General features: G+C 40.3%; 2 protein-coding genes across 3 annotated transcripts in view; one reads left to right on the top strand and one right to left on the bottom strand.

Moving 5' to 3' along the window:
- Positions 1-31,117, top strand: part of APPL2 (adaptor protein, phosphotyrosine interacting with PH domain and leucine zipper 2) — a 33,288-nt gene extending 2,171 nt beyond the window's left edge. Inside the window, exons 2-21 of the mRNA XM_088521673.1 lie at positions 2,383-2,481; positions 12,050-12,109; positions 12,579-12,650; positions 14,197-14,284; positions 16,257-16,298; positions 16,417-16,475; positions 17,466-17,612; positions 18,925-19,007; positions 22,906-23,064; positions 23,737-23,925; positions 24,195-24,237; positions 24,314-24,370; positions 24,488-24,576; positions 25,998-26,150; positions 26,266-26,318; positions 27,401-27,575; positions 28,228-28,264; positions 28,380-28,520; positions 29,303-29,350; positions 30,187-31,117. Of these exons, the coding sequence (XP_088377799.1) occupies positions 2,383-2,481; positions 12,050-12,109; positions 12,579-12,650; positions 14,197-14,284; positions 16,257-16,298; positions 16,417-16,475; positions 17,466-17,612; positions 18,925-19,007; positions 22,906-23,064; positions 23,737-23,925; positions 24,195-24,237; positions 24,314-24,370; positions 24,488-24,576; positions 25,998-26,150; positions 26,266-26,318; positions 27,401-27,575; positions 28,228-28,264; positions 28,380-28,520; positions 29,303-29,350; positions 30,187-30,315 (1,923 nt within the window). The 3' untranslated portion in view covers positions 30,316-31,117. The remainder of the gene's footprint in view (positions 1-2,382; positions 2,482-12,049; positions 12,110-12,578; positions 12,651-14,196; positions 14,285-16,256; positions 16,299-16,416; positions 16,476-17,465; positions 17,613-18,924; positions 19,008-22,905; positions 23,065-23,736; positions 23,926-24,194; positions 24,238-24,313; positions 24,371-24,487; positions 24,577-25,997; positions 26,151-26,265; positions 26,319-27,400; positions 27,576-28,227; positions 28,265-28,379; positions 28,521-29,302; positions 29,351-30,186) is intronic.
- A 2,213-nt stretch (positions 31,118-33,330) lies between these two features.
- Positions 33,331-69,626, bottom strand: WASHC4 (WASH complex subunit 4). Of its 2 annotated transcripts, none has more exons than XM_088521598.1 (34): positions 69,524-69,626; positions 65,996-66,135; positions 64,830-64,883; positions 64,625-64,690; positions 64,413-64,458; positions 61,716-61,783; positions 59,176-59,258; positions 58,278-58,320; positions 57,695-57,798; positions 57,239-57,359; positions 56,064-56,187; positions 55,823-55,950; positions 55,111-55,271; positions 53,740-53,866; positions 52,272-52,397; positions 51,698-51,805; positions 50,704-50,850; positions 50,536-50,615; positions 48,913-49,018; positions 48,041-48,157; positions 46,579-46,747; positions 46,286-46,440; positions 44,901-44,975; positions 44,139-44,243; positions 42,472-42,606; positions 41,676-41,784; positions 40,884-40,950; positions 40,049-40,135; positions 39,324-39,471; positions 37,867-37,963; positions 37,175-37,371; positions 36,407-36,506; positions 34,795-34,870; positions 33,331-34,045 (listed from the first exon to the last, which is right to left on the bottom strand). In XM_088521598.1, the coding sequence occupies exons 1-33, from the start codon at positions 69,582-69,584 to the stop codon at positions 34,803-34,805; spliced, it is 3,522 nt and encodes a 1,173-aa protein (XP_088377724.1). In that variant the 5' UTR covers positions 69,585-69,626; the 3' UTR covers positions 33,331-34,045; positions 34,795-34,802. The 2 variants fall into 2 exon arrangements, with proteins under 2 accessions (XP_088377724.1, XP_088377725.1); XM_088521599.1 differs by having other exon boundaries at positions 61,716-61,777.
- Between the last annotated feature and the right edge of the window lie 1,753 nt (positions 69,627-71,379).

The raw sequence follows: 71,379 nt of genomic DNA, 5'->3' as shown, positions 1-71,379 counted from the left end.
CAACATTTTTTTCCTGTGATTCCAGAAACAGAGATGACGGGGCTGTTAATGAAGCTTCCAAAAATGTTGAGAGTCATGTTTGGATTATTAGTTCATTTCAACAGCTTTATCTGCTGTTGCAGAATTTGTCAAAACAGCAGCAACAGCAAAAATATATATGCTGGCCTTTTGTTGCAGTATTTCAAAAGAGTGTTCTTAAAGTTTCCAAGCATGACTTCCAAACTGCTTGAATCATTTATTGTTTTCATTATTTTTGAACAAAGTGCTAATAACTGAGGCCAAGACTTCCAGAAATGACTTCCCAGAACTGTTCTACCTCAGTCCATATTTAGGCATCTGAAAAACCGAACCTGCAAAAGTTTAATAAGATTTTGACATCTGGCTCACATTTGTATATTTGAAAATCTTTTCCAGGATGAAGAAACATGCAATGTGTATTCATATACATTGCGTGTATAATTAAGGCAATAGCTTTTTATTCTGTTTTATTTTATTCCTTCTTCTTGGCTTGAGATTGGTCATCATTAACAATACATGTAAAGTTTTATCATTTCTTGTCTTCCCTAAATTTATATTAATCATCCTTATATACTATAGAGAACACATTACAGGGAAAAAAATATATTGATAGGAGATGTATTGTTGATGTTAGCTTTGCTAATTTTAATTGCTACATCATTGAAAATAAAAACATTTTAAAACAGGTATTTTTGAAAGCCAGTAGGTTTTCAGTTACTGAAATAATAAGTTAGTACTGGAAACTCTCAGTATCATATCTGTCCCAATAAGGAAGTTCTGCAGAAAGGTGCTTTATAAGGTTGGGATCTGGGTATCCATTTCATTGATTTCGCTTTCACACCATTTTATTTTCTAATATTCTCTTTATTTGAAAACGGTGCTTCCTAGCTGTGTATCTCCTTATCTGCTAGGATCACAAACTCATTTCCCAAATTCATTGACCACCATAGCATCTCTAAGGCAGAGAGCACTGTATCAATTTTGCTTGTCAACAGGCTAAAGTGTTGAGAACTCAGGTGATTTCACCCAAAGTGTGGAAGTAACTGCAGTGCCTGCAGTGTCTAGTGCAGAATCCAGCTGGTCTGACTCCCTTGAACCACCAAGCAACAGCTTTTTATAGCTTAGATAGATAACTTCCAAGCAGAGATGAAGTGGTGGTTTGTCTTTAGGCCAGAGGTCTTAAAGGATGCAAATTTTGAGGTTTTTTTTCAGGTCAAATACAAAATGTCTGCAAAGAGCTTTGCAAAGAAGAATAAATGCCTTGCAGATGTACCTGTGCCCCTCTTAAATAATGGGGAAAGTTAAAACTTTCGTAAGACTCTAAAATAATTTTCCCAAAGTAGAGCTGAATCCTTCAGGCACATCAGAAATTCCTGTAGTAGGAGGACAGATAAGGCACTGGCTGTGTTACAGGGCTGACATTATTATTAAAGTACTGGTGTTTATAGATGCCCCTAAGGTGAGCAGATGAAACTAATGTCATATAAATTAGCTGTGCAGATGGAAAGACATTGCTAGTTAGCATCAAGCAGATTGGATTTACCAGAGTTAAGACCAAGGATGGATCCTGACTTTGTTAAAGGGGCACCATCAAAAGGGTACCATTTCAGTTTTGTCTTCACCTAGTAAGTTCCAGAGCTCGGCATTTTGCTGAGATTTTGTTCTTTCCTATCTCAGAAGCTGTGTCAGCAGCATAACTCGCTGTTCCTGATGACTACCAAAACAAACCAAGGGGATTCACATCGCCAAGATAACACACGTTTTTAGGCTCCTTCTCTTCCCTGTTGCTGACGAAGATGAGCTCGCAGGATGGAGAAAGTACAGGGTATCTCTGAGCATGCGGCTGTTATAACTGAGCGCCCAGTTGTTTGGTCTGGTTTCGTCAACTGGCTTTGTCAGTGGCTCTTCAAGAATTGCTCAAGACAGTTGAGAGTGAACAATCCTCTGTAAATTACCTAATGGAAAGGGGTGCTTTTAATGCACGTTTGAGGTAAAGTGAGCAAGCAGTGGTGTTTGTCCCAGAGTCTCTAACGTGGCTTGGATGTAGTCAGCAAGCAGCTATTCAGGACTTTTTGCATTCTTTATTGTGTTGTAAGGAATGTCTGTTAGCTAGAGCAAGAGGCTAGGAATCAGGACCTGGCCATGTTATCATTTTAGTAGCTCACTTTCTTAAGCGTCTGTTCACCTATTCACAATAATTCCTCCCTGTTTTTTGATATCTGTGAATAAATGGAGCTGTATGAAGTCAAAGGCTTATTATTTCCGATTCGTTTCTATTTTTGCTGCCTTTTATTTACAGTCTTTTGTGATTATTTTTAGTATTTTCATTTGGGATTAAAACCTTTTTTTTTCCTTTTATTGAAGACCCGGTCTTTGCTTAGCGTATTTGAAGAAGATGCAGGAACCCTGACCGAATATACGAACCAGTTGCTTCAGGCAATGCAGCGTGTCTATGGTGCTCAGGTAATTCTTCATTTGTGTTGCTTTTGTTTGGTGAAGAGTAGAGGCTAAGTTTTATGATGCTATTTACATGATTTAGGCTGGTGCCAAGTACCTGCACCCCCTTGCAGAGGAGTTAGGGGCGTTTTCCATGTGATATCTCAGCACCTTAGGTTTCCCAAGAGTCATTTGTATGAAAAACAGTCTTATCTGTTGGTCTGTCCTCAAACAATTGATAAAAGAAAAAATGTGTGTAGTATATTGGAAAGTGAGCCTTTACAAAATTGTTTGGCTGTAGACACAATGCACAGAGGAATATTCACTCTGACTTCAGGCATCTAACTTAAATGCTTTGATTCACCATGTAGAAGCCACTGTCTATGTCCATTGATAACATAACTCCCTGAATTCTGATGAAATTAAGTACCTGAAGTAGGCAGTATGGAAAATATGGAAGTGGGAAAAAAGTTCTAAAGCATCTACATGACACAGATGATTAAATCCTTTTGAAAATAAAACTTGCAAGGTAAGTTACATGCAATACTTTGTAAAGTATTGTTATAAATTTGAGCACTTTTCAGTGAAGCTGGGATTCTCCTTTGCATAAGGCTAATTCAGAGTACCGTATCTAGGCCTTTAAAGACATAGACAATATGTCATGGATTTTTTGCAACCATTTTGGTAGATTAGATACTTGATTCCCATTGAAACCACAGTTCTTAAACTAGTAAGTCAAAGATCATGTAGAGATGATGGCTGAGTACTCTGCCATCACTAGGAGTGCCTGGTTCTCATCTTGCATTATTAGAAATCAGCTGTAAAACTAATGCTTATGCCTGTTTGGTGGGGTTGTTCTTTGGGGCAACTGATAGTGTGACTTGGCAGAAGGAGTAGCCTGCCAAAGGCCTGGCTACCTGCAACTGGAAGATCCAGCTCTGTCTGCTGGGCCCTGTGCAAATTGCAGAGCAGTCAGTGTCTGGGCAATGTGTCCCTCTCCTCTGACGATGCCTTTTTAGGATGGCATTTTAGGAAGCAGGATTCTGGGTTATGATTCATGAAAAAGTGCTTTGTCTGCTCTTGTTTGCCCTTTCCATCTCAATTTTTAGCCTTCTCCATTTCTGTTTCCCCACAGTTTATGACATTTCCTGTTTCTTTTCCCTGCCTCAGCCTGTTTGCCCATCTGTGCTTTGCAGTACTACTGAGTCTTCTTCATTTGGCCAGCACTTCTTGTCCCCTTTATTCTTACACACTTCCTGTGTGAGTTTGACAGTCAGTTTGGTTTTTAGGTGTATGCCTTGAAATATCTAATCAGTCATTTGCTTCCATTTTGAGAGGGCAGGCACTTGGCAGTTGTTTAGATACAGACTTCTTAAAGATGTGGAGGTTGGCAGCCTAAATTTTGAGTGACTTAGGAAAATTCAGGTATATTGGCTGGTGTTAGAGACTTTACTGAGGACATTGGCTTAACATCTAGTGTGATCAGTATTGCTGCTGCTGCTGCTGCCTCACAGTTCCTTGGGAGTCAACGTCGCCTGGGCTCATGTTCTCAGGACCCAGAACTGAGTAGCAAGAAGGATATTACATTAGTGATAAGGCATAAATAGGTTGTATTAGTGATGCAAATGGAAAAGAGAATGTCATTTTTTTTTCTGTATGTTATTTAAAAAGTAGTTATTTTCTTGCATGAGATACAAAAGAAGAATCAAACATTATTGTTTAAATAAAAAGTTGAAACAATTCAGCCAGATATGATTAATTCCCAGGAGAATAATGCAGCTATAGGATAACTAATATTTTATCAAACATTGCAAATATCAATATACCATTTAAAGAACAGTTTCTAAATATTTCAAAGTAGAACACTCTTTCTGCCTGAATCCAACCACAATTTTTGAAATGCAAATGCATACCTGTTGTTACAAAATGCTATGACCGCTTTTGCCCTAGAAAAAGAAGTGGAATACTGAATTGCCCACTAAGCATGAATAGACAGTTAAGAAGAATCAGTATGTAATATTTCTTTGTGGATTCCTATCTATTCACAGCTTAAGAGAAAATCAATTTTTGCTGATGCTTTGTTAGGAGACATATTGTGTGGGCTTTGCTAACTGCTCATTAGGAAATGTAGGCAACCCCTTTTCATTTTGAAAGGGAATGAGATTCACTAGAGGCAATGTAAAACTTGAAAGTAGTGAGAACCCAAGTTCTGAGTTTGGCTTTTTTATGTTTATGTTTTGTTTTTGTTTTTGTTTTTTCCTTTTGGAAAGTTGATGCTGTTCACTAGTATTTATTTATCTGTAGAATAAGAATTACAATGACTGACCTACTTTGATGACCTACTGTGTTTACATTGTCCTAAAAATGGCTGGAATCACAATCATGGCAGTCAGACAAAACAGCAGTGAGTTGTGCCAGTCCACAGTGTTAAAAATCAGAGCTTATGCCCTCTCAAAATAATTAATAATAAATAATAATTTTCAAAAAATCCTAGTTCTTTCTAACTGCACTCTGCACTAAATTTTCCCTGGAAAAGTGTGTAGCTGGACCATATTTTCAAGACTTTCTGCCGAAGTTTACTAGGAGCCTGCTGATCTTGTGATGGGGACTGGAATTTTCATGTAATTCAGACTATTGTAGCTTATGATCAGATAACAGTAACTGGCAGTTCTCCATGGGTACAGTGCAAAGGAGCAGCTATTAATAGCAGCTTCCAGGTGGTAATTTTCCCTGTGGATCTAAGTATTTCTTTGTCCCAAAACACTGCCTTGTGTGCAGGACAGCGGCAAGTTTGTAAACTGACAGTCCAGGATCCTCTGAACACTCAGATAAAGTATGTTTGAGATGAATGCAAGAATTTGCCCACAGCTTTATAAAAACACTTTTAGGAAGGTGAACGCCTTTTTTTTGAAAGTTCCTTTTGCATCCCTCCTTACTTACAGAATTTTGCTAGGTGCTGGGCACCTCATTTTTCAGCCTTCCACTCACAGAGGCCCAGCTTCATTTTACAGGCTTGTGCCACATGCTACGAGGCACGTGCAGTATATGACCCTGTGGTGAAGGAGAAGGCCACAGGAGTCAAAGTATTACCTCACATTTGGGGGGTGAAGTTCAGCAGATCTGACAAGCCCATGTGTGTAAATACAGAGAAACATTTTTATATTTGTTCATAAAATGAACGACACCCTTGTGAAAATTTATTACACTTCCTGCTTCAGGTGTGTACTCCAGGTCTGTGCTCTGCTACCCAGGAGTTGTTTTTTGTTGATGGTCTCATGGAAGAATCTTACAGAGTTTGCTCTTGTAGCTCTCCCTCCCTGCAGGCCCTGATATGGCTTCTCACATGACTCCAGTCTGATTTCTGTGGATGGTTTCCATCGGTCTGGTCATTTCTCCCTGAGCAATAGGTAATGCAGCCAGCAGCGATTGTCAGAAAACTTCATTAACTGAAATTGCATGCTGAGACTGTAGCAATGGGGTGTGAGCAAGCTGTGCCCTGCTCGCATTCCTGACTTCCCACTGCCTTATTAAATTACCTTCAGCATCATCTCCAGGCCTTTGTCACACTAGAGGAGTAGCTCGGTTGAGATCCTCATTTAATGAAACTAAATGCCATTTAAACACGGAGGAGACTGTTGGATCTCTTACTGGCTACTAGAAAAGCTAACCTGGAAAGCAAATGAGAGGAATGTAAGGTGCAGTGTGTTATCATTGGGAAGAGCAAGAGAGTTTCTTTTGAGCATTCCTGATGCATCCATCTAGCTATTAACAGCAGTGCAAACAGAAGGGGAATTGAAAGAAGCCAGTCTTGCCTTCAGCAACATATCCAGTGAGAGAACAACATGAGAATTGTAGAGGGTGGTTGTGTTCAGCTTCAGTGTCTCTGCGTGCAGTTGTCTTGTGGCTCCACAGTCACGCGGGCACCGCAGCGTCCACCCTGGGGTTCGCTGCCTATTTACGCCCATCCAAAGGAAACTCTCCAAAATTACTGTACGGTCCTGTTTTTTATGTACCACATGAAATAGATATCAAGGGTGCTCGTATGTGTCCAGCTAGTCCTTTATGTTATTTTTCCCCAGTTTCATGACACCTCCCTTCTGCTTTTTTCAGTAGTGCTTTTTGTTGAATCCTCTTTATATTGACTTCATTAGGCTACAAATCAAGTTGATTGCTGATAAGCTGTTTAAGGGACATACACAGATTTTTGTATTTATTATACTGCACAGCTAACCCCAAGTGCTCTGAATTCTCAAATGACTTCTTGCTAAAAGAACGAATAAGCACTGATACTGATTTTTTAAAGATACGTTTATTTTTAGGCATTAGGAAACAATTGTGTTACCTCTTCCAAGTTTTTATTTAAAATAAACTTTGTTACACGTTTTGTAACCTTTCAATTCCACATAGAGAAGCTTTTGTAGGTTGTCAGATAGGACAGACTTGCAGTAAAACAGAGTTGTCAGTTCTGACTTGGGTGAAGTGCTGAATTTATAGTTTATTGTTTCATAATCGTTGTAAGTTTGCTGTGGAGCACTTCCTGAGGCTTATTCACCATATGTTACTAACAGAGGTAAACAGAGAACAATCATACGATATCTAGTGTATTTGCAAAGCCATGGGAGTTCGTTTTACTATTGCTGATGAAGTTGGAGTTGTCAGCATGCATGGAAACAAGGTGGTACTGTGATAAGCAGCATCTGGAGGCCTGAGTGCTACAAGGGGACTACAGCATGTAAATGCCCTGCTAGTGGTAGTTGCTTTGCAGGAAACTAGAGATTCTTTCCCTACTGACCTGCACGTCGTATCGTAGCTGCCTTGGCTGTTTTACAGCAGGCTTTTCCCTAGGGTCTCTTCTCTTTCTGAGCTATTAGATAATCCTTTGCTGAGCCATTCACATTAGTGAGGACTGAGAGCAGCATCAGGGCAAGCTGGGTGTTAGTCGCATCCTGTAAGATGCCACCCAGCCCGAGCACCTCAGCGATGCTCAGCTTCTCCCACCCTTGGGCTCCTGTTTTCAAGGCATTTAATATGCAAATGTAAACATGTAAACATGTAGGACCAGAATGTTTTCCAGATGGCTGGAAAATTACATATTCCAGGAAAATGACATGCACATGTAAACAGAACTTCGTAAAATAGCCATCCAAGGACCCAGATCTTTGCCATGCCTGGTTTTAAAGGTAAATGGGTTCTCTAGTTCTAAAAATATGAGAAAGCTCTAACTTCCTTGTGGACCTTCTTCCACCACCTACTTTTTTCTTCATTATTTATCAAACATTAGGCTTACTCTAACATAAGCCACGTTTTAATGCATGTCATTGTGCACATACGAGGTTTGGGTTATATACCTTTCCTAGTATCATGCTTGTTTACATGAAGAAACATTTGGCAGTTCTGTGTGCTGATTACTTGCAGACTTCTTGAAGTGCTAGCTTTAGCTGAGGCTGAAGGAGGAAAGTAGCTTTGCAGAAAGCTTCATTATATTAGGATTGGACATGATGGAATAGCTCTGTGTCTTTAGAAGTTAATTTATAGCTCAGCTTAGTCCTTCACATGTCTTCAGATCTGGAATCTAGTAGACAACTGTCTGTAGAAATACCTTCTGACTTGGATGGCATCACACCCAGAGTTTATTTAGGAAAAATACAACAAGGAATCCTAGAGGGAGCTGGAATATCTCACAAATAAATGGTTAATGCAGTGATTTTGTTACAAACAAGTTCCAGAAAAATTCTACTGTCCTCCGTTCATACAGGCAGCTTGGTGAGTAAAGGTGATAGTGAGAATGGTGGAATCAGACCAAAAAAAATCACATGCCTTTGTTCTAGCACTATATTTAAAAAAAAAAAAAAAAAAGGTTGGATGTTTTGCTGCTGACTTTATTTGAAGGGGGAGTAAGGTACTGAGTTAAGAATTCAACCAGATGTTGAACGTTTTCTAATCTGGTATTTTGTCGTGTATGTTAGATTAATGCTAGATTCGAGACACCACGTTCTGTTTGCATTCCTGTGTAATCTGGTGTTAATGAATTGTTCAGAATCTGTCCCTCTGCCCTGAGCATGCTAGCCAAGATTGCTGGGGTGTTTTTACTTTTCTTCTAACACAGGAATATGTCTGTGATGGTGACTGATCATATAACTGTTTGATACTTGTTTCTGTCCAGTCCTTTCTTTCTGCCTTACGGTGTGTTATTTTTTTAATGTTAATGCTGCAGTGATGTTTTTACCTATCGTGTGAACTCATGTAATGAAAATGCGTGTTTTTGCAAGGGCGAGGAGTAGTTAATGTTCTCTTCATTCAGAATGGCTAGATTTCTTTTCAGGCTTTTAGTAGTTTTTAGTTTCTGTAACTTAATAGCTCTCTCATTTCAGAAATGCTTAAAAAACCCTAAAATTTCAAAGCAATATGGAAGAGATTGTGCTGAACAGGCAGTCAGGACTATATGTGTGTATATGTCTATCTATAGACGTCCAATTATATGGAGATAGACATATATATTTTTTACTGTGACTACTGAATTTTTGGGAAGTTTAACATAAAAGAAGCAAATGTGTCTGGATTCGGTGGGAAAATGTTTTGGACATTGATTAAAACCTGTTAGAGTGATTTTCCTGGGTTCAGTGGATCTGTGAATTGAAGCAATGCAAATAACTTTTAAATCTTAAGGCTGATTAGTAGTGGGAGTAGGGGGGAGGGTGAAGGCTGATTAGGAACAAACAGGAGGAGGATTAAACCAAACTTTCCCAGATTAAGTGTGTTTTGCAAAGCAGTATTACTACTAGGTCAGCAGAGCACTTTGCTTACTTCATGTTCCCTATGCCACATAGCACATGTAGAGCAAAATCTGGTTAGAGGTTGGGAGAAAGGGAGAAAGACCCAGGATTAACTTTCTCACATGGGCTGGAGCAGCGTAGGAAGTATTTGTGTGTAAAATCATGAAAATCGTGACCTGCTGGCATCAGTGTGGGACTCTGTCTGCACATCAGCGCCAAATCCACAAGTAAACTTTGTGTCAGGCCCTTCCATCGTTTCTGTTTGGTTGTGCTTTGTTTGTTTGTATCTGTAGTACCATGCCATGAGCATCTGCTTGAGATCTAGCTGTGGCTTTTGTCCCACGGTCACATGCTCGACACGGTGCTGTTAACTTGCATGCCGTTGAAGCCTGCAGGATTTCTGTTTGCCCACGTTATCCCATCAGAATTCCAGAGACACTTCCTGGGGAAGGGTGGTCATTAGGAGATGCTTCCTCCACACACCTCGCTGCATTGCCATCCCACCAACTGTCCCCTGTAGATGAGTAGATATGCACTTTATTACTCTTTATTAATTTATCGGATATCATGGCAGGATGAGGTGGGGTGGGGGGCACTGACGATCTGGTAGTCTTAAAAAACAAACTGCTAGACAGCTTTCAGGATTGCTAGCACAAAGGAATAGCCTTTACTGTCAGAGTGTTCTACTAAAGCTTCTCCTCATGTTAGACAGTTTAAGCCAAAAGATTTTTTTTTTTTTCCAAAATCCATTTCAGTCCACAGAGTTGCAGACTTTGCAGGACTAAGTGAACTGAAAGAAAAAGGGAAAAGAAGAGGCATGTTTCTAACTTTCAGGTTACTTTCAAAAGGTTTTCCTCACCTTTGCTCGGTTATAAATCTGACAGCTGGCCCACAGTTCCTGTGTGAAGACTGTCCTCCTTCCTCAGCTCTGTCTTTGAGGAGATGCTCATGAAAAACATCCCAGGCCTGGGAACCTCCCTGCTTCTTTTTGTCCTGTGATCTCCTGTTTGGGCTCCACCCAGGTGTGCACAAACACACACACCCTTTTGACCTCGTTGCTCCACATGGAAGGAGTCTCATCCTTCCTGTCATCAAGCCCTTGCTTGCCAGCTTCCACTCTGGGGGCTGACAAAGTCTGTCTCTCAGGTGCCCTTACTGCCTCGGGGCAGACAGCTGATGTCCATTCCCCTTCCCTGCAAAGCTCCTGACAAGGTTCATCAGCATCCTTCTCCATCTGCTGGTTTGGGAAGTACTTCAATGCCAAGTGTTTGTGTAAAGCTTTCTCGTATAAAAGCCGCACAATTAATGTAACCAACTTGCAAATCTTACATGATTCCAGGCTACTAAATACTGTGTGGAAGTGTAATGCTCATTACTAGTTGATCAGAAATGGGCACAAAAAGCTAATCCATCTTTGTGACATGAAAATGGTCCTGGAGAGCACATGGTCCGAGTTTGGACCCAGACTAGCTCAATTTCTGAGCTCTTGTTTGTGCCTGGGAAGGCCCCTGTTCCCACATCTCCATCCAGCAGGAGTGGGAGTAAAACCAGCACAGGAGGCTGCTGCCGCCGAGGCTGCGGCAATGGCTCCCTGCTCTTTCTGAGTGCTTTTGCACATCTGGGACCCGGGCTGGCCGTTTGGGATCAGCCTTGGTGTCTCTGTTAGCCCTGGCACCTCGAAGCCGTGCAGAAGCACCGGGCTGTGCGCAGCACGGCCGGGATGGCGCGAAGCCAAAGCAGAAGCTATTGCAGAGGCTCTGGCCCAGGTTGGCAGCTCTGCCTGTGCTGTTCCCTCAGGGCAGCAGGGCAGAAAAGGAGGGCGCACAAGTTCTGCCCAGGTGTGAAGAGCTTTCTGCTGCAGCCCCGGGATAAAGAGTGCTCTTACAGCAGCTCAGAGGTTGCTCTGAATTCAAAATTCAGTTGCTCTGAATTTTACAAACTTTCTGCAATCTTAACATATTCAGAGAGGGGAATAGAACGTGCTAAGACTTTAAAATGAGATGAAAACTGATTAGCTTTCTGAGTAACCAAGGAAGAGAAACATCCAACAAGAGCTAACGTAAATCCCCAGTTTCACCTTTTTTTAAAAAAAAAAAAAATCCAGTTTTAAGTCACTGTTAACTAATCAGACTCTGAGGAATTGATACAGTACTAAGTCTTGTAAAGGTATTAAATAAAGGCTCACTTATCCAAAAGCTTGTCTGCTTTTCTTTTTCTTTTTTTTTTCTTTTTTTTTTTTCTTCTTTAGTTATATCAATCAAACTTATACATTCTTACAAGTCTTGCTTTGGGTAGCTCTAAATATGTGGATACATTCACTGGACAGATTAACTGTGAGAATACAGAATAATGAGCTGTTCTGCACTCCTCTCTCAGCTTAAAGCGGTGTAATTGTGTCAATACATCTCATGAGCAAGAATGCATTATATAAAGGTGCATCCATGGACACCCTTTATTTCTGAAAATTTTGGAGAAAGATGATTAACCTGTATGAAATATTCTTATGTTGGTACGACTTAGTACATGTTTGAGGTTGTATTGTTGTGAGTTTTAGGATTTTTTTTCTCAAAAATAATATCTGTAGTCAAAGTAGATTAAAGCAAACTTTGTATTGATCAGGTCTGAAGTACATCTGCTATTACTGCTCCTCTGTGCAGGTATCTTGGGGTTGGCTGTTTGTACATATCTGAACATGGGGAAGAGTAGTCACAGATTCAGTCAAGAAACTGGTAACAAAGTAGAAACAACCATCCTAGAGACTTTTAATTATTTCTATTAATTTACTGCTTTTATTTCTATTAACTTTTCTCTTTTATTTCTAGAATGAAATGTGTCTTGCCACACAACAGCTTTCAAAGCAGCTCCTTGCCTATGAAAAACAGGTATTGTTGATATTTTACCTTTGGATTCTGTTCAACCTCAGCAGTTGTGAAGAAGCCTCTTCAAAGAGTGTCGTTTCCAAAAGTATTTAGAACATTGGCTTACTTGATTCCATGTGAAGACATTGGAAAATTCCCTAGCATGTTGAGGGGAATTAGGTCATTTTGAAGCACCTTGAAAAGCCTAGTTCGAAATGTGGGTTAATTCATTTAGGTGCAAACCACTTTGTTCTCATTGTATGACCATGACTTTAAAATACCCATTAACTATATGCTGTGCAAAATCACTTCCTTTAAAACAAGAGGAGCAAAGTAGAAAGGATATGTAGTAATGAGTTCCTATTTTTATGTTTAGCTTTGTCATCTATTACCTTTTTTTAGGAGTATGTATTACTTCTCTAGTGAAACATATGCTTATATACTTATACTCACTGTATTGATTTACAGACCAAATGTGTGTTTCTGTTTTCAGCATTTTGCCTTAGGTAAAGGAGATGAAGAAGTGATATCCACTCTTCATTACTTTTCAAAAGTTGTGGATGAGGTAATTTGAATTGCCAGTAGGACTTTTTGTTGTTGTTTGTTTGTTTTGCTTTGATGATATGTCCTTTGGATTCAGGGCCTTCCCACTGCAGGGTGGGTTGCCTTGGTTTTATGCCACTATTTAAGCAAGGGGGAAAGGGAGCATAAACCTTTTGAAACAGCCTCTTCACACCTACAGATCACTAGAGCTGCTTCTCTGTGTCCTTCTCACAAGTCATCCTCGGAGCAGAGCTGCACTTGCCAAGTGGGAAAATTAGAAAAGAGGCTAAAAAAGACACCCATCAGCTAAAATGGGGTCATTTCTAATTTCACTCGATTGAAAAAAATCAATGCATTCACACTTACAAGCTTTAAACGCTGATCCCAAACTTTCTAGGGATGGAGGTAGGACACCTACGCATTAGCAAAGTTGCTGCTTAGTTCCTGCGGGCTACAGGAAATAGAGCTGCATCCTTGCTAGGCCCACTCATATAATATTTCAAGCTAATCTCCTTATCAGCTAAGTATCCTTCTTTGGTGTGACATCACTCTTCTTGGTCCAAGCAGGGCTGTGTGCTGTGAGAGGTAAAAGAACTATCCTGAAGTCTGATTTTGGTGAGGAGACAGGAGATAGGAGAGATGGGGGGGGAAAAAAGGAGGTTAAATTGATAGTCATGCTCATCCTCTGGGTAACTGTAGTGATTTAATGAGAGGAATCCCAAAGGTTAGCTTTGCCCTTCGGCCTCTCTTGCTGCATACCATCTGTGTGGGAGTGCAGCAGAAAGAATACTCTGGGAATAGATATCAGATACTTGTCTTGATGAAGTACAAACAGATAAAAAACAGAACTTTCTGCTTCTCAGGTACAAAAGAATCTTCCCCTTTGCAGGTTGAAAGCTGGGAACCTTTGTATTCCCTTTCGTTGACAAGAAACTGCTCCTTTGCTTAGCCTCCTTTTACATGTGTTAGCCAGTCCCTGTACCTGTTATTTGCCAGTTGTCCATTCTGCAGGCATTGAATTACCCTGCTTTAGTTTTGTATCATGTAGTGAGAAATAGAGACTTCCTCCCTGTCTATATAACCCTGCCTGGAGGCCTCTGGAAAGATAACGTGGCACTGCTGCAGCTTAGTAGACATTCGCCTGAATACATCCAAAGATGAATTTTTAATAATAATTATTGTAGTAGGGTTAGACATTTTTAGCAGTTACGGGCTGCACCCAGTTGTGTAGGGTGCTCTACAAGCATAACAAAGGTCTCTTTTTGAAAGCATTTATACTTTCATACTTTATACTTTATACTTTTGCTTGCAAGAGAAAAATAATTTAAGTTGTATATATGATGTATTTAAAAGAGCAAGAAGTTTGCCAAGAAATTTTTGCCCTTTATGACACAGGTAAATGCTTATGCTTTGTATCACACATGAACGTGGGTTTCTAAGTAGAATTCTGACATTCAGGAGGGCTAAGTTTGTTTCATGGAGATGTACGCATCACTCCAAGTTCAGCAACAGGCAGTGGATTATTCTTCTTATGTACATTGTTTCTCAGGGGCACTCCTCTCTTTCAGCTCAATATTCTCCATTCTGAATTGGCAAAACAGCTTGCAGATACGATGGTTCTCCCAATAATACAATTTCGGGAAAAGGATCTCACAGGTAAGTTTAGTTTTAATTTCTCTCTTGGTATTTTCTTGTGTGATTTATTTCATAGTAAGCTGAGGCTGAATGCCACATGCAAATTTGTGCAAAATAGTGCAAATTCACCACGTTTTATGCAGATAGTGCAAGTTTGAAAATGTGTGGCTTTATTCTTCATCGAGGCCCTCTGCTTTTACATTAGTGTAATTTCACTGGAGTCAATGATATTATTACCCAAAGCAGGGAAATTTTGCAGTGGATCCGGCTTGCAAAAAGGATTAACTTTAGAAGTTTATGTTCATTTGAAAGGCCACATAAGGATTTTTTTCTTTCTTAATATGTTGTATTCTCTCCTTAAGCAATCTGTCCTCTTTAAAACTCTGCTATCCCGGGAAAGTTCAAAGTAATATGATTGCACAAACTTAGAAGTTTCTTATTTAAACAGCAAAGCAGCAATAGCGCAAACATTTGGTATAATTTCAAAGGAGGGTTGATATTTAAGGTCAAGGACATTCTAACCTACTCGTGCAACAGAAACATGAGATTTTAGCGCAGCATGTTCAGCTTACTCTCCTGTTTACTTTTTAAAGACATTTTATTGGGAGACAGAACAACTGCTACCAAATAATAGCCTGTTTATGTTCCTTATATCATACCGTACTGTTAAAAAAAATCAAGATGCCTCCATATCAAAATGGATGTTTTGTTTATAAGGTAGTGTTAAAAATCAACTTGGATGTTAAGCACTTGGATGTTAAGATTTTGGGTCTATAAATGTGGCTTTATTGTCATGGTGAGTCCACCCCCAATTTAGTGTCCTCTGTCCCCTGGTGCATACGAGGAGAGCATGGAAAGAAGAGGCAAGTGAAGCCTGCAACCAAAAACCTCAGCTGTTTCAGACATGACAAACAAGTTTCTTTTGCTTCCTTGAATGTTGAAGTCCCTTATATTCCACCCATCCATCCCAACCTCCATTTTTGTCTGACAGTAGAGAAGCATTTTCAGTGGATAGTCCTGGATGCATTGAAATTTCCCTGTAGGCTTAAACAAAGGAGCAAGGAAATCTAACTGTGTTCTCCTGCTTCTAATCCTGTTACCTGCATGTGCTGAATACTGTAGAACTCTCTAGGTGGAAGTTAGTTGCACCTGAGCAAGCGTTTCTGTTTTCTTGCATTAGAATCAGAACAGAAGTGTTGTGGGAAGAAAAGGTTTAGTCAGTAAGCTGATCTATGAGTTGGCTGTTACAAATAACCAGAGTTATTTGTCAGAGTTTCCCTGATTTTTTTCCACAGTTACATAATGGCTGTTCTGATGAATGCCCTTTCTTTGCAGCTTTCTGAAAAGGGCTTTGCCAGTTGTGGTATATAGTGGTACGGACACTGAGGCCAGCTTGTGCCCAATACTTGTGAAAACTGAATCTCATATTTAGCTTTTCTTCCCTCTACATGAATCAGAAAGTTTTGGCTGATGTTTGTCTGAGAAGCACCATAGCCAGCAATCAGATGTGTTTGATAACTGTTTCTTTTCACAGAGAAGTTTAGCAAAAAATAGAGCTCTGCACTAACGAAGATTCCCTGACAAGGAAGGGGCTTTATTTCAGGTGTCGTGCTAGTCTGTGGGACCTACTGAGATTTCTGTGTCTCATGTAAGCCTAGTCAGGAAGTTGTTCAGGACTGCTGGTCTCTTACAGTGGTGGTGGACCTTTTGTCATGACAAGCATAGAGAAATGATGATGCTTTGGGTTAATTAGCAGCAGATATCCAATCTTGTTCATATTTGTATGTCATTCAACAAAGTAAAGTTGGCTCTTACTTTTCTATCTGTCTGCTCATTTCTCAACCAGCTGATGAGATTTATCGTTTTCAAGACAGATACATTTTATATATCTCTTTAGGAGGATTAGAATGACTTGGGCATTAAGCATGCAGTGGTCTCAGTTGAACAAATGGTGTTTACAGCTTTTAATATTTTGAATGTTTTTCTTTTCCAGAAGTAAGCACACTGAAGGATCTCTTTGGCCTTGCTAGCAATGGTATGTGTCATGGGTTGGTGTGTTTCTAGTGGTGTGCCCCGACTGTTACATCTCAGAAGCCATTTGAAAGCCATTTACACACACATCCCAATTCTAAAAAAATATTCCTTGTCTGCAGAACATGACGTGTCCATGGCAAAGTATAGCAGGTTACCGAAAAGGAAAGAAAATGAAAAGGTAAAGAATGAGAAAAGGAAAAGGAAAAGTTTTCATCAGCTCTTCTGTCTACATCATTACAGCTAATCCTTACATGCACTAATGAACTTTTGAGAGTTCATCTCTTGAATTCACAACAGCTCAAGAGTACTTGTGATTTAGTTTCCAAGCAGACACAAAGCTTTTCGACTTCAGTTCAACAAGATTTTACCTGTTTACTCCAAAGAAAGCAAGTGATCAAGTATTTTGCTGAACTAGAGCCATTTGGATGCAGGAGAGATCTTGAGACAGAAACAAGCCAAATAGATATAATGAGATTTGCATCGGGCTACTGCTGTACAGCTGATGTGATGATGCTGTATCAGTGAGTACTGTTCATTGGGCGCTGTGTCGTGAAGCCTCGTGTCTGCTCTATATCAAACATTTCATTTTCCTCATCTGCCTTCCTGCTGTGTTTCTCTGTGTGCATTGTAAGTCTGCTTACAGCACATGAAACTGATTTCTTGGGACTATTTATGTATCTTCTTCATTGCTAACTGGACCACTGCTCCAAAGGACGCTCCTGTATGCCAAGAATATATGATTAGCTCTGTCATGAGTGCTTCAATTCTAGAAGGACAGAGCAGTCCTTTCAGAGAAATGCATTGCAGAAGAGGAGGTGATAGAGCACATGGTGAACTGTTCACCTGTGAATTCTGCACTTCCAAGCCTGTGTTGTGACCCCAGCTGCAAATAAATGTCTTGTATCTGACTGCATTGCAGTCAGATGCACTGTGTTAGTTTCAGTACTTGTATAGTTTGTAGTCCTTGTGGCTGCCCAAATGCTTAAGCAGCTAGAGCAGAACTTGAAGTACTTGATTTGGAGGTTGGCTTGCTTTGTTTCTCATCCTTCATTTTAATGTGGAGAGGTTCTATAGTGACAGTGCTGTAATTATAACTTGAAAATAATTAGTAAATATATCCAGGTGAACAGCAACGCTTTGTTCAGACTCTTTATCAATTTTTATTCAGCTGAAGGCAGAAGTGGCCAAAGAAGTGGCAAATGCGAGGAGAAAGCAGCATCTTTCATCTCTGCAATATTACTGTGCCCTGAATGCTCTGCAGTACAGGAAGAGAGTGGCAATGATGGAACCTATGCTAGGATACGCACGAGGACAGGTATGGATGGTAAAGTTACAGTATCACCTAAGTAAACCACTGGGAGCCAATCAGAACTTCCTTTCCTTGTATTTTATCCAGCAAAAATTGCCATATCTCAGTGCTTAATGCTGGAAAGTCTAGGGCTGTGGGAGTAACGGTGAAGCCAGAAGTCAGTGATATTGATGCTTAAATCCTGTGAAGCACCTTCAGCTTCACCAGTGCATGTTTTCTTTATTAATTACTCAGAACAGATGAGCCTTCTGTTTTGCACTTCTGCAGAATGATCAGGCCCTAAAGAGTTTTCTGGAAGAAGCAGCTGCTAATGCAGGGTTTGTTTAACTGAAAAGTCGCATCAGCATCCAAGCCAGGCATGTCAGTCTCCTTGTAGTCAGTGGAATTTGAGACCCTTCCTTCCTAAAGTAGGTTACTGAAACAGAAGAGGTGAATCATTCTTTAAGAGAGCTGTTTCTCTCCTTTGTCTATAAAGGGAGAATTCCCTGGTCACTAACTTAGTTGCAGAAATCTGTATTATAAGTGAGAGGAATCCCATCTCCCAAGGTTAGGGGAAAAGAAATAGAACTGTGAGTACTGCAGGATGAGAGGGAATAAATTGCTCAACGGCGAAGGATTGTTCCGGTATTTTTACATTTCTGCCAGAGGTAGCTCCCTGGGCCTTTCCAAGAAGGCTCATTGATCGCATGCACGCGCTGTCCTCGTCGGGTTTCACACGGCTGTTGGGATGTCCTGGCTGTGGCGGTGCCACACGGAGGGTGATCCCAGGCCAGCTCTACGCTGAGGGCCTTGCTGCTCTTGTGTGCCTGCTAAGCCATATCTCTAAAGTGTTCTCAGCACGAATTCACCCTCAGTCTCAATAAGTGCACTTTGGCCTTTGTGACTACTTGCAGCTCCTCTCTTGGGGAAAATCAATGGCAAAAATATATGTCATATAACTGGTTGCCCTGGAGGCTTCTGCTGACACAAATGCACTGGTTGTATAACATCACTTTCCCAATGCCATAGAAGTTTAAAAAATTTTAGGTTGGATTTTATCTACCAAGTACCTGGTACCTGTCTCCTTAGCCCTTCAGCAGCCTCCTCAGGAAGGTGCCTGGCAGCAGCCTGTAGCTGATGTGTCTGCAACAGGGTGTGGAGGGGCTGGAGGGGAGCAAAAGGGAGAAGGACAAAGAAAGGAGGGCAAGGCAGTTGTTTTAACCATGTCTTTGATTGCCAGCCCAAGGCGTTGGTCATCATGGGACCCCTGTTAACACAAACTTCCCTGCCAGGACCTTCCAAGATAACTTCCAGCATCCCCTTGTTGTATATTTTACAGATCAACTTTTTTAAAAAAGGAGCAGAGATGTTTTCCAAAAGGATGGATAGCTTTTTGTCTTCTGTTTCAGACATGGTTCAAAGGTAAGAGGATACTTAAGCTTCCTGTTGTTTGTTCCTTTGAATTCTGAGCAATACTGCAATGATCTCCAGCGCGCAGTGGACACGGCCTGCATGCCTTATTCAGGGAGAATGCTTCCATGTTTTTATGGCATGCCTGGGTGTGTGGTGACAAAGCAGCAGGTGGAAGGGAGGTCTGTTTGTGCATACAAGGGAAAATTCTGTCAGTGCACTAGACTGTACAGTGCAGCCAGTAACTATATAAAGTGTTTAAAGGCACAAGAGAGACATTTCTGTATCTCTTCCTGAACACACAAGCATAGAATTTGAGCTTAAGAGGGCTTAATAGAAGTAATAGTATAATAGAGCTAAAGTGCTGAAGTACAGACATTTATGCTTTCTGGGTCTGCTGTAGCCAAAATAAATTATTCTTACAGTAGCATCCCAACCTAGATTTTGGGCCAGTGGTTGATGATCTATGTACATAAGGCAAATAAAGCCTATTGCCTAGAGAACATGCTCACGGTGTCTGATGTAGGCTGTGTCTGTGCCCATGAGTTCAAACTCTTTTGGATGAGACCTTATTGAAAAAATACCCTGTTTTAGCACGCCTCATTTTGTGATTATTTCTTCTTTTCTCTCTCTGACATTTTTCTTTATAATTAAGTCTCTGTAATTGTTGTAAACTTTGCATTTAAAATGAAATAGAGAAAACATGAAATACTGATTTTAAAATCTGGAACACTAGGTTGATTCCTTTGCCTTTTGCTTCTTGCCTTCCATATTGGAATAAAGCTGCATGATTACTTTTACTGGAGTTCTAAATAATGTATGTTTGTTAATTTGAGAGCAGTGTTATAAATAACCTCACTGTGTAGTAGATTCTTTATTTCCTGCACCCTTATGTTTATTCCTACACCTTTTAGCACTTGCTCTTCAAGCAACTCCCTCCACCCTCGACACAGCATTTGTACAGAGCGGGTAACAGATTTTAAACTCCCTTAAAACAGTGCTCTTTATTTATTAAGAGCATTTTGTCTGTGTTTTACAGGCTCTGTGTGCAAGGACCACTTTGTATATTTACAAATTCTTGCTGTATCCTCAGCATAGAATAAACCCTTGTTTTTCAAAATCTGATGGATCTGTACTCTGGACAGTACACAGGGCTGAATGGAAACAAAAACAGGCTGCTTGCCTGCTTTGCTGGGTCTGCCTCTCTCCTTTTTCTTTTTTTTCCCTCCCAAAGTCACATAGCAAAGCTCGAAAGCATAACCCAAGCATGGCTAAAGCAGGGCTGGGGGGTCCTTGGGAAACCTAGAAGAGAAGCTTGCAGAATTCTGGAGCACACGTTATACGACTTGGCAGTTAACAACACGAGCCATGGCTTCATGATTTAAGATCACACAGTTATTGAAATTTGTGTCCCTTTCTTCCCTGGTGCTGGGAATCACAAGGCCAGTAGTGAGCAGATCTGCTGCTGCTCTAACTAAAAGCTTTTTATTTGGCAGATTTGTTTTCTTTCAGGACAGCAAGTTAATCCAGCTCACTGTGCAGGTCCAGAATTCCAGCAGCAATGTAGTCCACTTGCAGTCCACTTCTGCAGTTCATATTTCACCAGTTTACTCATAAAAATGTTATGGGAAACCAAGTGAAATAACATTCACTACTCTCCTCCCATCCACCAACCCAAGTCATCTCACTGCAGAAGGCAGTCAGGTTGGTCAGGCATGGTTTGCCCCTGGTTTGTGGGGGCTCTTCCTAGTCACCTTCCTTTCCTTCATGGGCAAGCTTGGAAAAGGCTTGTAGGAGATTTTGTTCCATATCTGTGTGAGGAACTGAGGAATAGCTGATGGGCACACTTGCCTAGATTCTGTTTCTTGCTTTTCTTCACCAGGAGGGGCATGCCACTTCCCTTTTTTCAGTCATGGAAACCCTCCCTGACCACAGTGACCTTCAGAAGATGACTGAGCCCAGGGGCACAGCCTTGCAGGGGCAGCAGCCAGTTGGACTTCAAGCCACACAAAGGACAGTGCAGATAGATGATCTAAAACCATCTGTTGTTTTCTTGTCCATGGAGGCACCAAATAGCACTAGCAGCTATATGGAGTTCCATGATGTACTTATCTGACAAGTCTAGCAGTTATTTTTTAAAAATACTAACTTTATTATGTCTCATTTTCAAGTGGCAGGCCTTTAGTAGCTTCGTGATTGAGCCCATCTGGCTGATGTGATTGATCAGGATGATCTACCAGCCAAACTCAGCCTTGCTAAGGCTGATGGAAACAAAGGCAGGACTTTTGGTCTGGTAGACCTGTTAAAATGATCAGTGGGAAGCTCAGAAAATTAAGTGATTGCCAATTATTGTCTGAGAGAGTAACATGGGGGAAAAAAAATAAGGCATTTCTGGCATATCATATAATAACCCTGACTTGCTGCTTTTATTTTTCCTTTTTTTTTTTCCCATTAAAATCACTAGTCTGATTTCCACTTCAAACCAGACACATCTTACAGGAGGATTATGCATATGTAGATGTTCAACACTGTCTGTATATGTCTGTATGATATGTATTCTACAAAGAATGATCACTTTCTGAGTTGAACTTGCACTCAGATACCTTTCCACAATTACCACTTTCAGCAAACAGGATGAGTACAGGTATTTTCAAAAAGAATTCAGTTTGGGCAGTCTACACTAGGGTGCTTTCTAAAACACAACAACGTGTAAAGCTGTATTATTAACAAAAATTAAAGATAAACCAAGACTTGAGTTGCAGATTTTGCTAGAATATTTTCTTGTGTTGGAATCAATGGAAAATTTACTGCTGGAAATCAGTTAATCACTGGTCTCAGGATGAGAATTCCAACAAGTTACACAGTTGCAGGAATAGGACTGTGAATAAGCAGGAGTGAGGTCTGTGAAAGCCAGGACGCATCACAGTAAAACCTACTGTGAATAGAGCCACTCGCAGCCAGGTGGGTCTTGAAGATCTCCAGAGAAGGAGCCTCCACAACAGGCTGCCCAGAGAGGCTGTGGAATCTCTCTCTCTGGAGATCTTCCAAACCCGCTTGGATGCCACCCTGTGCCACGTGCTCTGGGTGTCCCTGCTGGAGCAGGGGGATTGGACTAAGTGATCTCTAGAGGTCCCTTCCAACCTCAAGCATTCTGTGACTCTGACTATGCTAGAGACACTTTTGTGTATGTTCAGCACTATAAAGCCATACAGGCATTGCTCTTAAGAGCTGTGTCTCAAAAACAGACCTTGCCTCTTCACTCTCACCATTTAAATATCCCTCAGGTGTATCCATTTCATGTTTACAACATACTCTGATATTTTTGGTCATCTCTTTATGGTGCCTGGAGAAAGAAGATAACAAACTTTAGTACAAGCAATATAAACTTTAAGGAGGAAAAAAAAGAAAAAGGCATAGCTACTCTGTAAAACATATGGAAAGTGACATCTTCAAGCTGTGATTTCAAAACAAAGAGCAAGGGGAAATCTTGGCCCTGCTTTTCCTGCCAGCCTGCCCAAGACAAGCTGTGTTTTCTGTAAGCCCTTGTCCCTGTCAGCAGAGCGCGTGCGTCCCGTCTCCTTGGCCTCAGGTGACATTTGCTGGGATAGCTCCTGCTCGCGTGTCTCTTTCTGCCAGTCTTTCCAAACTGCACTGATTTATCCAGTGCTTAGAGAAACCCTTGGACATGTAACTTATATCATCTTTCCTGGAAAGTCTGTTTGAAAAAATGAAGTTTATATTTATATTTCCCCCCCCCCAAAAAGTAGGCGATTTTGCTCAAAGGCTTTATAAATTTAACTGGAGTCATATATCATCTCAGCTGGTATCTTTGTTCTTGTAGGGTTTACAGATGTTAGCTGTATCCTGATACAAACAGACTAACAGTGACCTGTTGTTTCCCTGCTGCCAGCATACAGGGAGAGCTGGATGCTGAAGCTGAAGCAATGAGGGTATCGCAGCAAGACTTAATTTCAGTTAATGAATCCGTTTACACTCCGGACTCTGATGTAACTTCACCTGCTATCAATAGAAATCTCATCCAGAAGGCTGGCTACCTCAATCTAAGAAAGTAAGACGGCGATTGTTATTTGCTAGCTTGTTTGTTTGCTGACTAGCTGCTGCATTTGTTTAGGTCCTAAAAACTCTTAATGTAATGGGCTTTTAGCCTGCTAAATTTTGTAGTTGTTCTACCTTTCAGTTTCGAAATGTCTCTGTCATTTTTGAAAACAGAGGTTAAAAGCTTAAACCAATTAGACTGTTTTTTTTTTTTTTGGTGAGTATTGGACATTTGCTCATTTCTAGCAGCATGCTAAGAGCTGAATCACAGTGTCCAATATAAAGGACTTAAAGAGCTAAGCAGAAGGAGGACTAGGAGATACTACTGCAGAATTTACTTTCTTAATGATGACTGTGCTAAATTTTTTTCTTGCTGCTCATCAGCTTGACAATACATTTTTCTATGAAGCTAAATAATATGCCAGTTACAATAAAAATCCTTTTATTCCCTAGCTAGGAGGCAGTGCTGATTTATATAGCTAGCTAGCTTTTCTTTCATCAAGGATTCATCTCAGCTAGGAACAAGTGCATCTTTTAATTCTAAACTTTTTTTTTCATTTAAAAAAAAATTCAGGTTTGAAATTAAAGTCTAGCATAGCATTGGGATATATTCACAGTTACATAAGGTCATTTGGAGCCGTGTCTAAAATGCTACTGACTCTTCAGCACTGCGTATTCTCTTCAGTAAAACAGGTCTGGTGACAACCACGTGGGAAAGGCTGTATTTCTTCACTCAAGGTGGCAACTTGATGTGTCAGCCCCGGGGAGCAGTAGCTGGAGGATTGATTCAGGATCTGGACAACTGCTCCGTGATGGCCGTAGACTGTGAAGACAGAAGATACTGCTTTCAGATCACCACTCCTACAGGCAAACTGTACGAGACACAGGTTTCATTTGAGGACACCTGCCTTTCAGATGGTGTTTCCATTAAAGATGCTTGCTATAATAGTAAGGTTTTCTAGGCCTCCAGAAGGCTGTTTCCAAATTATAGGGATGTTCATTCCAATCTGCCTCCCCATACAACGGCCTGAACAGCAAATTTGGTATCATTTAGTGCAGTCTATTCATGATTTTTGTTCCTTTGATAGTTAATAGAGAAAAAGTGGTGACCTTAGCATATGACCCACTGTGTTTACATTTTAGGGGTATAACTCTTCAGGCAGAAAGCAAGAAGGAGTATGAGGAGGTAAAAATATTTTCTTAACATTGTCATTCTTGTACACAAACGAGTTCGAAGAGCTCAGTTTCATTTTTCCTTTTAGTGGATATGTGCCATCAACAACATCTCCAGACAGATCTATCTCACTGACAATCCCGAGGTAGGAGCTCGTTTCCATCCGTGAGCCTGTTCCTTCCAGCTTGCTGGGGTTTGCTCTTTGCGTGACAACACGCCCGGAGCACGGGTGTGCAACAGGAATTGCTCTTGGTTTTCTTAGGCAGCTGCTATCAAGTTAAATCAGACGGCCCTGCAAGCAGTGACTCCCATTACCAGCCTGGGGAAGAAACACGAAGTTCAGCATCCCAGGTAACATCCTCGTTTGAGTGGGCTGGAGGCTGCTGAGAGGCTGGTGCAGATGCCGCTACTGCTGTTCCCTAGGGAAGGCTGGGGGCCATGGTAATGCTTTGAGACTCCTTATAGTGACTGCTGGGTGTTGCTGCTTGTTCTGAAACAAAGTTAAAGCTTTATTTGTAAACATTGTGCAGTATATAGTGCAGCACAGCCCCCAGTACACACTAAGGCAAGTTTATTTTTAAGTATTACCTGAGCCAGTTCCTGTCGGTGTTCTACATGGCTGTCAGAATCATTATTGTGATTCTCCTGTGATCATTCAATCAATCAGTCAAGCCCCCCTCCTTCTTCAGAAACTGTTAATAACACTCTAGGGTATGCTTATATTCAAAATGCATAGTCCATGTTCGAGTTCTCTGCTTCATTAACGATCCCAGCGTCCTGCCCAGTCATAATCAGAGCGGGCTTTGATCAATCCAACACAAGCCCCAGGTTGGACTGGATCCCTGCCTAGAGCTGCTGTGTGTTAAGTTAAATAGGGCAAGTTTGTGACACACCAACTTCAACGTGAAGAGACTTTTCTGCCAAATTTGTCACCAAATTCTAAATTCTTACCTAGATAGTTAGTTTTAGACATTCAAACCCTTTTTTTACCTCCTTACCTGTGCATTTATTATGATTTATTTTCCTCTTTATTGTGATTGCTTGCAGATTGCAAAGATCCCCTCTAGGCATGGGGCATGCCAGTCAAATTACTTCATTTCTCATTTTATTCATGGTACAGCTGTTTTCCTTTGATTGGAGTTTTATAAAAGGGAAAGCAACTCCATCTGTTTGGCTGGGCAAAAGGAAGTAGCTATTTCATTGACAGATTATCTCTGGGTCACTTTTGCATCTGCACACAACCAGAAAAGCTTTCTAGACATAAGAGATGCTACTAGTAAAGCAGGTGTCTTGTATATAGTAATGTGAATCATTCTAAGTTCTGTAGCTCTAGGAATCTTAAAATTTCATTCTTTGAGAAAGGGCGCAGGAAGAAATCTGAATATGAAATATTTTTTTCTTAACTGTCACATTGCAAGAAGCTGGTGGGCCAGGAAGGATCTCGGAAGTTGTCCCAATTGCCATATTTTTAGATATGCAGCTGTACGGACACTGGAGGGCAGGGAGCATAGGTTAGTGATGGTCTATCTACAGTCATGTAGAATTGATCTGAATTCTGGTTTTGTGTACCAGCATTTACTGCTAAATGATTTTGGATACAACAAATGAAACTGAAATTTTATAGGAGTGCTCAATATCAAATTAATAGGAAAATATTCTTTATAGTTACGAGTACTGCTTCATTCCTGCTTTCAGTTTTCAAATAACATCGTCTCCCATCAAAGCAAAGAGCTGGAATCACTTTCTGAAATATTTTTCCACTTTCATTTTAGCCAGAATGTAAAGAATATGGCAAATGATAAAGCAGTTCCCCATGAAACAGCTGGCATGCAAGACTCAACACAACTCATTGCTCCTGGAACCCCGATTCAGTTTGATATTGTACTGCCTGCCACGGAGTTCCTGGATCAGAACAGAGGTGGCAGGTACGGTCAGAGACAGTCATCACTCTCAACGGAGTGATTTCAGAGGAGATCGCTAGGTACTGCACAGCATTTGTGGCAACAATCTGTAATTAGAGTTTTTATTGTTATTTCATAGGCGTGCAAACCCGTTTGGGGAATCTGAAGACGGCAGTAAAGATGAGGAGGAAGGTAAGTAAGAAGTGCTTCATTCTCCTAGTTAAAATTAATCATGATCTTATGTTTAATTTATCTGTCAACCTATCTATCTTGTCTCTTAATGAAAGCAACCGATATCACAGAGCATCAGTAACAGCCCCGTAAGACAGCTGAAGGTAGCAACTTCTCCCAAGCCTGCCTTCTGAACACCTGTAGCTGTGAGAAAGCACCTCTTTCTTGACTGTCCAGGCTGCATCCCAGATCAGCTTTACTTAAAAAGATGAAAGGCAAAAAGATTGGCTTGGGTTGATTTTAAAGGGTAGCTCTTGACTACTTCAGAAGAGGTTTGATGGGGCTGTTTGGTAACCACGCTGTGGGCAGCAGCAGCAAGAGGAGATCCCTGCTGGGATGGGAGCTGGAGCTGAGCACAGCCCTTAGGCGAGGGCCCCGCTCCTGGGCCTGCAGCCCCGCTCTGCAGAGCGGCCTGGGCGCAGCGGCAGCGGAGCCGAGCGTTCCCGGAGCCTTCCCGGAGCCGCGGCGTTCCCGGGATCCTGCCTGGCCTTGCTGTGCTGAACACGCAGCGCCTGCTCGAGTGAGAGCTGCGTCCCCTGTAGGGAAGAGATTGGTAAGAGAGGCTCAGTGAGCAAGGAAGAGCTGAATGAAAAACGCATTAGGATCATCTTCGGGGAAGGGCAGGAAGGCTTAAGACAAACAGGAATATATAAAGTCTAAAGGTAAGAACTGGTTTGATGTCAGCCAAGCATTATGCATAATTGTCAGTTTATCACAGTTTATTTGTCACAGTTCCTTCAGCTTGTAACAAGATATCAAGTGAATTATACCAACTAATCAAAAGATTCATAAAGGACTAGTTGTTACATTTTTAAAAGCTTCCTAGGAGCTGTGATTTTGTTCTACTTGCTGCCTGTTCAAGTACTCTTGAAAACTGGGTCAGAGCAATGCCTGGCAAATACGGAAATGAAGTCCCCACCCAGTGCTCTGTTGCTGAGTTTGGAAGGAAAAAAAAATGTATCTGCGGGTAGGTTCAGTTTTCCAACAGCTGAGGTTACATGTGAAGCAACACACTGAAATAGTTAATGCCTTTGATGTTCCAGATTCACTCCTGCAGCAGATGTTCGTAGTCCGGTTTTTGGGCTCCATGGCTGTTCAGTCCGATGACACAAGTGAGGTGATATATGAAGCTATGAGACAAGTGTTAGCTGCTCGAGCCATTCATAACATCTTCCGTATGACCGAGTCCCACCTCATGGTCACCAGCAAGAACCTGAGGTACAATAAAAGCCTCATCTCTTATTTCTCAGTTTTCTTTTCTCTTTGCATAACTTCGGATTAGTGGAGTAGTTTTGGTTTTGTTTTTCCAAGAAATACCCTCTTGGGGTGTCAGGATCCTGAGATTTATTTTCCTTAGTAAAATGTCTCTCATTTTCTGCAGTGTCTAGAAATCATCCTCTTGACAAAGTTGTACGAACATACAGAGGATGTGGTAGGGCTATAAAGCACTCAAAAGTAGAAAAATGCATTGAAAGACTGCACTGAAATGCAGCCTTTGCATTGAAAGCTGCCGTGAGGTCCAGGCAGGTCCTCTTCCTCCACTCGCACGCACCCGCGTCGCTGCCACAGCGCCGGCGCCTTGCCCTGTCGTGCGTGTTTCACCGCAGGGCACGTTCGCCCGAGGCAGTTGCTTTGCTGCTCTGAGCTCAGGTTGGCAGCAGGGCCGGTTCGTGCACACAGGGCGCTTCACCGGGAGCGGGTCAGCAGGAGGCTGCGACCACAGCTCGCACGGCTGGGAGGCAGGGGCAGGAGATGAACTTAACGCGCTCCATTCGCATCGGTTCCTCATCCCCAAAACAGTGATAGCGACTGCCTCTGTATTGCAGAGCACCCCGAAGTTACCTCTTTTCTTTTTTCCTTTAAATTCCAGGTTAATTGACCCTCAAACCCAAGTTACGCGAACAAGTGTAAGTAACTTCCCTGTATTTTGCTGCTGGTTTGCTGCCACAGCAGTGAAATCTCAGTCACGTGAACCCAAGGTCTAGTTTGTGCTACCTAAAATTGTTGACGATACTTTTCCAGTTTGACCTTGCAAGCGTGACCCAGTTTGCGGCTCATCAGGACAACAAGAGGCTGATTGGTTTTGTGGTGCGTCCCGGTGACACTCTGGGAGAGGAATCCCTGAGCGCGTATGTTTTCGAGAGCAACACGGAAGGGGAAAAGGTTTGCATTGCGTTTAGTAATACACTTCATTTAGAAAAACAGCCCTTAGGCTTCTTAGCTTACACACCAGGGAAACCATAATAGAAGCAAGAGCAGCTAGGTATCTTGCTAGGGTATCATGCCTTAGTGTGCAAGGCTTTGATGGCTTCAGTCTAAACAGGAAAAAAACACACCCAAGAAAACGAACTAATTTGTAGCTAATGTAGCAGACACATGTAACAAGACAGAAAAAATGTGATCGCTAATGCGAGAGCTACAAGGAAGTGCCCCTAGCACGAGCACTAACAAAAGTGAACGTCAGCTCTGCCGAGCCAAGCCTGCCTGGGAAGCGCTCTCGGAAAGACGGCCGGGCTTGGTGAGCACCACGGGGGAGAGCTCGGTGCTGGCCGCCTGCAGTAATGCGACGGGAACAGGATAAATAAAGGAGGAATGCGCTAGGGAATTCTTCTGTCCAAGAAACAAATAAAAAGCCTTAGCTTGAGGGCGTTCTCCAGTGCACTTCAGCACCAGTTTGGAGAGGGGAATCTCACACCCAGCAACAAAACCAACTCTGCTGAACAGAAAGCTGAATCAACTGGCCTTAAGGGAGCTTTGAAGCAGCACCAAACTGAGTCCCCAATAGTTGAAAGGGCAGTTTTATTTTTATGTATTTTTTCTGCTAATTGATGTCTCTGTTTTTAGACCTTTATCTGAGGTTGCACTGATGCTTCTATGTGTTAGTCAAGATTAAGCAATAATACCCCTAAGAAACTAAGATGTAAATACCATTTTTTTTTTTTCAGATTTGCTATGCCATCAGCTTGGGAAAAGAAATCATTGAGGCACAGAAGGTAAAAAAAAGTGTTTTAATTTAATTCTTGTATCTGTGTTTTGATGCAGATTCTTTTGGTTATGGTTGCACTTTCCAGCTACCTCTGCTGGGCATGGGGGAGCACTTCCAAAATTTTGCAGGCAGTGTTTCACAGAACCAGAGTATCTAAAAGTCAATTTGACTTTGCCAGAGCCTGATTTGAGATAAAACATGACCCCCTTAATCACATGCAGGATGATGCAAAGCTATTTTTATATGGGGATGGATGCTGGGAGCAAGGTTGAAGTAAATCTTTTGGCTGAAGCACAAATTGCACCTATTATGGTGTCAGTTTTGGAAACTCATATTCCTTCCTCCCTTAGGGAGAAAAGCTCACAAAAAGCTTTTTCGCTTAAAAAGAAAGGCAAAGTTACCCAGCCCATTATATAAATTTACCCATGTAAAGATTTGGCTAAAAACGTTTTCTGTATATTCCTACTGCTGGGATTTCGGAAAAAGTCGGGGAAGGACCTTTTGATCACGCATTAGTGCAACTATAGCAACTGAGAAGGTGGTCGAGCAATTATTTAGGATTTTCTCTTCCATTTTCAGCAATTACAGCAATTCCAGGCCAGAGCAGCAGAATAAAGGCTCAATACAAATGATCCATTTTTACATACCCAAGGGGTCCTACTGAAATGAAATCAAGTTCCTGTGTTTCAAAACCTGAGGCCAGAATGACTTGCACTAAAACCTTTAGGTTAAACACTGTCCCAGAAGTGCAGGTTACGGATCTTAGCAAGTCCCAGGAGCGCAGTGTGCTGCTCTGCAAGGTGCTGCAGCAGCTCAGCATCGTGTCTGCTTGTTTTCCCTTAGGACCCGGAAGCGCTAGCTCAGTTAATGAAGTCTGTGCCATTAACAAACGATGGGAAGTTTGTGCTCTTAAACGACCAGTCTGAAGAGGACGGGACCCTACATGAACAAGGGGAAGAGTCAGAAGCGTAAGAAACACCACAGCAACAATGAAACTTGTGATTTCCCACAGCCTCTGTGGGAACAGGAAAAGCAGGGAGTCTTCTTGCAAGAATCCCTGCTTTTAATCATCCGTGCACACACTGGGCCAGCTTCTGCCATCCTGCTAGAGAGAACATGGCATCCTTGCAGTGGATTTGCCCTGGATTTACAAGGAAGCAAAGCTGAACTCGGCCTCCAAGGCTTTGGGCATCTGTGGTTCCACGTAGCTGCGCCGGGGAAGCTGGCAATCCTGGGAACGCTTCCGCACCGGCCCCTTGGCGCTGGCAGGGAGAAGCTGAGCCCAGCTGGGAGCCCCAAAGGGTTCGTGTCATCGCCCCACATTTAAGGGAGCAGCAGCCTGCACTTGCACTGACACCAGTGCAAGCTGTGAGCTGTCAGCTCCTTCAAAAATAATCATAACTAGGACTTCCCTTTCCTGCCATAGGCATCGGTTTTCATAGCTCACAGGATTATGTACAGTTGAATGAAGGTTCTAAAAAATGCACTATTTACTTTATTTTCAGATGAAGTTATTTTTAGTCTAGTCTAAGTGTAACAAGATTTATCTTTTGTGCTAGCCTATTTACAAAACAATTTGTTAAACACTAAATTTTTCCTATTAATATAATCTATTTTTATATGGCATCTGGAATAAGCTTACAAAACAAATTTTAAGTGCCTACTTTTACCTTCCTGGGGACCACACTCATGTTCTGTAATTAAATAATGGATAGAATGTAATGTACCTTCTTGATTTATTACTCTAAGCACCACTGATACGCAAAGAGCAAGAGGAGTCCACAGCTGCAGCAGGGTAGTTGTGTGCAGTTTTTATACGGTTAGGTTTCTTCAGAGAGTTAAGTTGACAAATTTGTAGAACAAATAAGTACTTTTATAGAGTCGTTTGTGTGTTTAACATTATGGTGACAAAGTACATGAGAGTGTACCAGCAATCTTCAGTTTTAAGAAGCTGAGCAATAAAATGCTAGTTTATAAGTCTCTGGTGCATTGAGCAGTGTCCCAATACATTCCTGAAAGGAGGCACTATGGTTACTGGCTAGTAAGTTTAGATTTTTTTTTTTCCAGTTTAACGTTGCAGAAACCAAGCAAAAATAGACAGTACGTGGAAGAGAGGGGACCAACAGGGAAAAAGACATTTGTAAGGTTTTTATTTATCAAGCAAAAATAACTGGAACAAGAGGCTGTAATTCCTCAAATGATTTTAATTCTTCTTGCGCATTTGCTAAGAAAATAGATTTTCTGTAAGCAGGATCTCTGCTTTCCGAAAGATCTCAGTTTGCAAGTGTTCAACATGGAGTAAGTTCACATAACTAGTTGTTTAATGTTTGTAGTAATGTGCAAAACTTAGTAACTGGCACAAACCCTTCTTTGCAAATAAAAATTGAAGCTATTAAAAAGATTAAAACCAGCTAAGCTCCTGTTACTGAAGACAACTAAGAATGAGGTTTTCAAAATTACATTTATTAACACCGTTTTATGTACAGAGTGTACCCACAGAACCAGACTGAGGTAACAAAATAGCCTTTCATACAAGGAGTTAGGAAACGCAAGTGTTACATTTGGTCCTTTGTACCTGAGAAGCTGAAAATGGTTGTCCCGGATGGACAGGAGCTCAAACTCCAGTTTACCTCCAATTCACAGGGTGCTGGGGGAGCCCTGCCAGGCGCCCTCCAAGGGGCAGCAGGGCCATGAGCAGGGCCATGGGGCGCTGAGGGGGGCCCAGGGGCCCGGCCCGCGAGGCCTTGGGAGGAACCGGGGCAGCCCTGGCGCTTCTGACACAAGGGCAGAGCGGCACGTCAGGAGCTGGTGCCACTGGTACCTCTTGTGACGGCTCCGTCACGAGGAAACGCTCCGGAGGACAGCGGGGCGGTCGCTCTGTCAGGGAGACAGACTGGCCTGGGGCCTGTCCTGCCCATGGAAAGAGCTGGAGGGCAGAACGACGTCTCTGCCACACGCTCTTCCTTTACCACCTCTGGGAACTTTGAGTGAGCAAGAGGTTTGGATTAGTTACATTTGCTTTGAATCCATCCTCACTTCTCCAGACAACCTAGTTAGGGTCCAATTTGTTCCTACAGTCAGAGCAGGAAGGCAAAAGCAATGCAAATTGGTCCAGTAGTAGCACCGCAGCCAGGATTTAATGCAACGTTCATTAACACACAGGACATGTAAAACTGGGGCCCTCCTTGTATTTCAGATAGCACAAAGCTTCCTGCACCTATATGCTGCTACATGACAAAGTTCTTTGCTTGTTTGTTTAAATACAATAACTACAACCTGGTATTAGCAAGAATAGTTCTTTATCACTGTACATATTTGTGAGTGCGTATATATATATTTCTTTGTTAGTTAGGCCATATAGTATACATTCAGATCCCCCAGATCTAAAAAGCATTCTATAAAAATAAGCATGTGTCTTGTGGAATTCCCACCACCAGAACCACACGGATTTCTAACCACTGAACACACATTATGAGAACGCCCAGGTGAAGGTTAACTGCAAAGGATCACCTGTCTGAGAGGGTGTCCTCAAAAGAAACAAAACGAGAAGGGAAAATGGAAGTGCAGGTTCCACAGAGCACAGGCAAAACCTTGACTGAGCGTACGCAGCTGTCCAAGCCAGCCCGAAGGGAATCCCCACCTACGGCTCGTTCCGCACTGGCCAAGGAAAAGGGGACAAGCCCAGAGCTCTGCCACCCGAGGAGCCAGGAGGGTGGCCCCCTGCGCCCACAGCCCCTGCAGCACCGAAGGGGCACGGGCAGCACCGAGGGGGCGGCTGCTGCCCGGCTTGGCCGGAGAGTCGGGGCTGCCGAAGCGACGACAAGCGTGTGGAGAGAAAGGCAAACTGAAACCGAGCCGTGCAGCGTTCTGGGGGCAGCCTCTGCAATTACAATGAATCCCAAGTAAAAGCCTCAAGGAGCTCAAGCTCATTTAAACAGGCGTGTTTTCAGAAACGCCAAAAGGACTTGCACGTGAGCCTGGCCTCTCCAGTTGCAACAGAAGATTTCTAGTTTTCTGAGAGTTAAAGTGACTGGCAGAACAGGACATATCAAGGATCCCAGGAATTATCTTAATCAGTGAGCCACGGGTAGAGCAATTACAACCATATACCTTAAAACCTCATCTTTTTTGTAATTAGAAGAGATGAAAGAAGCTGGCAATTACAGTCTAATTGCACAGTTAAGGGCCAAAAAGGAAGGAAAAAAATAGGTGAATCCCAGGCTGACTAGAGTATTTATTCTAGCTAGTAAGTCCTTATTTTATACTCTGGGACACTGAAACACAATTGTATCTCTTAATGAAACTGGCACTCATTTTTAAGCTAAGCCTAGCTACCTGCTCAAGTCAGGAGCCTGAGTAACTCTTGCACAGTATAGAAACGTCTACTTGCAGGCATTAAACGATGTTAAATTTATACAGAGTTCTCACAGTGTTCAGCAGCTTCCGAAATCTGCAGTGCAATTCTTGTTAAGGATCGGGCAGGGAAAACTGTACGGACAGCAGAGAACACAACCGACCTACAAAGGCAGGGAAATACAGAGCCGAGGCTGGGACCTGCGGGTAGGCACGACGTAGGCATGATGTGCAAGATCACTTGGCAGTGACAGACACCCCTCGCACAGTGTCTGGTCATAAGAGGAAGAGCTGATTGCGGTTCTCTCTTGGCTCTGGATTTCCTGACTTCTGGGGATGCGAATCAGACCTTCGGCACGAAGGGAAGAGTAGTTTGTTACATTGCTTTCCATATTCCCCTGTCCCTGATACGGGGTCGGGGAAAGGGCAGGGAGAAATAAATACCCGACAGGATTTTAAATTTCCCACAGCCCAAATAATACACCAAAGGTTTTAGTGTAATACAACATTAATAAGGATTTCCAGCTTGTGCAACAGCTTTAACATCCACTGTTCTGCCCACAGCGTAATCTGTGACTGCCTTCAATACAGCAGCACTGCATAAACACAGGCCCATAGTATTTTGGGCAACGAATATGCTCAGTGTCTTGCTTTATTTTTTTTCTGGGGGAGGAGACACACCTGCTAAACCACTGCTGGGAGGCTTGTTTTTTTTTTTTTTTCTCTTTATTCCTCTTTATCAAAATGCTATATTAGAGATGCAAGAAAACATCTAAAAATTAGAAGGATTTCTTGATACACACTTCTGTAATTTAAAATAGCTTCCTCTGAAGTCAAGTTTTTATATTGTTATTTTCTAGAGAAAAAGATTGCTGTAAATACTGTAAATAAATAACCCCTGAAAAATAGAGGTTTCTAAATAGAAAGAGAGACAAATGCAGCCTTTGCAGCTCCGGATGTTGGCATAACTAGTGTACATTTACTACTGGGTTAGCTGAGAGTGCAAATCAAATCTAGAGCTTTTACTCCTACAGAGTATTACTGATAGTGACAAAGAAAAATGAGTTATTCAAGTAAGTCATTACTCATCCCCCATACCAGATTTATCATTTCACAACAGGATCTGCGGGCATGGAGCTGGGAAGATCTCCGTTGCTTGTTTTAACTGATTCCTCTGCAAAGATGAAAATTGAGGACAGATAATGTTTCATATTTTCACAACAGTAAAGAAAGTCTTAGCATCTATATTATGCTCACATCACAAAACACACAGTATTACTATGCCAGCACACCCTAACTGATCCTGTTGCTAAAACCATCCCGGCCCTTTGAAGAAGTCCCTGTTTGGGGCTAGGGATCTCTCCACAGCAGAACGGCCGATGTGAAGAACAGATATTGACGCTCGCACATTTTGCAGAGCCCAAGTCCACATACCATGGTAGAAGGCAATGATACTACAGAGATATTCCCAGAGATATTACTCTGGTACTCCAAGCTTCTGGTATTCTGGTACTTCAAGCTGCTCTCACTACTAGCATGTTTTACACTGAAAACTAAATGGGTATCATGACAGCAAATACTCAACCTGAAACATATTTCAGTAACTGCTGTTCTACAGGATGCTCTATCAAAACAGACAGGATAAGTTACCTATTCTGCTCATCACGCTGCTTATAGCCCCCTCCTCCATCAGGCAATTTTTGGAACAACTCCACTGCCTGTGATCGAGTATGAATTCATAGTTAAAGAACTTTCTTTGTGAACTAACTAGTTTCTCTGGTGTAAAGAAAAAACATTGATCTTAGGCTCAATTGCAGCAACCTCATGGGTTACTCACTCTTGAGTTTCTGTCAGAACTACAGTGGAAGGTTATTTACCAATTCCTTTTTTAATTATTACTATATTCAGCCATGAATTAGTGTAATTAACTATAAATAACTATAATTTTAATTATTACTATATTCAGCCACTCACATTTCCGAGTCTATTGTGATTCAACTGTATTTTCACATCTTAACCCTTGGCAGCGTTCTTATTTAAGAGGTTTTAAAACATACATGATGATTTCCCACAGCCAAAAGACTTTCCCAGGATTCAGAAGGGAACATATACAAACATGCACACATCTGTATAAGAGTAAAATTCCCATGTTCACTCAAGAGATCTTACCACCAATGGCTACAATAACCTTTGAGTAATTAAATGGTACACCAGAACACATGATAAACACCTGAAAGTTAGTTATAATAGTTCCAAGCATCATCTGCCTATGCAAGTTGCAAAAACATCTGTTCAACAACACGTGAAAAAAAAAAACAGTATTCAAGCCCAGGTTGTGCAGAAGAGGCTGCCATTAACAGAACGGGTGACAGAGAGGGAAAGCCTGATACTGAAGTTACTGAACTTAATAGTATCGCTAGTCTGAAATTCTTCCTGGCCTAGTTTTTTCTTCCCTCTAGAGGTCAGCTTAAAATTCCCCCATGCCAGAGAAGATCTCTAATGGATTTTTCTTCACTCCTGCTGAAACATCCTCCTCAATCCAGAAAACATATTCTGGAATTCAACCCACTAGCAAGAGAGTAGCAATGGAGAAAAAAAGAAAGAGCATTTTGCACTTCTTTCCCTATTGAAGCACATTAAAGCACATCACCTCAAGCAAGCAAAACAAAACAAAATAAAAACAAGTCTTCTACAGACCGCATTCACTCACCTTCTCTTTCTCTCTTTTCCTGGTTTTCTTCTGCTGCAGTTTTATCTGCTCGGAAAAATATTCTTGCACTACTTAGTGAGAAATAAAGCAGTTCAAATTCCTAAATAAAAAGATACAGAATAGAGTGTTAGTTTATCACGAAAATGAATTTGTAGAGCAATACGAACAGGCTCTTTCAAAAGCATCTCAAGATTTCAGTGGTTAAATCAATTAAAAACTACTTCCTCCCCTCATACCTGGTGCACAGGGGCAGGTACAGAACGGAAGCAGGGACTGTACTGATTCGGCTGTACCATCCTCGAGGCGAAAGCAAAGCAAGAGGGAGACAGGGAGCATCCCTGCCCCAGACGGAGCCAGACCTGCTGCGCTTCGGAATTCATCCATTTGCCTGCCCTCTGGCAGCTGCCATGCACTGCAGGGAATTAGCACCCGAGCAGCTTGGCAGATTCACGGTGCTGTGTAAAATCTTTCTTGTGATAAATGTAACAGAAAAGCTACTCTTCCCTATTTAAGCATTTAGACCTTAATTGTAATAGAGTCAAAGATTGCCAGTCAAGCAACTGAAATTGCTGACTCGCTCAAATATCACAAGTGCTCAGGACATTCCCTGCAAGTAACATATCTGAAGTCTTTGTGTTTTCCTTGTTTCTGCTCTGGGACACACTCTGCTTTTGCTCTCGTTACGCTCCTTTAGCAAACAGTCGCCTGAACCATGATGGGTAAGTGCAGAACTCCGCAAAGGACACAACTAGAGCCATGCAAACAAACCTGCAAACAAACTTCCAGGCGCTTGTGGGTCAAGTTCATAGTTTGCAGCAGTTTTTCATCTTGATTAGTGGACTGCACATTCTGTTGTTTAGCTACTGCTCTGATTTCCTTCACGTATTTCTCTCGAACAGACTGGAACCAGTGCAGCGAATCAAACTCCTGGTACTGATCCAAAAGCTTCAGAATGTAAGCCACACCTGTGGTCATCAGCAAAGCATTTCCCAAAGTCAGCAGGCAATTAGGGAAACATATTCAGTCAACGTCTCTTAGGGAGCAGGTTAAGTTCTGCACGCATGCAGTCAAGCTCTCATCTACAATTAACTTACAATTACATCTAACAGAGAAAGAATAAAGAGCATGTCTTAGTTTTTAAAGACTCACAACTTCTGGGGCTTCTATAGAGACCTGCATATATTATCATTTACAGGCTGCCATCTTTTGAGGAAAAAGGGAAAAAGAGGGATGGGAGGGAAGGGGAGCTACCACACGGTGCCACATACGACAAAACTATTGCTCAGTTACTTCATACTCCATCCTTAAGAGCTCCTCTACTAAACAAAACCGTGTAGCCCACAGCCTGTGCTGAAACCAAACCAATCTGAATTTAAATTTGGGAAACTGGGTACACACCAAATATACAGCAAACTTCTTGTGCAAATATCTGGAGGGCCAGTCTGGGCGCTGAAACTTACCCATGGCAAATCCATCATCAGTGAAAGCTGCTCCACTTTTGTTCTTCTTATTCAGTTTCTCCTTGCAACTGATGGAATGTTCTACAAAATTGAGGGTCTGAAAGAGTGAAAAAACAATTGCTTTTAAATCATCATAAAAGACTTAAAAATGTAAAAGGTATATGAATGTTGTTAGCTGTAAACATAATTCCATCCCCAAACTTGGCTAATTATATCCTCCATCAGGAAATGCCTGTTCTTTTTGTAGAATCTGGGGGAAGAAGCTTAATTGAGTTTTGGAAGACATTTGTAGAGGCATCTGTATATATCACACAGCGCATCCTCATCCTTGCTGTATGGATTAGACTCTACTACTTAGCACTCCCTGGCGAAATAGTAATGGAAACTAAACGAAACACAGGGTAACCAAAATAGTCCAAGCTGCTGGAAAGCTTAGGTAGAGATATTAATGTTTTAAAGGTACAGCATATTATATATTTCACTCTGTTTAGACATCTGAAAGATTTCAACAGCCTTCTTAAATTTGCTACCATGTTAAAAATATAGATCTATGTAGCATTATCAAGCAAAGGTTGTGTGTCTGTACTCACAGCAACCCTTCTCACATGGAAATGAGTGTACAGTAACAAATTCTTGACAACCTACAGCACAACTTAAAAATATCAAAATGCATTTCAGCATAAAATGAATGGCACATTACAAAATAGTATTTATCAAAAAAGGAACCAGACAAATGAGAAGAGGAACAGAAGTATTTGTCAAACATTTCCTTTCCCTTACTTCTGTTACAATAATATACTTCCTTATGATCTTAGTTTGTGTCGCTCACTTGTGATCCAAAATTAGTTCTCTAATATACTAAGTTTCTAAAATGAGATGTTCTACATTAGTCTGTTTAGACCATTTAGGCCTTCAACCTGAGCTGCTTTCTGCTAGCCAGGATCCTGTACTCAGGATGTGTGCGTCACCTCCATTCAGTACATCTTCTTTTAAAACATAATCAGTTCTGGTTTTGTTAACGAGTTGCAATAGAGAGGGCTTCACTCTTATTGCTCTAGAATATGGCATTAAGAGAGCGTGAAGGTACCTGCTGGGATGTTGAGGGAATACACACAGGAGGCAGCTGAAGAACAGCATTTTAAACTCCCCTCACCTTTGCTGTTTCAATTCCCCCTTTCTTGATTTTGGATTCTCCAATTTGATTCACACAGGAGGAGAAATATTTAAAGTTAGCTTTTAAGTTGCTACCATATGAGCTATTGCAAAATAAGTAAATAAAGTCAAGCAAAATGGCTTTAGACAGCTGTTAAAGCCAGACTCCAAGCAAGTCTAACCATAACCAGGGAAGAAGAAAGCAGAACACGCTGTTTAACTGCTTAATGTAAAACATTCAACCACAAATCTGCTCCGATTCATTTTTAACACATAGGAACTGATACACATAGGCAAATACTGACCAGTGGGGGGACAATGATGTAGAAGTTGCGCAAATGCATATTCTTGGGGCTGCGGAACTCGGGCGCAAACACATCCACCAGCATTTTGAAGTACTCTGTTCCTTCTGCAAAGTTACGTGTGAGATCGCTGAGGACGGAGTCCAGCTGCCTGCAAAGAACAAGCAAGGTGTTACCTGTGCTCTGCTCACGTCTAGCTACGTGCTACCTGCGCTCTGCTAACATTTATTTGCTTTCTGGGGTAAGTACCCTCTCTCTACCCTCAAGCTATCACTACGATACAGCTTTCTGACTAGAGGATCTGAGATTACACCCATGGGCAACCTTGGATTATTGGGCAACCTTGGATCATGTTCGACTGATCCGATTTCCTTGTAACTCTCAGGGATGCCGAAGAGGAGTCTAAAGATAGACTATATAGACTGTATTTTTAATTTTCCCTTAAAAAGGAAAAAGAAAAAAAAAAGGAGGAGGAGGGAAAGGACCTATCCATCCAAGATATGGATGGCACTGATGAAAAGAGCGTCCGTTAGCTTTCAAGTCACAAGAATTTTATCAAGCTGGGTTCTATAGCAAGGCAGTTAGCATAAACACCACAATACAAGTATTCTTGCATAAAATTAAGTTGAACTTTTAAACTCCCCCCAAAAATGTAACTATCGGTCGTGTTTCTCTAAAATTACAGTTCTCTTGCCCCATTCCCACCTCAGCGCGCGATGTTAGGGTACCTTGCTGCTTTTTGCGTTTCTTCCGAGAGCCCTTCTTCTTTCACTAGCTCTTCAAAATTAACAATATCTTCCAGATCAGGAACAAACCTGAAAACTTACTGTTTGTTAGAATTATGTTCAATTGCCTTTACTCACTGAAGTATCTACTGTAATTTATAATTTCATTAATAAGATATCTTGTCTTTTGGGCTCTTGAACTACTTGCAAGTTATATTGCATCTGTCACCCCTTTCTTTTTGAGGCGCTACTAAATCCAAGCACACCCTGCACTACACATTTCTGCTTTTCCTAGGCTACCATCTCGTCTCTCAAGCATTTGTTGCCCTTGATAATTCATTGTCACTTGTCTACAACCAACCATTTCCTTGTATGTAACAATCACTAGATTTTAATGACTCTGCATGCTTACACGAACGCAAATAATCAAAGCAGAAAGAAGTATCAAATAACTGTTAATTTTGTTTATAAGTACCAGTATTTGAAGTACTATTTTTCCTTGATGCACCTAGACTCTCTTAGAGTGATTAATATCAGGACCTAGGAGTAATGACTTAAGTACACATTCTATTAAGTCTTTTTCAAGGTCTTTCCATATAATTCATTTGATTCTTAGTGTTTCACTGCAATCATTTCACAGCTCCTTTGAACTCGGAAAATATTTCTGACCCTACCATTCAGATGAGGCATAGAAATGAACCCTTGCCATTTTTATTCAAGTGACACATTTATTTAGGGAGGACTAGAGAAACAAAACTTTTCTAGGGAATATCAGCAGGAATGAGGAACAAAAGAAGAGAAAAGCACAAACAGAAAAATAAAATATTTGTGGAAGTACCTAATTGCACTACTACAGCAGTGAAGTCCACCAGATCTTATCATCCGCACATAACCCATAGCATTGCCTTTAAAAACAAGAAAAAGCAGTTAGTTAAGTAGTATTATTTAAATATGGACACACACACACTTCAAAACTCTCACAGGCTCCAAAACATAACGTTGCCATAACCTTCTTGACAAAGAACTCGTTCTGAGACAGCAACACACAGACAAGGGGAGCGTGGGGTGGGCGAGAAGCTAAACCCGAATGTCAGGAGCCCATTTGGAGCAGCAAGGCACGAGGCAGACACACGCAGCTGGGCTGTGCTCGCTTCCCCGAGAGCACCAGGGTGAAGCTGGGCAAACTCTCCCCATGCAGCACGAGAAACATCTGCAAATTCAGGTCGATCCTACGTGCTTACAGTAGGAATGCAAAAAATATCACCGTAGTGTCATGTGTAGTTCATATGAGCTAAGTAACTTCAGATGGATATACAGCATCTTTTGAAGTATCTGAACTTAGGGATACTATTTCTTTACAGGGAAACATACTCAACCTGGTCAAAAGTCTCCTCCATAAAATAAAGAAAAACACAATCTAAAAAGTAACACCTATGCAAGCTGTAGACACATTTTAGGTTACGCCATGCAAAGCTCCCATGTGCACACTAGACCAGAGTATTGATTTCACAGGAGGTTCAAGTGAAGTACCCTCCATTTAACTACTTTTAGCCTAAGCTGAAGGCCCATTTATAATAATGAAGACTCTTCCAAAAACCCTTTTAACATTATCTTATGCAGGTTTTCATACCGATTTGACTTATGAGTTGTCTGAATTGGTCAAGGTAACTTTGGCCATCTGGGGTCATTCCAAGTTTTCTGATGCCTCGGTTGAATTTATCTGCTCTTTCAAAGGGATACTAGAGAAATTATTTTAGAAAAATGTGTATGAGTAATCACTTATCTATCAATATATATAGATATATACATTTCATGTCAACACAGTTCTATTTGTCACACATCTCTACCTCATACCTACAGTTTCATTTTGAGCACAGGCCTGCCTATCTGCATTTATTTGCAAGTGTTTCATTAAGTCACCTGTGCAAGGTGCAAAGTGAAACAGAAGTATTTTTGCCTGAATAAGAATGATTCCTTGCAGAAATAAGCATTCGACAATCAAAAACACTGCTAGAGTATTTTATAATACACTAATTCTTTAGAAATTAATTTTCCTTCATTGGAAACTAGACCCAAATCTCCAAATCCTCACACAGTTGATGCTACATGTTCTTTTTGGATTCTATCCAAACAATCTTACTATTCAAAACAGACAACTGTTGAACACTTGATCAACTGCATCAAATCATTTTTTGCAGATCTTTGACAGGATGATTTTATCCAATCAACATCAATAAAAAATAACGAAACGAAACCATTCTGAAAACAGGAATAAAAAGAAAATGCTGTCACTCTGTTTGGAAATACACATGCAAAGAAGAAGAAAGTTGTGACATCTTATCGGTTAGTACAACTTCAGCTTCCCTTCCATGAAAGTAGCACACATTTCAGCTGAGATATTCTCAATCCTTCAAGGTTTACTATACCTTGTGATCATTTTGATCCTTGACTTCCCTGAAGAATCTGATGTCTTTGATAAGCCTGGATTTGATATGCTCATCATACATGAACTGGCTAAAAATATAAAACTTTTTCCTCAAGAACTGATAAGTGAAGTTTACCTAAAATAAAGTCAAAAGCCAAACTGAGAAAGTTAATAAAATAACATACCTCCCTAGCAACTCCTGTTTAGGAGCTTCCTGAATAACTTGCATTTATGATAACATAATTTTCAAAAACAGAAACTTTGCCATTGTTTGTTTTGAATGTTATTCCTTCCCTTGGTCTTTTTCCTTTCACTAGTTAATAATTAAGTAAATAAATAAGTAAATAAATAAATAAATAATCGATCTTCTTGTGAAAGGCTTGCTCTCTCTCAGGAAGGGCAGAAGGCACGTGGCATAAATTGGTCATTTTGTTACTGTTCCTTTGAAAGAAAACGTTTCAAGTTGAAAAGGGCAAACAAGTTCAACTTCCTCAGGCAAACCGTGGCGTCTGCATAACCTCTTGATCCAGCTTTTCACTTTCGTAAAAACTTCTTGGAAATATTCTTCCATAAGACAAAGCCTATTTTCCCCCTACACGTTAATTTTCATGTCTACCCAAACAACCTCAGTCAGAAGTAAACAAAGTTGCAACGTCTACTTCGGGAAATAATGCAAAAAGCAGGTCTATTTTTTCAGTAACTCAAGTCACTGAAGTAAGTATTTGGGTATCAAAACGAACAAAAAAAAAGCACTCTCAAAATAACAGTGTGACATGAGGCAGCATGAAAATCATTTTTTCTAATAATTTCCACTTTCAAAGTAATGACCTGAGAGTCAGCTCAACATTCACCAAGTTCCTTGCTTTTTTTCTTGCAGGGAACAGAAGAGTGGGAGAAAGAAAGTAGCAACGAGATAAAGACATAAGTAACAGATTTGAAAGCATCTGAAAAAACAGTAAGTTGAACTTCAACCCTATATCCAAATATGAGAACAAGGATAAATTCCTGCTGCAATAAAAAGCTACAGGAAGCTGCACTCTTACTTACCATGCAGAAAGAAAAATGCTCTCTGCTGGTTAAGACAACCATCTGCATCACCAACAATATTACGAGGACTCTAGTAAGAGTCTTCAATTAAATTATCATAGATCAGCAGCTTTCATTTCATTAATTGGGAAGCGGATGTTTCTTAAGAATAATTATTACAAGATCAACTTAAATTAATATTGCATTTCTTACCGAGGTTCGCTTAGACAGCAGCAAAAATAAAAATATCTGCATAACAAGTGTTAACAAGCAGCAACTTACGGTGTGCTAGTTTATGCATTCAATTTAATGTCAAAATGTTGTAGCACACATTTGATAAATACTATTTTCATCATTATTTAATTCAGAGCTCCAACTCTGCTTTTATAAGCATCTTTTTAGATCTCTTCATTAGTTTTTATGCTACAGCTAGTAGCAGCATTACTCCTATATCAGGATTTCTGATATGGGCTGCATGATTCCTAAAAACTGTTTTTTTTTAGTAATACCCAAAAGCGATCATTGCTTCATTATTAAAATTGCACAGTCAAAGTACTTGGTAACAGAAAAGTTTGAAGGCTCTTTTGCACTATTGAAAGTGGGAAAAAAAGGAAAAAGGGCAGAATATACTAAAATACTCACTGTTGTGTTCATGATGCCTGTTCCATGAGTTCGAATTGAATTGGCAATATGTCGGATATTGATAGTGTTCAAGTGTTTGTTATTACTAGTTCTTTCAATGAATATCTAGGAATAGAAAAAGAAAAAAAATTATTTACCCAAAATGGACCCAAAAAGAAAAAGACGACTAGGCATATGAACTCTATCGTATACAACCCTCCAACCTCTGACGATTTAACGTTCTAAAGAAGTCACTTCATCCAAACTCTCGTGTTTGAGCCCATCCTTCATTAATTGGTCTAATTTCTTTTAGTCCCACTAAATTAAATGTTACTAGAGAAAGTATTTCCATTTCTTTCAGCTGCTCAGTTTCAGACAGGGCAACTCACACTTAATCTACAGGGGATTATTCATGTTCTCTATATCATGAATAACTTCAAGTCTCTTACAATCCCTCCTCACATATTCTTTTTTCAAGATGAAAAATAATGTATGCATAATATGCCCTTAAATAGCAGCCAGTCATCCTTGCTACCTCCTCCTCTTCTAGCTTCAATGTAATATTTGAGAGGGGGTGATCCTACAATATGAAACTACGTTCACAGAATATTCTCAAAAATTATCTATAGTGTCCCTGAAGTGTTTTTCCAGAGCTGTAACAGCCACTGTACAACTCATCACTAAGCATATTCAGCTGGGGTCACAGTCTTAAATGTATCTACTTTTCACTGCTCAAAGCCTTCAAACTAGAGCCAAACTCAGAAAGGACAAAATATACTTTACCTGATTATTCAGATTGTAGAGGTAGCGAGACACAAAAACATGAATATTTCTCATGATTTCCAAAACATCCAGACCCTGAAACAATATTACCTATTGAGAAACTTCATCAAAAACATCATAGTTTTTCTCGGTAACTACTGAGATGCGTAACTGCCATTTTTATAATTCCTTGAAAACATTCGGGGAATCAGTATTTTCCCTCTTCAACATTAAAAACAGTTCTATACAATTTCTGTTCAGTGGTTATAAGTCGTCACTTAGAAGAACAAGAAAAAGTAGCTAAGCTCACATATTCAATTTACACTTCTGCCTTTAACTTTTCCTAAAAGCAAGGGATCGAGTCTATCTGCCAAGTGGGAAAAAATACGATAAATCAGGCTCTTCTCATATAGCTATTTTTTGGTATTGTTTTCCTCATTCTGTTTAGAACACTGAAATTTTCTATTTGCAATACAAGTTTGACAGTTCCTTTGCTCGATAAGCTGCTGAAGGATTCCTTTTGGTATCAACAGGCATACAGAAGATGTTATTTAATCTAAAGACTCCATTTCCAATCAAGTCAAAGACTTTACAGGATTTTTCTGGTTTTGTTTTCTTTGTTACCTTAGGTAAAGCTCATGGTGGGACAAAGTTATGAAAACAATATTTTGGAAAAAAAAAAAACCCTCTACAACACAAATCTGATGTCCAAACATTGCCAATAGTAAGCCAAAGGCAAAATAAGATAAACTACAAGGAACTGCACTTTGTTTCAATATGGAGAGAAGTAACCAGAGTTTTGGCTTTTCTCTCTCTTCCAACCTCAGAAAAAACAGCCTCTGGCAATATGAAAAAGGGAAGCTGTATAAAGGAAAGCAATATATCTCTAAACTCTTTGAAGAAAAATCACTATAAATACATAAACTGTACTTCTTTTGAACCCACTTAGCAAATAACTTGGCCATTTAACTTGACGAAACAATAACTTTATTCTATAGGTAACCATGATTAGGAGTTTCTAAGAGGCTCTAGGTCACTCTCCCCATAAGCTAAATAAAGACGTCTTAATTCTGTAATTGCCCGGCCCATAAAACATGGCCCCTCTTAGTGACTGCTAGGCAGAACCTTCTGAGAAGCAGGCAATGAAGTAGGGAAAATAATAAATGCAGTGTTAGAAACCAGAGATTTCACAAATGCAATATGAAATTAACTGATATTAAACCAACATTGGTTCTAAATATTTTCAAAGAAATGCAAGGCCTCTGTCTCAGAAGTCAACGAGAAATTAGACACTGTTTTTTCCCCCTATCCTCCAAACAGCTCTCCAAATCTCATTTTAACTGAAAAGCTATCTAGGATAACAATGCAATACCACAAATTATATTCACATCCTATGGATACTGCACCTGTTCCAGAGTCTGGCTGGGAAGATGTGCTTCAGTCATACTTAAGCCATACCGCTGAGTTGCTAGGTTTCTCATTTCACTATAGGTAGCCCAGTCATGAAGAGCTACAGTTGTTAAGTTGTAGAAGGTCTTGTCCAAATAGTGTGTCACGTAAGCTGTAAACACATGAGAAGATTAACTAAAACTGCCATACATATGTAGAAAATACGGAGAAAAAAAAGTAAAAAGATACACTAAAACCAAACTACATGAAAGAGAAAATAATGGTATCAAGAAAACATATTAAAACTCACCTTTTATGTCAATGAAGCGATTGAAAAAACGTATTGGGTTCAGAAAGAAGAAGTGAGCTAGATCCTTCATGCCAACCCTGAAGGGATTTCTGTCATCAAGTTTTAGGTGTGTATGAACTGATAGGCGTAGGTCTTTTTCTATCTCTTTACATAATTTGTCCAGCAGGTGCTATTTAGGGAGGTTTGAAAAACAGAATCAAAAAGATTGTCAGCATCCATTTGCAATGTTCTGTTACCAGAACTAACATCTCTGCACTGCATAAAACCACTGTGTAAAAGACTGATTAAACAGTGAAGACCATTTTGCCACAGCAGGGATACACAAGACAAAGTGAAATACCACTTACAAACCAAAAGGATTTAATTCCTATGATTCTGTTCTAGAACACAATAGCAAGAAAAAGTTATACAGCTCAGAAAAGGTCATGCTGTAGCCATCTAACTCCATTCTATACACGGATAAAACACTTCTACATAAGAGTTTAACACAATCCAAATTTAATCTTCTCACTTTCATCTTAAGGAGAACCAAGCTTATGGCTATTGATCTGGAGAAATCCTTCCAAATATGCATCTTGAAAAGATTTCACTTATGAATTACTTTAATGTAGCACAAGAGGTGCATTATGATCTTTTAACTAAGACCGGACGAGTATAGGAACTGCTCAAGGCAATAAAAGATGCTTAGCACTCAACAAGCAAAGTCTGTCCAAATCCTTCCTCACAAAAGCAACGAACATGAATGACCTGAATAAGTCTTGTAAAGAGATTTGTCATGAAAACACAGTTTTATGTTTATATTTGACATCAGCAAAATACAAATCATATTTTGCAAAGCAAAGCAGCAAAGCACAGATAGAAATGACACTACAATAACAGCGAGGTAGAAGGAAGCTGTTCTCTCCCAAACCCCTTGAGCCTATTTCGGGGTCAACAGGCCGAGAACTCTTTCTTTGCCTGTATTTGTAAGGTATACTTGCACTCCTTATAAACCCTAATTCTCATATATGGAGCAGGTTTCCAACAAAACAACAGAAAAGCTTTGCAATATGTCATTTGGCCTCACTTCCAGCAGAATATTAGTTTTTGAACTAGTCCAAATAAAATTGTTCAGCAGTTTGAGTCCTAGGGCTAAGGAAAAAGTGAATTCACATTTTCACTCTGTCAAGTATCCTATTTATGCAACAGCCCTCTAAAGAGGCTGTTTACATAGTCTCCACTAGAAAAACACACACATATATAAACCCAACAACGTTCTGCAGTCATACAAACAGAAATGCACTGTACAGAATTCTTGCCAGCCTATTTAACATAATTCAGAGTACAGCATTTTCATGCCCCTAACCAATATAAATACCATTAATAATTTTTATAGACTGTATCAAGTTCAGTACCACAGATGTGGGCCTAAATGATATTTTAAACATACTGTTGCCTTTAATTCCGATTCACAATAAATTACCTCATTGAGCACTTCCATGATTTCTTTGTCATAGCATTCCAGAAGGACCTCATAAGATTCCAAGTGTCTTGCATGCATCATGGCAGGTACACAGTCCCGTAGTGCACTAAACATATACTGAAAAACAACCATTATGCTTAACCAACAGATTAGCAGGCAACTCATCAACAGCATCTCAAACGACATTCAAAGCTGACTTAAATCAAAACTTCTCACCTTCCATCTTTAATAAAAATATGCCTCATAATTCCAACTAAAGTTCCCTTTTCCTCAATCTGAGGTTTTCAGTTGTCACTGGTTAACAGAAAGGTCATACCTGCTGACAATTCCACCTTAGGCAACTTCCAATGGCAGTATTTTAATGCCACAATTAACTATGGCATGCACAATACTGGATCAGATAATAGATTCTAGCAGGACAAGCATGCCAACGTGTGATTCATTTTTTTGCAGCAAAAATTTATTGCTTCAAAAGGTGGGGGGAGAAAGGAGAGAAGACCAGGACAACTGCCTCAGGCAGCATCACTGAACACAACAGGAAGTGCTTTAGATGCATCTAAACCAGACTGTGGGACAAAAAGCTTATGTCAAAGTTCATCAATGGGTGCCCCTTTCCCATTAGAACAAACAAATAAGAGAGGAACAAGAAGTGTGAAACACAGAGTTAACTCAGGAGTATTAGAGAAATCTGAAAGATAGACTTTTGTTGGACTCGCCCAAATGTGTGCCTAATTTGTAGCTACTCTTGCCTGGGCATGTTCTTTTTGACTGAATATTTTTCTTGAAGAGTTTCAGTCTAAGCTCTGTCCTCCTTCTGCCATCCCTCCCATTACAGCATCTTGTTAAGCTACGTTACTCACACTGTTACTTACATGCAGTCTAGCAGAATCAACAGCATTTTCATACACGTCATCTAAGTAGATCGGAAAGACTGCTCGATGCCAGTATAAGAAACAACAGTCACATTGTGCTCGAACTCTGGAATACAAGATCACTACTTAGACACAGAAGTCATTCTTCATAGAATCATAGAATCGCAGAAATGCTTAAGGTTGGAAGGGACCTCTAGAGATCATCTAGTCCAACCCCCCTGCACACGCAGGGTCACCCACAGCACGTGGCACAGGACTGCGTCCAAGCGAGTTTTGAAGATCTCCAGAGAAGGAGACTCCATAACCTCTCTTGGCAGCCTGTTCCAGTGCTCTGTCACCCTCACCATCAAGAAATTTTTCCTTAAGTTCCTGTGGAACTTTTGGTGGTTCAGTTTGTGGCCGTTTCCTCTAGTTCTGTCAGTGGCCACCAGTGAAAAGAGGCCAGCACCATCCTCCTCACTGCCTCCCTTGAGGTACTTGTAGACACTGATCAGGTCCCCTCTCAGCCTTCTCTTCTCCAGGCTGAACAGGCCCAGCTCCCTCAGCCTCTCCTCATAGGGCAGATGTTCCAGGCCCCTGATCATCCTTGTGGCCCTGCGCTGGACTCTCCCCAGCAGCTCCACATCCCTCTTGTACTGTCCTTTAAGAGAAAGTTAAGGTTCCACTGGCTTATTTACAAAATAAACAGTACATCTGCTTTAGAAAGTGTTAACTCAGCCTCTGAAAGAATTGAGCCTTATGCTACTATAATATCCTAAGTAATTCTCCTGATCTCAGCTATCATATTGATCTAACCTAACTTCAATAGCATAAAAGTCAAGCATATATTCTAGCTTTCTGTCATTAAGAGAGAAATGGGGAACACTTCCTCACAAAGGAATGAGGGCCTTATCACAGCCCACATGGAGCAGTTGGTCCATCCTGGGATATGTCATGTGCTTAAGGTTTTTGTCTCTCTTCATGGAATATGCAGGTATCCCAGGGATTCGCCTGGCTTTTCAGATGGCTGATGTTACACAAAGTGAGTAAAACTACAGTGGTAATAAAACCTGGTGTCACATATGGACTGACAGCCTCCTCTTCCAAACTGACCAGTATCATCTCATAACCGATCTTGACAGAAGCAACACAAGGCCACAAGTAGCTGTAGAAAATTTCAAGTTTTAAGAATAGACCGTTTAACTTCGTCTCATGGCCAAAGTAACAGTAGCTTTGTAAGCTATCAGCTTCTATGCATAACTGCATTCACAGTAATATTTATGAGTAAGTGTCATGACACCTCACAGGTGATTATCAAGGTTCGGTACAAGGGAAGACTGTCCTTTAGCAGAGAGCCTAGTTATCTACACGTCCCAGGAGGTGACAAAATCTAAAAACACTATGAAGAGTGCATTACTTAAATGCTGGCAGTTAGAGTAGAATGTGATTTGCATTTCCTGACTAAAGATTAGTGACTAGAGGCTTAGTTGTAGAATTGTATCCTTTTCTGTCCATCTCTGGTCTACAATATGTGCAAGTATCACCACCAGCATGCAGCTGCCAGCTTTTTTAATTTGCATCCTCAAGATCCAGCTCCCCCAAACACACTACGCTGCCTCCTACACATCACATGCTGCTACTTACCGCTCCACAAGCTCACTGATCAAGTCTAATTTTTTCAGAACTAACTGAAGGGGAAGGAGCTCTTCATCTTTAAAGGTTTTCTGTGTAAAAGAGACAAAAGAACAAGATACTCAATAAGATGTTGCATGTAACTAAGTGAAGGTTTGGAGCAACCCTGACAGCACTTACCATCTGCGTGCCCACACTCAACGCAAGGGAAACTATGAGTCGCCTCTGTTTCGTACTTGGTCCATTGAGGGTGTTCTCAGCCAACACCAAAGCAGAGAGAACATCCAGGCGTTGCTCGCTGTACTTCTTATCAGAAATGACTCTTTTCTTGATGATAGAAAGACATAGAAATTTGGAGAAAAGTTATGTAAGCTAAAAAGCAAAAAGTTTATTTCTTCCTCTCAAGATTTATAGACTTGCCACAACACAGTATTTCTGCAAACAAAATAGGTTTCATGAATGGAGCTAATTGAATCTAGATTCACCTCTTCTGTCAATTCAGTGGTATATTTTTATATAAACTTGGAATATCTGTTATTCAGCAAGATAGATCAGGTCATAGCATATAAAAACTGCGTAAATTACATGTGATTCCATGATAATTTCTATTGGTTCTAGCTCTATGATACCTGCAACTTAAAAATGAGGTGGTAAGAATGACTACTTGTGATTTCTTATGAATTGTAGTTTACAGGATATATTAAATGCAAAAACAGTTACAGGAACAACCAAGAGGAACTGGATCCTTTGTCTAAGAAGTTCCTCTGAAAGAGGTATTTGCAAATAGCACCATAGTTCAGAAGAGACACAGTATCAAGTATCACAGACGAAGTAACAGAAAGAAATCCTCTTCAATTTTAAGAAAGTATGCCCATGTGAAAACCCTACTCGTTAATGATAAAGCTATGTTGGATATATGCTTTAGAAATTACATCATTTAGAAATGTGATTAGCAAAGGACAAAGCACAGCAAATAACATCAGTGAGATTAGCACTAATGACCTCTATTTACCAGCCCTGCCTCTTACTCATCTTCAAACGTCCAGATCAGTTCCAAAATATCCTCCTTCATTTTTCTCCCCTTGATATCCACTCAGTACACAAGTCTCAGCATATTTCTATCCATTTAAAAGTACTACTTACAAGATTCATTATTAGAATTTGGGCTACCTACCTTGGCTATAGAAATAGAGTGAAGAGCCTGGTACTGCAGATGCTGGGTGATGTGTGTCACCGAGTCTGCCACAACCATACTTCTTCGGTAAAACATGTGTTCTATTGCCTGAAGTGAAAGCCATGAGCACAGTAAGTCATGCAGTTCTGGAAAGCACTGCCTTTACAATTTCTTTTTATGCTGCTGACTCACCCACGCTGCAAACACAGAGTTCATCTCCAAAAAAAATGTACTATTATTGCAACTACAATTAACACTCAGCACCTGAAAAATGTCTAATTATTGAGCAGTGTAAAAAGAGATAAGTGTATATTATTTTTCTTTTTTTTTTTAAATTGATAACCCAGCTCTGTTCTACATAAACTTGGGAAGCCATCTTCAAAAGAATGCTGGAGGAAGCTGATTAGAAAATCAGTTATGGTCTCCCAAATGTTATTTTTCTCCAACCAAATCCAGTCTTGAAGTAGAAGCCATGTAAAAACACTTCCCCACTCAATTTTTGTAACATGTGGTAATTGACTAAAGTTCTCTGTAAATGCCTAAATGAAACAAACCATCTGATTCAGTAACCTACCTTGAGAAGTTCCACAAGTCTGCACAGAGCTTTCACCGAGGTTTTGGTCATAGGTTTTTGCATTGACATGTAGAGATTCATTGTGGTCTTAATGATAGTGCTAAGACTATATGCGTAAAGAAAACCCTAAAAGTCAAAAGGGGGGTCAGGAAGAGAATAAATGAATACTTTCACAGCACAACAATCAAATAAATCCTCTCTGCTTTCTTTCATACAGGACAGACAACTAACTTTTGCCTCTCCACACTAAAGCCCCCCAGCACCCTTCCACCTCATAAGCAAGCTTGGGTTTTCCTGTAAAGCTGAACAGGACCTTTCCATTAGGCAGATTACGAGCTTGCCTAAGATTCACTAAACCATTTTACTCATTAACTTGAAGGTCATTAACCTTTCCTAGGGCTACACAAATTCACCATAAGTCAATTAATCACACTACCTCAAGGACTAATCATTTTAGATCTACTGTAAATCAAGAAAAAAAAATATAGCCTACCACAAACATTGGTTAAAATTTACAGATTCTAAGAAATCTGTAAACTGACACTATTAACAGTGTTCCACACTTTCTAAATGGAACTGTTCATTCCACAATAAAAGAAAAGGAACGGTGTCTACAGTAATGTTTTTCAGAGTTTCCTAAGCTTTTAAAATAAATTATTGACTACATACAGCAAAATTAAAATACCGTCCATACCATTATTTCAAAGGAAATAGCTACAGTTAAAAAAAAAGAGATAAAAATACAGCAAGTGGTCTATGCAATTGAATTCCTTAAACACAAAATCTACACAAGTCCATCACAAATAATAAAAGAGGAAAAAAAAAGAAGGGAAAAAAAAGCACATCCTAGTATGCATATGTTCTTAGATACTTAAGATCCCAGATGATATTTTTATTACATAACTATTTTTATCAGTTCTCTGTTAAGACGACTTAAACTTAAACTTAACAACTTATCAAAACTTAATTAATTCAGCAAAACAATTCAGAAATAGGATGCATCTCACAGTAAGAAGACATACAGTTAACAAGACAAAAGGAAACCAGCTGCCTCAGAATGAAGTTAGATTCTTGCAAAGTACTAACAACAGCCAAAGCACGACAATACAATACAAACATTTTTATTGGAAGCATAAACCCTGTTAACTATGATTAAATTAGGAACTGGTTCAAAATCTTTTAATACCTCATTACTAACATAAAAGACAAGTAAAAAAAAAAATCACACAAAGTCAAAAGAAGGAACCAGAAGTTTAGCAGTTCAGTACCATTTACTTTCTCCACAGGCTTTATGGGAGCACCTTTTACAGAATTACTAAGAGCAGTATCTACTGGGCATTTAAAGTTTCCGCCTTGTAGAATAACATACAGATGATCACGCAACTTCCGTGACTCATTTTAATGTTTAACTTGCACAAAAACATGAACTTTTGTACTTGAGCTAGCACCACAATAAAAGACTGCACACCTGAATGAAGACATTGCAGCGGTGAGAAAGATCTTCAGCAAACTTATCCATACGTTGCTCCTTCGACAATATAGATTCCATTTTTGTCATCCAGGAGCTCACAAAGACATAATACGACTGCATATCTCTGCAGAGGGAAACAAAGCAGGGGGCTCACTTCAAATAAGATGATGATCTCTTTCCAAAGTTTAAATGCTTCCAAAGAAAAATGCATACACATATTATGTTTTATATATTTTTTATGAGAAAGTGTTAAGTCTCCAAAGTAAAAGCTCACTCTATTTCCCAAAGTATCAAAACTACATACACTCATTTAAATTTTGCTTCTCTAGAGGTAAGGATTAATCTGTCATTTATATCTGTACATGCATAACCCAAGGTACAAGGTACAAAATTATAATTTGTATCTCTTACTCTTTCAAGAGAACAAAAGGCCTTCTTGGCAATACACATACACTTTAAAATTAAAACAGTAAATAAAGCTGCTGGAAAGTGCTTTTAAACACTAGATAAATACGACATATATCAATTGCTATTTTTTTTCCCCACTGAAGTTTGAACTGGTTCATATCCTATGTCCACAGGAAGAGGCAGATCAGTAAAAGAAAACAGGGCAGGTACTGAAAATAACTTGCAAGAGGATCATATCAGCAGTGATTACCCCTTTTTTGCAACTCAGTTCTGCCAGCTTGCAAATGAGTTGGAAGACAGCTGAGCAGAACCTGAGGAGAACCTGTAAAATTTAAGCATTTACTTTTCATCCCCGGACCATTTTCCACCTCCTTGTTTTGGCTTACAAGACAAACAGAAACCTTAAGCCATGTTATCTCCCCATAAAGAGTGTCATCATCATCATAAGGCTGACAACTCAAAAAATAAAGTAAAATCCAACTTACACAGATTTTGGAAAGAATTTTGGAAAGAATTTAGGGAAATAAATTATACGCAGTATAATTAATGCAAGTACCACTGAAGGGAAACCCCCCTGCAGGCTAGTCAACCTACTCTACTAAAGATCTACTCTCCATAAACAGGCTGAAAACAGGGAGCTCTATGGAAAAATACAGCAGCTGAGGTTAATAGACAATAGTTAAAATAGTAAATTAGAAGTGCTGAAATAGAAACAACTGAAACAATAAAACATTTAGAACTCCTAGGAACTTTGTGATTTCAGTATTTAAAAAAAAAAGAATTTCTGAAAGCACAATATGAAAATCCCTTGTTTGAGAGTGGCACATTTTCAACAGCACTATGACACACCTAATGCTGTGAGTAGCACTACACAACATGTTGGTGCAACAAACAAATACAACCACCCAGTTATAAACTATTCACTGAAAAGCACAACGAAACAATATTTAGCAAGCATACTTGGTGAGTGACTGCGCCTTTTGCTGTAGAAAATTCTCCCTCTGCATTTTAACTGCATGAATACTTTTCTTGTCCAGAAGTTTTGCAGCAGCTGGTATCTTCTGAACCAGAAAGTTATCAGCAAACCATATAATGTTAGCAGTTAATGTGATGGCTGGTACCTGGAATGAAAAAGGGGAAAAAAAAAAAAAAAGGAAAAAAAAGCACTCTGAAGTAGCTGCAAGTCTAAGTAATTACAACAAACAACAAGCCACCATGTACAGGATCAGACTATATTTAACAAGTATGTTTTTACATTCTTTTTTTAACTGTATTAGGCAGTTCCATTTATTTATGCATATATTTAGTTTACATAGCAAAGGTCAGCCCCCCAAATAATTTGTTCAGTCCCACAATACTCAAATCTATAAACTTTGGTTTTATTCTCACTGCCACATTGGTCTTGAGAAGAAACATTATAGCGGAAATTTCAAGTAATTTTAATTTGCTGGCAACTAAATCTAAAATGAAGAGAGGGGAGGGATTATAATGAAGAAGAAAAATAAGTCTGTTCCCTGAAACTTTTCAGTAACTTGTGCCTTCTTGCTCCAAGTCTTAGCTATGCTACATTTTAAGAGAATAAAATTATCTATGAGATTATTGATGTTATCTATGTGATTATTGATGACTTTTTTTTTCCTCTTAATTACTGACAGCAGAGTAAAGCACTCACCTTTTTGCAGACATCTAACAGGGACTTGTAAAATTTCTTGTCTATGGTGCGAAAAATCTGAAAATGCAACACAAAGAGGCCACAGATTCCTACATATTTATCCCTCTGGTCTATTTCCGAAGGTTCACCTGCAGGAACACAAGCGCAAAAAAAACAACATTTTGGGATTTTCATCCCAGATAACCAATATAAAAACTTCTAGAAGCAATGGGCTTCGCTCAGAAGCATGAGCAGATATTACCAAGTTTAGGTTCGACGGTTGCAAAAATTGTGCGCACAGTATGAGCAAATTCTTCAGCAAACGTGCTGTTCTTTGACACGGACACACCACCATTTATGGAATCAAACTGTTGTTCTATACAGCCCTGAGCAAAAAGAAAACAGGATGCATTTATAATGTTAATGCCATGTATGCTAGACCTCAAAGAATACTGATTTTGGAAGAGAGAACAATGATCTATATCATACATCATAAATCTGAACGTATACTCTTAAGTTAAACATAACTAAAAATCAAGATTTTGTGAAATTTCATGTTTTCAGCCTGGTTACTATGCTAAATAAAAACCTCTCCTATCTCTAGCATACAAATAACCATCCTATCTATTTATTTAACATTTCTGTTAAGAAATATTTTTAAAGAGAACATATAATGCCTTAATGAGAAACTAGATGGAAAATTATTTTTCCATATTATAATGCATTATCCACTAAGTAAGCAAGATTAAATGCAAGCAATTTCTCAGAATGTCGTAACATAGAAACCTGACAGCCTTTTCCTTTTTTAGTCTTCCAAAAACACATATGCCTCCTTATGTTCTTGATTTGATTTTTATTTCCTATAATCCCATTAAATATTTTGGTAAAATATTCAAAAAATATTTCAAGTACTTATGTTTTCATTAGGAAGAGGGGGAAAAGTTCCTTGAAGGAATGCCAGACAAATCTTACTAATATCTCAAACGTAGCATGAAGTCTTTACATTAATGCAACATTGGAGAAAGTCAAGATGGTAGTTGTTGCTGGTAATCTTTAAAACGAAAGACAAAATGGCATTTAATGATTTATGTACAATTTCTCTTCTGGAGACCGTTCCAGAAGAAAACCTTCTCCTACTCATGCCAGATGTAACAGAAAGGCTGAAACAACAACCCTGTTCAAGCACCTCTGCAGTAACCAGATTCAGCAGTGTTGTTCACTATGCCCAACACCATCACATCCAATTTCAGTCTCAGGTACAGACACTTTTCTAGAAAAATGGTTCTTCTATGAACACACACTTAAACATTGCTCTATCCTGAACAACGTCAGAAGTTAAAATACAGACAGGAGGTAAAAACCCTTTTAAACAGCATTCTAGAAATGGTCTCATCTAGTATCGTTTCTCCTGGCATTTGGAAATAGCTTTTTCTTTACCTGAAATATCATTCCATCCAGTAACTGGCATTCCAGTTTTAACAGCAACTTTTCAAATGGTTTCAGTTTATCTTCTTGAATCCCAAACTTAGAAGGGTTGTGATGAACAGATTTCAGCAGTCTGTGAGGGGGGAGGATGAGTGACCACACAAACAAAATGATTAGAATATGCTAACAGTCTTTCATCCTGCCTTGTTTTGATGAATTTTCCATTCTGTGAAACACATAATCTACTGCCTTCATCTGTGCCCAACAGCAGCTCCAAAATTAACCATTTCCCAATCCCCAAACCACACTAGCATGTGGGTACCTCCTATCTACTGACTTTTTCAATGAAACGGTCATTTCCCATCGATTTAACTACTATATAATTATTGATTCTTCAAAGGGGGTTCTCACGGAGATATTTGCATCTCATATGATGTGGGATTATTTTTCACACCTTCAGAGACACACCTCTTGTACATGGTCCAGTGATCTTTGAGAGTGGCATGATTGTCAATTATTTCATCCAGGGTGATTAATACTGTCAGCAATTCCCCCAGGTGCTCATACATTGTCTGTTAAAAAACAAACTGTAGTTATTAAGCAATTTATTTCAACGGAGCATGACAGATAATATTTCAGTTTACTTCAACGTTACGCCAGTCAGTAAGAGTTAAATCAGAGGTTTTTTATTTTGGTAACTTAAAAATCAAGTAATTTCTGAAGTGACACATGGAACAGAAGCTTACACACAGTCCCACTTTAAGTTCATTAATCTAACTTGGCAGTGAAAGTGTCTCTGCATGCACAAGAACATGCTGCATACAGTATTGGCACATGCCAATTCTTAAACTAGGAAAGCTAGAGTCTGACACACATGCAGGTACCAACCCTTTCCACATAAAGGACAAAAAAATAAAGCTGATTAACAAAGTAAAGCCCTTAAACAAGACCCCAGATTGAACGCTGTACTTGAAATTCACTTTCTTGCCACTTTTTCCTCAGTATTAATGATTAAGGCATAGATACTTCAACGTAAGTAAATCATTCCTACCTGAAAATGAACTCCCGACGTCTCTATAATTTTTGGTGCATTCCTGTAAATATAATAAATATCTTACCATCTTTTTAAAGAGGATAAAACAGAGGATATTTACCAATTCCATACTCATATTTTGGAAATACATTCTTCTTCATTAACAGAGTAACTCAGAATATAATTAGGAGCATACGCCATGTGAAATCCGTGTGCTACTATCAAATTTAATATTGCTTTTTTTGAATGCACAATATGCCACTAGATCAACCACAGATTTCTTTCACTGCACGCATACCAGCAATTCCCAGCTAGGCTAACCACATGTTGCACTTATACAGCCATTCAGCAGAAAGGTCTTGTGTGACTCCTCACTTTTAACCAAGCAAAATCCAGCCTATAAATCCAGGCTTGCTCATTTGGCACTGAACAGAAATTCTATTTTGTGCAGCAGTGTTAAGTTAAAAAAAAAATCACAAATAAAACAGAAAAGGATAGTGCTATCCCAGTTGGATTTTTTTTTTTTAAAAAAAGAGCCCTGCGATTATATTCTCCTCCAAGAGGATTTTCAGTGACACTAAGAGCTCTACTTATCTGTACAGACTATTTTGATAATTAGGCCCTCTTAACTACTATCTCAACAGTAGGGCATTGGTCTGTAGTGTGTGGTTGGCAGTTTTTCTTATCCTGTCATCTAAAGATGCTTATCATGATATGAACTAGACCTGCAACTATCATAAGTCAATTTTAGACAACATAAGGATGAGTTTTCACAAAAGCTAAACCTGCCAGACTTGATATGTGAAAATCATGGCAATGCTGTGAGAAATATATTCGCAGATTCACAACATGAAGATAAGCAGCATTATCATCCATAATAGCTGTTATGGAAAGATACATTTCAGACAGTAATTACTTGTTGCTGGTATAGAGAACAGCCAACTGATGCACTACATTCACCACCACTTCATAACAACGGGTAACAAAGCAAGACAGCTCCTGAAAGACAAAGAACACAATAAAATAAAATGCATATGTATGTGTAGACCTCATCACATACGCTATTGGTAAAGCGTGGAGTGTAAATCCCTGACCTTGTAGCCCAAGCTCCAAGTATCTTTCCTAATTCAAGTCAGTAGCCAGACCCACAGCAGGATGTTGGGCATTATCCTAGACACTGCTCTAAAAAGTTTTTGGAGTTACAACTAAGAAGCAACTGAATAAAAACTCTCAGTAAAACGTGTATTAAAAAGGGATGAATATGCAGCATGGTCATATAAATAGAAGGAAGACAGAATTGATTTCACAGCTGCAAAGAGCTTTAGCAAATTAGATACTGTAATATCACCTTTGATACTCAAGACCTTAGTTTTGTAAAAGGATATTGAATCTTTGGAGAAGGTACAGGCAAAAGCCACCATGAGAAGGTCCAATAAGGCTTAAAAGCTTTTACAGCAAGATATTTCAAGAGTTCACTTTACTAAAGACATTAAGAGGTGACTGCAACAGTTTGCAAGTACCTTTGGAGTGTAAACTCCTGCTAGATTAAAAGAGTTAAAACAAAAAGTTAGTTGTGATATTGTAAAGACCTGATAGTGATTTCTGAAATGGATTTTAACAAAGTGGTTTTTCTTTAAGCACAGTAACATTTGCTCACTAATGTCCCCTATATTGCCACCAGGCAAGTCAGCAGCTGCTCAGTCTGGCCCAGCAAGTTGCACAGATGGCTCCAGAGCAGACAGCCCACACCAGGCTAAGCAGCCGGCCCGCTGGGCTTGCCAGAACACTGCAGGGAGCAACCGAATTCTGTCTTCTCCTCTGTCCAAAATACACCTTGTTTGGATCTCTGCCTTCTACTTGCCACCAGTTTGCACAAAACTTGGAAGAGTCATTGATTCTTATACTTGTATTCCTCTCCTAAACGCAGCTGAAAACAGCCAGCAGACTCCAGAGGAGCAGATCAAAAGACAATTGAGATCACATCATTTCCTGGGCAAATGCGGGGAGGGGTAAAGGGAAATCAGCCCAGAGAAGTTCAACTTGATTTTCTCATCCAGAGACCATTTACAGCTGTATATTACTGCCTTGGAAGTGCAATCAAGCAGAGAAATTTCACTTTTTGCTTCCCATCCACTTAAAAACGCTGTTTTGGGTCCTAATGCTCTTTCCCTTAAAAAATATATAATTAAAAGAGCCAGAACTAGCTGCCATTTTAAAACCTTCACAAAACGGTCCAATTCAATAGCACGTACTTATTGGTAGCAACATAGTACAGAAAATGGCCATGTTGAAAGACTTCAAATACACAGTATTCTGTAGGACCAAAAGAATCCGTCAGTGTTACACCGCATTATTTTGATTTTTTTTTTTAAGTTTACTATAAACAAAATTTTAGGCTTTACATCTAGTTAATTGAGCGGTCAATACTCTCTGGATGCTAACACATCCTAAACTGCGAAAAGCCAGTAAAACTGCAGATGCACAGTAGCTCTGAGAATTATTTCACCTCTTCTGCAGTTTTTGTTCATATTTTTACACTGCCATTATGGATATGGTCAACATTGACTACATCAGAATTTCCCAAACTCTGGACAAAAACAATCCCCTGATTGGATTTAGAGGTACAGAACAGAGTAAAAAGAACAGGATCAATATGGAAAAAGATTTCCTCATAGCTTCACTAATACAAACGTGTATCAATATTCCAGAAGCTTCCTGTGTCTTCTCAATTTTGACATAAATACTTCATTACAAGTAGGTTATGTATGAAAATAAAACAATACTTGGAATAGAAGAGCCTTAAAACTTATAAAGCTTACTGGATTCACTTAAAAACTACACTGAAGGGGGAAAAAAAATAATCCGGGATAGGCTGAAAAGGAAGAGCACAGGAAATCCTGGGGGAGGAAACAGATCCTGTTCTCATGCAAATAACCCTGATAACAACAGAACTGTTTCTGAAAGGAGTGTTCTCCCAAAGTTTGAAGTGTAAGTATTTTTTTTTCAAGGCTCATCATTTAAATTTGTCTCCTCCTACCAGCTAAACAAAGATGTATATAAAAAAAATGCCCAATTTTCAACTAAAAAATAAACCTGTGACTCAAAACCAAAAAACAGAGTTCTTTATCAAACGAAGCAACCTCGATTATCTTCTTTTGTTGAAATTTGCTTAAGTAAAGTCAAATTTCTCTGAATAATGATTACAAACACTACTATTCCAGAATTTCACACAAGTATAAACAAACAAAAAAAAAGAGCAAGAGGATCACACTAAATTAGAGAGTTCTGTGGTAAGGCAGCTGATGGTAACGCCTCTGCAGACATACAAAATGCACCAACATATCAAATAACTAATGTTTTTTCAGCAAGACCTAAGCAGGACAGGCCAGACAGTTAAATTCTTTTTGCATATATGATTAAGACTGCAACTGCCATCAAAACCAAAATATACTCTACCTGCAAGAAAGAAACAAATCTTCCCATCTGTATTTGGCAATCTCCCTCCACCATGCTGGAATCTGTGGCTTGAAAGACAAAGATTTGTCACTACTTTCAAAAACCCATGTTAAACCTATTCATTTCACTACAAAGCTTGATCTCAGAGTTTTTTTTTTTAATAAAACTGGAGCATATTTTTAAAAGACAATGCATTTCTGATGGGAGTCTTGTAAGTTTTTGTTTTGATTTCTTAAAGCAGACATATTTTTTAAGTTTTTGTCTCAATATAAATTATACTATATATAACAAATGCACAGTATTTCCCTCGAAACAGGGAAACAAGGTCTCTATCACAGGAAAGAAAACTTTTAAAAATATGGAATGCAATTCTTGGCAAGCATTTATTTTATATAAATTCATATCAATGTTTCTATTAATACAAGTCTGTGAAAGCACTATGTATTTGTCTTGTAATAAGATCTGGTGATATGGTTATTGAAACAAGATGCTGCAGTTACTAAGAAAAAAGAAAAAAGAAAAAAGAAAAAAGAAAAAAGAAAAAAGACATGTAGTGTGCAATTTCTTCAAAAAAAAAATTGCCTTTTCTATATATTAACCAGTAACATTGTACTGGTTCACCACCATGTCTTCAAAGCATTACTATATGATGAAGTAATGTAATCCTTAGTATCCTGTTAGTGTAACATGTAACATTCATGTAGAATTCTTTCGGACAGCTATAGTGATCCCAGTACCATCGACAAAACACAAAACAGTCTTTTTAATTTGAGGACAGTTTAATGCTATGGACTTAAGATTTTTCCATTGAGTCTCTCTGTGTAAAAATGGCTTACAATTGCAAACCTACGTGCATGAGAAATTACTTCACATGAGGGAAAAACAGTTTCCTATTTCCAGACATCATCCTTCATTTCATAGAGGGAAATCCCTCAATTTTATTTAGTTTTAGATTTCTGGTCATTTGCTTTGGAAAAATGTTTCTTTAGAGCAGTCGCCAGACACTAAAGAAACCTGCACACTCTGTAAAATAAAGTTCCAGCAAAACAGACTAAATTCTATATCCTTCCCTGTCACATTGAGTTTAGCAGATGTTCCAAAAAAACAAATCTAACTTGACTTCAAATTCCTAGGCCAGCCCTAGCCACTGTAAGGACAAGATGATGAAATGCTTTTCATATACAGAGAAGGCAGAGATCAGCACAATATTTATCTGTCGAATTGAGCCAGTAACTTGCTAGCCGTTCTGGACTAAGTACGCTTGGTAGAAGTTACAGAGGATTTAGAATCAGAGAACATAACTTCTACATCCCCATCTGCAGAAAAAAAAAAAGAAAGAAAAAAAGAAAGAAAAAGGAAGATTGACCTATTGTTTCCTGCCATTCCCAACTATTCCCTGCTGAACACCAAGAAGGAACAAACTGCTGCTATAATTTATCGTCTTGCTGCTGCAACAGCCTGTCTTTCATCACGCTAGAGATGCAGAGAAGTTCTGAGGGATTCCCTGTTGGCAGCAGGTTGTATCATGTTGGCAACACATCCCTTTCATTTCAGAGGTTTCTTAGCTGAACCACAACAGTCATTTAACACAGTACTTAAACTATGTTAAACAGTCTCGATCTCAAAGATTTCACATTCCCCAACAGCTCTGTCACATCTAAGGCTCTTGAAAAGCTTTGCAAAGTACTTTTGCAAGACTACTATGAAGGAGTAGTCCTATCACATTTCTAAAATAGAAATAGAAAATTTATGGACAGGCCACCTAACAAGTCATCAGTACAACCAGACTAAGACCTGTGCTTATTCTCAGACTAATATCATTGAATAAAGCACTTAAAACCAATTCTTCAAGGGCATTACCAGCCTAATTTCATGACAAAAAAAAGCAGTTTTCATCTACAGAGTTGCTTTGTCAACTAGACTGACTTACAGTCATTTTTTTCACAGTCTAAACAGCAGTAAGAATACTACTACCTGCACTTTAAGAGCAGAAGATTATACCAATATCAGCCATGATTGCATGAGTCAAGCACACAGGACTTTGTTATAAAACAATAAATGCGTAAGCAACATGACAATGAATAAAGGCAATGAATAAAGGTAATGATGCAAAACCTAATTCCAATAAGAAATAGGTTGTTTTAGGATAGTGTATTTACACACAAAAGCATGGGTGATCAATGCCACAGTTTGAAAAAGAGCTGCTACAGTACCATAAATAGAGGTTTCTGTACTTTATACTATTATATTGACTACATAACTGTCATTAACTATAATGACATTAAAAAAATCAGCCAAAATGTTTCACAAAAATAATGAGGACAGATTTCAGAAGCATTGTTTTTATACCTCACGCATTTTCTCAGTATCTTCACTTAAAGGCTATGTGTCTGAAAAATAAGTAACAGTCCCTGCTTTCTACTTCTCATGTAAATGAGGTTGCAATGAAACTTCCTATTAATATAATAGTACTTACTGTAGATAATGGAGCTTTAAAGATAAAATATTAATGCTGTCTTAGAAAAGTTACAAGACAGTAACATACAGCTCTGTAACCTTTCCATTCTTTGGCATTTACCTGCCAAAATCTAGTGAAAGCATATATCTGTATTATGGATTACACATACTATAGCTTTTGATATAACCTGAAGTAATAACATAAAACTACAAACTTTTACAGTAAAGGGAACTACTTACCTCCTTCTCCATAAAACAAGAGGCCATTATAAAATTTAGTTTCTGCCTAACAACAAAAGCAGAAATTTATTTTTTAATAAACAGAATATATACATGGTACATAAATGTAGACATTGCATCTTATTTTTTTTTTCAATCATGACAGAACAAATCTACAGATTCACTTGTAAATCAAACATTTTCACACAGCAATAAAAGACAGCTGAATTTACCTCATACTTCAATTTCTTAATTTCACAGCAAAGGGCCGCATAAACAGTTATTACTTTGTTCAGAACCTAGACTCAAAGAAGGAAAAAAAAAACATAGATTACAAGACAAGGCAAGTAAACACCTTACATAACATTTCTCATGTTTAGAGGGCTTTTAGCTAGAACAGCTACAAGCATCTTTTCCATTTAAGCATAAAGCACCTACCTTGTTTTCTGTCTTTATGAGCTCCAACAAAGATGACTGTTCATATGGCAAAAGCTGAAAATTATTTAAAAACAATTATCAAACAAAAATTTAGAAACTATTTGAAAAAAATATTAACACATTTATCCAGCTAGGGGAGTATTTTTTTTCAGTTTAATCTCAAATGAGGTCGGTAATACAGGGCAATAACTGTACAGTAATGACAACAGGCAGAAGAAATCTTCACTTTTTGCATATACAGGGAAACACTTTCCTTTTCACTGATGGCAGAAAGGGGAATAACTAGATATACTACATAGTATTTATGGTAATTTACTTACAGAAATTGTAAAGCAAAAGCATGGTCATTATGAAGTATGCAGAAAGAAGCTCAGGAAACGTAAGAATGTTATAATGATTCTTTTTATAAGAATTAGAATCACAGAATTCCAAATGCAGGAAATTGGAAGTATGGTGTGTGTCTGCATGTAGGTACTAAAACTTTGTACTTGAATCAGACATGAGCCAGACTACTTCAAACACATCTAGCACTGTAGTGGCCCTACACATAAGTTGAAAAGCTGAAGGAATGTTTAGACCTGCTCTATCTTCTGGATAGACAAGTTCCATAAGGGAACAAAAGCAAAAAGTGCTTTTGAGTAATGCCTACAAGTGAAGAAAAACAAAACAAAACAAACAAAAAGTACTCCACAGAGGATGGGAAGTTTCTGACCAAGGAAATAACCACCTCTGAAGGACAAATAATACTGTGCAATTTGCTTTTATAAAAATGAATAAACAAATAAAATCAAGGCCATTACATCAAATAATTAAAAATACATATACGGTTCACTTTGCAGTTATACAACTAGGAAGGAGTTGTTTTGGAAACCAACAAAAAAAATCCCCCCAAAACAACACAGGGAAAAATTTTAAAGACATCAAGAATAGTAAATTCATTTAACTTTTACTGTCATCCAGAAGACAAGAAAAAAGAATAACATGAAAACATCTCTGATACTAAGAACCCAAATATTAGTTATTTGATAATTAAAATTGTTTTAGACAGGTTTCTCAAACCTGTCTAAAATCAGAACGCAAATGCACACAGCTTTTACTTTTCAGGTTTTGAAGGAAAGCAGGAATAAGGAACACAACAATTTCACTGTATATTAAATAATGAAGACCTTTAATGCAATGGGATCAAGACTGAAGTCCCAAACATCTCCAACAGAGTCATCCAAAGCATCTTCAATTCTCTTCAGCTGAGATGTATACTCCTCAAGAAATTTCCCATAATTCTTCAACTGCACTTCAGCGTGGATTTCTGAGAATCAATAACATTTGCACTATTTTAGAGAAAGCTCAGTAAATTGCAAAATCCTAAAATTAATTTTAAAATATTTAATCTCTTCCTATGTAGTTTGCTGTATTATAATTCTTACTCTGCCTTCATACTATTTTGGTTATACACCTTCATAAGTGTAATAAAGTTCTTATTTATTTAAAAAATACCATAAAACACAATGTCAGTTTAAAAGGGAATCAAGTATTATTTGATAAGAAAACCAAACACGTAAGTTTACAGAAATCATTATTTTTTTTAACTTGCATGCATCTTCAGACTGGGATCTTAACAAAACTATCACATCGAGATGCTGCACAAAGAAATGACTTGACACTGGACCATCATAACACAGCAGTTGATTATCTCAAAAAAAAAAAAAAAAAAAGGCAATAAGTAAGCAGAATAGTTAAAGTTTGCCTAAACGGGATGTCAACTCTGCAGGCAGAGTTCTTGCAATGTGGGTAGCAGTATTGCTCTTCTCACATTTCACCGAGTAGGCTGCTCTGGAAAGTTTAAAAACTCAGCTGAGCACAAAGTCACAAGGTTAAACAAGCAGAAGAAAACAACCTGAGTTGCCAGTAAGTCAAATGATGGTTAGAGGTTCTCTGGAGGAGGAATGCTGCCGAATCAATTGTTCCTCTGACATTTTTTGGAGGAAGAGAAGATATTTGACTGGGACCCTTCCCTAGCTATAATGGGAAGAAAGGATGAGGATACATAAGTAGGAAATACGAGAAGTAATATGTACAGCAAGGCTGAAATTAAGGAGAAATGTCTGCAGTGAAGGGTAAGCATTCCTGAACTCCAAAATGCCACTTTGAAGCCAGCAGTGCCAACCACAAGGGCACACGGATCGTAACAAACCATCCATCCTAATCTCTGCATCAGTAACATCAGATTCTACCCGCACCAGCAGCCTAGACACATTGCTAAAATGAGGAGACTAAACATCTCATTATGAGCAAGAAGCAAGCAAAGAAAAAGCTCTCCATCAGCAAAATGCACTCAAAAGCACTGATGTGCAGTCCTTGTGGCACAGCATCCTGTTGGTCTATAACATCCCATTCATCTCGCCTTCCAGACTCCTCGGAGGGCAATTCCGAAGCATCTTCTGGAAGCCTGGCTACAGAAAACTAGTAAACTGCTGATGGAAGCTATTTGGGGCCCTGCAGGGTGCAATTTAACTACCCGTTATGTCAGCTTCAGTACTTTAGTCTTAGAGAATGCAATTCTGTCGAGGATGCAGCCTTAGAGAGGCATGCTGCAGTATGCCCCAAGCCCAGCTCCTCCCTTCACACATACAAAAAATGGCAAGCTAAGAGCAGAGGAACTGAAATGGATATCGGGGCTTTATAAGAGGATCAGGAAAGTTACTGGACCCCGGAAGGGGAGGAATTGGGCACTCCTGTCCAAACTGACAACCACCTAAGCAAGTGGCATCTCTCAAGCCAAGCTGTAGAGCTGCTCTGCAAGACACCGAAGTCATAGAATCATAGAATGCTTAGGGTTGGAAGGGACCTCTAGAGATCATCTAGTCCAACCCTCCCTGCACACGCAGGGTCACCTAGAGCACGTGGCACAGGACTGCATCCAAGCGGGTTTGGAAGATCTCCAGAGAAGGAGACTCCACAACCTCTCTGGGCAGCCTGTTCCAGTGCTCTGTCACCCTCACTGAAAGTCCTGCCACCCTTCCCTGCAGCCAAGCGACGGATGTGAAGAGCAGTGCTATTACTCAGCACAACTGCCATCACCAAACGAGCAAGAGCTCGTAGCCCTTGGCCTACCACCTCCAGCTGATCATACAAAATAAGAAACCCGTGTGAATAATTTCTCACAGAGAGACAAGGGTATGAAAGCTGTTGGCCACTCAGATGTAGGCTAAGTTGAACTTATATAGCACAACTGGGAGGTAGAGCAACTGTTCACAGACACGCAGAAAATCTTCTCCTAACTGAACTAGATCATATGGAGAAAGGAAACACAGAATGCAGGTGTTTCCTTTTCCTTCCAAAGACAAGTCCTTCTTCACACAACATGATGTATTTGCAATAAGTTTCATTTAGTTCCTTCCCAAGTGACAAGAAGCATCACAATTTGAACGACACAAGGTACCAATTATGGAGATTTCCCAATTTCATCTTATTTTATAAAATCAGGAATGCCAATATTCAGTGAATGTACTGTCACAGCAAGATTCCCTAATGTTATGCCCACATATATCAAGGGCAGGAATCCAACTAACTGGATTTGCCTTGTACCTTCTTTCCCAATTTAGAGCATGATTGCTAACGATACAGGTCGCCGTTGCTGGATATTCTTTGGCTCTGCCTTTAAAAGTTGCACACTGTTCTCAACAGAAGACCAGCCTGTTTGCTCACTGTCAAGATGGTTGTAATGGAGAATATTATGTCATACAAAGTTTTCTATGTGCACTAAGTGCTACTGTCAAAGCTGTAATGATTTGGCATTTCCAGTAAATTTTACGTTTTGCAATTCATGGCTAGAGAACAGGTAAGCTCAGTACAGTTTCAGTTTCCACCAAAAGTCAGTTAAAATGACTATGGCATAAACCGTATCGTCCCTTAGAATAAGGCAGTATGTGAAAGTACAGGCCCATGATGCCATATTCACACAGGAGCACCTGGTGCTGTTAGTTTGGCACCGTTCGGCACACGGCATGCATCACAGCATAGCCGCTGCACACACTCCTGGTTTACAAAGTAGGTCGCCTCTACACACGGAGGAAAACATGGATTTTGACAGGCACAGAAACCCGCTAACAAGAGTTACGCATCACATGGTCTTATTTATTTATCTTTAAGGTGAAATCGCAAGCAACTGCCCAAGACAACTAACTTATCCCCGGATAAGTTAGATCTCTGGCTAACCGGAGTGGGAGGCGGCGGGTGCAAAATTCTGGGGGGCCCCGGGCTCTACTTGTGGGTGAGGGGGGGGTAAGGACCCCATCCCCGCGCCCGGCACCGCCGCCTTCTCCCCGCTCCCCGCCGCAGAGGAGGCTCGCGCGGCTCCGCCTGCCCCTCCGCGCCGGCGGGCGCCCCCGGGCACAGAAAAGCGGCAGGGGAGGCACGGCCGCTCGCCCAACATCTACGGGGAGGGAGGGGAGCGAGAAAAGGAAAATAAAATATGTTTGTATATATTAAAAAGGAGAGGTCACCGTCACCCCCCGCCAGGAGCCCGCCCTGCGGGGGAGCCGCCGCTGGGGCGGCTCCGTGAGGGCAGGGGGGAGCCCGACCCCGGCCGCCGCTTCCTCGTCCTCCTCCTCCGCCTGGCCCCGCCGCTCTCCCGCCCCCAGCGCGGCGGCCGGGCCGTCCCCGCCGCGGCGCCGCCCCGGGCGCTGCGCGCTCACTCTGCGAGCCGTCGTCCAGGCGGTCGAACTCCCAGTCCGGGGAGAGGGTCTCCAGCGCCATCGCCCCGGGAGCGCCCGGCGGATCCCCCTGCCCGCCCCGCCGCGCCGCTCCTGACTCACAGACACGGGACTTCCTGCGCCGCTACCGCGCCGCACGCCGGGAAATGGAGTCCGCGCGGGCACGGGCCGTGGGCGCCGGCGTCGGCGTCGGTTGACGCCGGCCAAGGGCAAAATCTGCCCGAAACTGAATGCTCTGGATGCACCCTGCTCAGGGAAACGTATCGACGCGGTCACTGCTGCCCGAGAGCAAAATCACCCTCACGCTGTAGATACCTCATGATGGCTCATCGCCGTGGATGCACAGAATTCCAGAACAGTTGAGACTGGAAGGGACCTCTAGAGATCACCTAGCCTGACCCCCCTTCTCAGGCAGGGACACCTAGAGCACACGGCACAGGGTGGCATCCAGGCGGGTGTGGAAGATCTCCAGAGAAGGAGACTCCACAACCTCCCTGGGCAACCTGTTCCAGTGCTCTGTCACCCTCACTGGCAAGAAATTTGAAGCATCAGTTTCCAGTCGTTTCCTCTAGTTCTATCAGTGGCCACCACTGAAAAGAGGCCAGTACCATCCTCCTCACTGCCTCCCTTGAGGTACTTATAGACGCTGGTTAGATCCCCTCTCAACCTTCTCTTCTCCAGGCTGAACAGGCCCAGCTCCCTCAGCCTCTCCTCATAGGGCAGATGTTCCAGGACCCTGATCATCCTTGTGGCCCTGCGCTGGACTCGCTCCAGCAGCTCCACATCCCTCTTGTACTGTGGGGCACAGAACTGGACACAATACTCCAGATGTGGCCTCACCAGGGCTGAGTAGAGAGGCAGGATCACCTCCCTCGACCTGCTGGAGACGCTCTTCTTAATGCACCCCAGGATCCCATTGGCCTTCTTGGCCATGAGGGCGCACTGCTGCCTCACGGTCAACTTGTCGTCCACCATGACACCCAGGTCTTTCTCCACAGAGCTGCTCTCCAGAAGGTCAGTCCCCAGCCTGTACTGGTGTCTGGAGTTATTCCTCCCCAGGTGCAGGACCTTGCACTTGGCCTTGTTGAATTGCATGAGGTTTTTAACTGCCCAGTTGTCCAGTCTGTCCAGGTCCCTCTGGATGGCAGCGCAGCCCTCTGGGGTATCAGCTACTCCTCCCAGTTTGATATCATCAGCAAACTTGCTGAGGGAGCACTCTGTGCCTTCATCCAGGTCATTGATGAATAAATTGAACAGGACTGGACCGAGGACTGACCCCTGGGGGACACTGCTGGCTACAGGCCTCCAACTAGACTCTGCACTGCTGATCACCACCCTCCGAGCTCTGCCATCCAGCCAATTCCTAATCCACCTCACTGTCCACTCATCTATCCCACACTTCCGGAGCTTGCCCAGGAGGATGTTGTGAGAGACGGTGTCAAAAGCCTTGATGAGGTTGAGATAGACGACATCCACCGCTCCCCCCTCATCTATCCAGCTGGTCATTCCATCATAGAAAGCTATCAGGTTAGTCAAGCATGACTTCTCCTTGGTGAATCCATGCTGACTACTCTTGAGCATCTTCTTGTCCTCAAAAAAGCCCATTAGGGACCCACTGAGCCGCCAATTGGACCCAATGGGCCCATCGAGTGGCTCACTGTGAGACAGCCCATTGTGAGCTCACAAGAGACCCATTCCGAGGCCACCAGAGGCCCATTGTGAGGCCGCACATTGTGAGGTCACCAGCGGCCCTTTGTGAGGTCATGAGAGGCCCATTGTGAGGCCACGAGATTCCGATTGTGAGGTGGCCCATTGAGAGGTGACGAGAGGCCCATTAG

This window comes from Tinamus guttatus, unplaced genomic scaffold (assembly GCF_059628265.1).
Source record: "Tinamus guttatus ecotype Peru unplaced genomic scaffold, ASM5962826v1 Tinamus_guttatus_pri_ptg000125l, whole genome shotgun sequence".
Taxonomy (NCBI): domain Eukaryota; kingdom Metazoa; phylum Chordata; class Aves; order Tinamiformes; family Tinamidae; genus Tinamus; species Tinamus guttatus.
The sequence above is the reverse complement of the archived record's forward strand: the minus strand, read 5'-3'. Positions and strand labels throughout refer to the sequence as shown.

Bases quoted from the DNA above. Each gene is read 5' to 3' on its own strand.
- WASHC4 (XM_088521598.1), bottom strand. From the start codon at position 69,584: ATGGCGCTGGAGACCCTCTCCCCGGACTGGGAGTTCGACCGCCTGGAC. The intron at 61,784-64,412 runs GTAAGTAGTTCC...TTGTCTTTCAAG, and splicing joins CTTGTTTTATGGAGAAGGAG to CCACAGATTCCAGCATGGTG. The intron at 41,785-42,471 runs GTATAGTAAACC...TAATTTCTCTAG, and splicing joins AGGATCAAAATGATCACAAG to TATCCCTTTGAAAGAGCAGA.